The sequence below is a fragment of the Lutjanus erythropterus genome, chromosome 19 (assembly GCF_056507025.1).
Source record: "Lutjanus erythropterus isolate fLutEry1 chromosome 19, fLutEry1.hap2, whole genome shotgun sequence".
NCBI classification, from domain to species: domain Eukaryota; kingdom Metazoa; phylum Chordata; class Actinopteri; order Lutjaniformes; family Lutjanidae; genus Lutjanus; species Lutjanus erythropterus.
Genome location: NC_139335.1, coordinates 13,433,567 through 13,487,323, shown reverse-complemented (window position 1 = coordinate 13,487,323; position 53,757 = coordinate 13,433,567). Strand labels below are relative to the sequence as shown.

Here is a 53,757-nt window from a genome sequence, read left to right as displayed (position 1 = left end):
CTGGGTGGCAACAGTGGAGCGCTGCTCGCCGGAAAGCCCCAGCCTTCTGCTGCATGACACACAGAGTACTTTAAGGACAGTGCTGGATGTGTCTCATATCCACTTCAGAGCTACAATGGGAGGTGACGTAACACAGGCTCACTTTACATAATACAGTCCAGCTTTTAATTACTAAAGGAGAACTCTAGTATTTATTTAGCATAATAAATCAGAAAATGATCAAAACATTTTTATCACTTTACCTTGCCATCAGACAGCCTTTTCCAATGGGAAAATGTTTTTATAAGCCAAATATCACTCTCTGTGAAGCCACCAGACTCCTTTGGCAAAAACAGTGATTTTTACCTCACAGACTATGGGAGTTACTGATCTATGGCCTTGATTGGTTAGTTTATTAGTGACTTTGTTGTTTTAAAAGGTTAGTTCAGATTCACCGAAGTCGTGCAGTAATGCTAACTGACTAACAGATCAAGGAAGCAGCTGACCAGCAACTTGAGGTAAAATTACTGATTTTGGCAACGGAGTCTGATTGAGCGAGACAGTGAGTGGTATTTGGCTGATATGATGGAGGTTCCCCATCAGAAAGTGTTGTCTGACGGAAAGTTGAAGCAGAGAAAATATTCTAAATATAGCATATACTTAAACTGGTATTGTTTTTTTACATGGGCCTTTTTTAAAAAGTGGTTAAATGTGTTTTGCTGCTGACCTTGTCCCCAGCAATACATTATTTAACTTCTGTGCCGATACTCCTGTCTGTGTCTCCAAACTGGAACCGTGTCGACTGTCAACTGCTGTAGGTACTGCTCTGACAATCGATGAGTACCTCACACAACCCGACTTCAGATAATCCAAACTATCTCTTTAAGCCATTGTTGTCGTACAGGTGCAGGCAGCCCATCACATGTTGTTGTGGCATTCATCCAAGTAAATCTGTCTTTCATGCCTTATTACTGGCTGTCAGCTCAACCCCTCCTACCAACGCACACACTGACATACTCTGTGTTTTCTGTGGTGAAGAGGCAAGTCTCAGCATGTGAATGGAACAATAGCAAGTGTTTGTCATGATGGCAAAAAATCCCGGAAGATAAACATAATGCAACAGTCCAACAGCACCATAAACACGATGGCTTGTTAAGAAGTCTTTTTGTTCTTCTGTGTGGTCCTCTCAGACTGTTTCCTTTTTATATTATTTATCACTTGCACTACGCTGAAGAAACTCTGACATCCAACTGACATCCTGACAGCAGTTTGGGTTCAATCTGAGTTCACTTGGCTCATGAATGTGGGTGTAGAAAATAGCTCAAAAAGTGTGAAGTATTATATGCTGCTAATGTGTATCAATTGACGGGAAACAACGTCAACTGATTCTGAAAGTGAGTAAGTGTGAAAAAAAAATTACATGAAACAATTGGGGGGGATTTTTACTGCTATTCTGTGCTCTAGCTGTGAGAATGAATCAAGAGTGATTGCAATCATGATAAGGGTTTTAATGACTTCATAACTTGGTCAGCTTCTCTCTAACATGGCGTCAGCAACAACTACACTTTATAGGAGGATTTTTTTCATTGATAGGACTGGGTGTAACAATCCCTGAAGGGAAGGGAAGGGATCCCTGAAGGGATTGTAACACCCATTCCTGTCAAATTGTGTTGTACTGGTTTAACTAATGAATTCAAGTTTGTAAGGACATTTTTTTTTTTTTTTAAATAGCCTTTTTAACTGTATATTTATAAAGTTAAAAAAAAAAAGTCAGTTGTAGCAAAGCTACTTGGTATGTCAGTGGTAAACTGAACTGGATAAACAGTTCAAATATTTGCTAAAAGTAATGGATTTAAACAATTAAGATAGTATACTAAAAATAATTAATAACCAGTTAAAAATGTTAGCGAGCTAAAAGTAAAAAGTTAGTTTAAGGTTAATCACAATTATGGATAAACAATTCAGTTGGCTAAAAGTGGATAAGCAGTTAAACAGTTAACTAAAAGTAGTGGGTTAAGAGTTTTAGTTTTAGTTAATAAATACATAAAAAGTTAGCTAAAAGTACTGGATTAGTTAGTAAAGTTAGCTAAAAGCATACCACTGATCTTGTTAGGTAAATTGTTAGATATAAGTACAGTTTTGTACTATAATGGATGATATAATCATCAAAATAAGAGCAACAGTGTTTTGGAACAGTATTCAGTTTTATTTGTATAATAGGTTTAGATAACATTCACTTTAAAATTGATTGAAATGAGCACATTTGAAACATGATGGATCAATGTGGGGTCGAGCTCAGCTGATAGCGCTGTGAAAAGGCTGGAAACTACTAGTCTGGTATTTTGTGCGACATTAATGTCAGCTTTTCAGGCAGTTCACCAGACGTATTTAACTTCACTATTTGAACTGCTTTCTCTTTAACCTTAGCTGAACACTGTTTAATAAAGAGGGCCGTCTGAAGTGAGTCATTGCACACAGGAACAATAGTGTTTAGATAGTCAGCAGCATTTCTGTTGCATGGATGAGTCATTAACAAGGAGTTATGAGTGGAGTTCAGGTTTTGAATTCCCTGAAGAGCAGTAGCCATATTATGGCTGCTCAGCTCTGCTGTTTACACTCTGTGATGGCCTTTGACTCCCCCCCTCCTCTGCTGACTCTCTCCATCAAATCCTGTATTTATTAAACAACCCCACCACCTGTCTGTGCAAGAGGAATGTGTGTGTGCCGTCAGGACTCAAGAACTGCTACCGCTGCTGCCAGTTTCTGCCTCCATTTTGGAGGAGACAGTAGAGGGAGAGGCAGCGAAAGGTTAACCGCTGGACTGCCGCGGTTTTAGGCCTGCCTTACCGGACCATGCAGCCTGCTGGTTCTCTCATTAGCCTGCCTCTTTTTCCTTCCAAAATCTCTCGTTCCCCCATCATTCCACTGCGATGTGCCAGTGGGTTTTTGCCTGGAATACTGAAATAGCCTGTGTCTTGTTTTATTTGTCAGGCATTCAGTGAGAATTCCCCCTCCAACCCACAGCTGGCTCAGGAATGTCCTGCGACTCCCCTCTCAAGTCTCCACTCACTTCATCACCTCTCTATCCCACCACTCGCTCTTTATTTTTCCTCCTCTCCTTCACTTTTCCCTCCATTCTCCTCCTCTGCCCACATTTTATCTCCTTCCCTCATTGCGTCCCTTTCTATCTGTCTGCTCGTCTTTTCAGGGATGGCAGTTAGGAAGGGGCTAGCATGGGGAGAGGAGTCAGCCGGTGCCAAAGCTCACAAACTGCTCGCTGCAAACACAAAGAGTTGCTGTGGAGATAGGATCACATATGGCTAAATTGGATTTGCTCACTTTGTCTCCCCCGCTCGTTTTTATTATTTTTCTCTCTGTCCCTGCCTCTTCTTCTCCTCAGTGTTGCTTTTTCCACTCTGCCCTACTGCGAATCTCTTTTTTTTTTTTTACCTCTCAGGTGTCCACCTTTCAAAATGATTTAGACGGGTTACAAACACCTGCCATGTGTCACAAAAGCATTTTTCACATCTGGTGATACAGTGTTGAAACAAAGGTGAAACAAAATGTGGATCTGAAGGAAACAAAGAAAGTATTTATACGTGAAGTTGTAAGCGCTGTGAAAATATTTGCCTCAGGCACTATTTGTCAGGAGTCAATCATCCATCGGTATCAAGTCTGGCATAGAAACATGAGTTTCTATTTCTATGAAACATGGGTTTCTATGGGATAGAATCAGAATATTGAGAATATCTTCTTTGAAAGTATTTAGTACTGATGGTCGCTCGCGGCGAGTGAAGAAAATTAACGGGGATACTTCTCCCAAACTTGGCTCCCAAACTTATTTTTCTGCTACAGGGGGAAAAATTCTCTGGTTTGTTTGTATTTCTTTTAACAAATCACAACTGTCTGGGTGGAGCTAAACCAAGCAGCGACGGTGACCCTGCAAAATAGATTTGTGGGGTATTATTTTGATGGAAAATTTGCAGAACAGGAGGCAAGGCCTGACATTAAAATGGCTAAATCATACCGTTAGTGACCAAGGTGTTCATTATCCATTTTCAGCTGTAGGTAGCTTTCAGGTTTTCGCTGGCTCCTACAGAGACATAGGACTTATTCAAAGAAAACCGTACCATACGTTTCGTCAAAGTCTTTTTTCAGTCAAATTAGTCAGTCTAGTTGAGCAAAAATTGCCATTTTTTTTAGTATTTATTATTATTTTGTATGTTATTAATATTTTAACACCAACATATTATCACCTTTTACAGTAGGTTGATATTTAACTTCTTTGCATACTCATCCAGCAGATACAGAGCAGCATGAGCATTTATTTGGAGTCATGTTTCTTTTCATCAAGCAAATATTCAGTCTCCTTTTCACTCTATTTTTGGTCTCCTGAGGGAAATAAGTTGTTTTTTTAGCTGTTAAATGATCCTGCTGATAATTATCTGTGGGTTCATCTCCATGACGGAACCCCTTCACATGCAAGTAGTCCTGTGATATTGATTACAGCTGGAGGATATTCATAAATCTATAAAAAGATTGGTTAAATGCGCATTTGAAGGCAACAAAGAAGCTATTTATTTTTGAAGATGTAAACATTCCTGGAAATGAAAAAAAAAAAGTGCCCAGGGCACAATTTGTCATCAACCTCTCCTCCACTTGAATGTATCAGGAGATGTATGGCAGCACAGTTTGCTCTGAATCCCCCACAGAGAACTGTTTTGTGTGTTCAAATAAATACCTTTGACATGCCACAGGAGCGAGCGCCTGTTCCCTGCCAAGCTACCTGCATTCAGCTCTGCAGAAAGCAGCAGCTGGCCGAGAGGAAGAGATCGCTCATGGGGCTGATACTCAGTAAGCGTAGCTGTTATAAACTACAACCAACCCCACCCCCCCACCACCACCTCTGTTTTAAATGATTTACAGCATATAGGACCACGGTCTCCTTCATTTTCCACTCTTCACACAGAGGAACAAAGAGAGCATTGTTCGGGACACGGAGACCGTAGTAGAAGCAGGTTTATGGACAGGGTTAGGTCAATGTTAAGGTTGTTCAGTGAACGTGTTGCTTTCTTCTGAACATGCACAGCGCCTGGGTTAAGTTTGTGTGTATGAGTTCCAGATTTGCTCTTGATGTTCAGATGATTATCCAAAAAATCATGGCCTCTGGAGGAAGTTTTTTTCCCCACTTCATTGTACTCTGCCACAAAAAGCTTTATCATGCTACAGTATCGTCCAGTCTACAACTAGGCAACACCCCATATACTGTATATTAAGTGGACGGAGCTTCCAGAAACCAAGTCTGAGTGCCCTAAAACTGTATCTTCTCTATTGCCAGCAGTGGGCGACTCCACTGGTTCCAAAAAGAAGTTTGATTATGGTAAGCTTATGGAAAAATGACACTTCTTCTCACTTGATTTATTCTAAAGTCATCTTCAATACAGCATACACTTTTTATATTAAGGCCCTATTTATTGTAAAATAGACAGTGAAGCAGGGTATGCTTTAGGTTTTTAAGCATTTTTAAGCATTGTCCTTGAGAAAAAAAGATAATTTAACAGTTGCTACTCACAGGCCTCACGAAACTCAGATCAAACTGCCGATGAAATCTGGATCAAAATATGGAATAAGATTATGTTACTGCATTGCCTATTCCACACTGAACTTGGACGTTATCTGTTTTTTACCTTCACACCTTCCTGACTTTTTACTCCATGTACGATATTATTAATACAATTGCATAGGCCTAGCTTATTCAGCCGTGGACAGTTCACACAGGAGGCAGATTTATTCCTAATAAGATTATTTATTGGTGACTTTTGTCAGCCACAGTCACACTGCCATCACAGTTTACTGCATAACTAATCATGGATGATGTATGTGCGTGTTACGTGCATAAACATGACTATCTAGTAGGCTGGATATTGAAACAAAAATGCCAGAAGTTTTTGAAATTCTTCAGTGTACCATGAGAAGGAGCCTGAATATCATCAGTGGTACTAGTACCATAGTTTGAGTTGCACTCATACCTTTACGCCGTTTAAGCTGATTTCAGAAATGGATGTTTTCAGAAACACATTATAGTGTATTGTTTAGCTGCAATAGGAGAAACTTTGTGGCCAGGCAGGCCGCCATTATTTCCTGCGGAACAGAGGGGTGAAAACCAAGCAAGTCTCAAGTCGCAGTACGTCACCCACCAGCTCTGCTTGCAAAAAACCAAAATGACGACTTCCATAATGCCAAACTTGAGGCTTCAAAACAGTAGGCTACAAACCAATGATGACGTCATGGTGGGTTCACCCTTTCTACACTCTCTGATTCCAGTTGTCTCTCCTCCCCCCTCTGCTCTGCTCGCCTCCAAAACAGAGCCATTTCTATGTAAAGAAATTCCACAGAATGATTAACAAGAATTCTTCCACAGAAAATCACTTAATACAATTATGAATGGACCCCTCCAGTGAATGCTTGTGGGCTTTTGTGGACTATTCTAATCCTCCATCACTATGCCATGAATCTATTGTTCAGCTTTCTCTCTCCCAAACAAAACAGCAGCGGAGACCAGCATGAATAATACGGCGTCTAATGCCTCATGAAATATACATCGGGTGCTATGCTTTCCCAGTGATCAGCAACGCTTTGCAGCACATCATCCTCCATGATTCATATGTGCTCTGTGTGTGTGTGTGTGTGTTAGTGAAAGAGAGAACTGTGGAGGTGGAAGCACTTGTTGATGCTGAAGCTAAAGTGAACCAGATGTAGTAGATGGGACTTGCTGCGTTGCTCTGCGCTGAGGTCATTCTTGGGCGCAGTTTTAGTGATCATGGTATATTATTTGCATGCTCACATAGTTGTAAACAAGGAAGTGCAGGTGTGAAAGACGTTGCTCTTCCTGTTAATGTGTTGAGTGATGTCAAGGCAGAAAATTAGTAAAGTGAGAAACCATGGCCACGGTTCTCAATTCTCCATATTATATTGTCTTTTGGCAGAGTCTTTGGCACATTTGAGGCGGAGATATAAAAAGCAGGTTTGTGCTCCACATCCTGAGGAATATTTCATGGTTTAGAGTGAATGCAGTCCTTCAGTGGAGCCTCATGTTTTAAACCTGCCAATCACAGGCACCGCACAGCCCTGCTGGTTTCCTAAATGTGAAGGGAAATGCAGATAGCTTATTTATAAATTACATGTTTGAGATGTTGAAGACGGCGGTGTCACTCAAGCAAAAAAATGGTTATTGCATAATGACGATAGATTGCAGAGTGATATCCTCTGGCACAAAGGCATGGTTGAGTTTGGTTGAGAGATTCTTTCTACGCAATTTCTGTCTGTTTTTTTGTTTTCTGTTTTTTTTTCTTTGTACAACGTCTCTATCTTATGGAAGCCCTTTCTACCAATGCATGATAACAAAAGATCTTTTGGTCATTATTATGAGAAACTCTCTTGAAACAGTGACTTAATATCTCGAAATAATGAGAATCTTTTAAACGTAATGAGTGACAATGAACAACTTTGCAGTACAAACTCATTATTTTGAGTTTCTCATTATTTTGCTATAGAAACTCATTAGTTTTCTATACTAAGTCATTATTTTATGATCTTCATCACATTGGCTGAAATAGGCCTTTATACTATTCAGTGGTCTTTTACAATTTTGGAATATTGATTCATATAAAATTTATGATATTCAAGTCCAGGTGTCTGACTTGGAGCTTTTCTTGGCAAATAAATTGCACAAGAGCTTTGAAGGCCAGATCAGAAGACAATCTCTGTTTCTACGCTTGTCCCAGACACACATAGGACATTGTCCAGAGCTTTATTCCGTCATATTCCTCAGAATGGAATAGATATGCAAGACCTTGGGACCAGAACAAGATATCCAGCAGGGTCTGAGCTGTTCTAACTTGTCTAATGCACACAAATCAGCATATGTAAACACACACACACACACAGACTGGAATGTCAAGATAACAAACAGCATATCTGGCTTGCGACACAAGGTTGCTCCTTCTCTGTATATGCAAATACTGTTTGAGGTGAGCTTTGCTGTGTATGATATAAAGAGATGTTAGGATACAGGTCAGACATGGGTTGCCGTGGCGGTTTAAATACCAGTTTTCTAACCAAAAACACATTGTTCTAAAAACAGTATAATGAGCAAAGCCTTTGATTGCAGCCAAAATAAACAAGAATCTGTGAAATATGAGTGAAAATGAAAATCTAAACCGTTGGTAAGCTGCGTACTCCTTGTCCATGAATGTAAATGTGCTTCAGATACTCCTGACAATGACTTAAATGCTGGCTGTACGAGTGGAGAGTTTTGGACTGTGTAAGGTACATCCCCACTCCAATCATTTTCATATAGAGAATGATTGGAGTGGGGACAGGGGGTGAACTAGAATTACTGCTTCGCAGTAGTATGCTCCTGCCTAACAGTCAAGTTGCATACATACGCACATGCATCTACATGTGCATGCACTGACACACACATAGACAACCACTTGACCTCCATGGCTAAAGTATAACTGGTTGATTCCACTAGGCACGGCATGCCTGCACCATGGGTTTAATCTGTCCTCCACACATCTGCAGCCCCCACCAGCAGCTTTTCAGAAACGTTTCAGCAGTGGAACATTTTTTCCCCACCTGATTATGTTTACTTGCTCAGGTTTTGTTGATTTGGTCCTCTTTCTTTGCTCTTTGTGCTTCCACCATGTATAAGTACACTATGAAGATAAATAGTTTATTTTATGTCTGTCTTTATGATCATGAGTCTGCACAGGGTCTTTTATTTTGAAAATTGACCGGATTCTCTCTACTTTTTCTGTGTCCGACTTCCTGCCCACTCGATATGCTCTGTGTGGATTATTATCCGTCAAAAATAGACTGCACATATTTGAAGCGGAGCAGAGAGCTGCTTCTGGGACGCTCTGAGGCACTGCTGGTGAAATCAAATGCATAAAATGGCTGGAAGCCCTGGCTGCTGCGGCCGAACCTGGTGGAATTTAGCAGTAAGGAGTGGGACTAAGTCAGATAAGTGGAAAAAGGAACTCTCTGCCAAGGCCAGTGATGCCTTCCACAAAGCTCTTTGTCAAATGGCTCTTGAGTTATGAAAGACGGTGTCACTAAAGTATAGGCTAACCTTCATCAGTGAAGAACAAACCCTTCACGCGTGTCTAAAACAAACAGGTAATGAGTTCTTAAGCGGCGTGGCTAATGGTGTAGGGAGCCAGCCTAACTGAAACCAATAAAATAGGAATTATCCGCAGAGACCAATGATGTAGTTAATCAGTTTGGCCATGTAATGCTAAACTATTTAAAAGTTATGCAACTTTTTTGTTACAGGCCACTCCTACAGTTACTTCCCTTTTTGCCAGCTGGCATGAAAAGTTAATCTGTTGTACTTTGGCTAAGACCAACTTTTCCACTAGATCTTTTGCAAGTCTGTGAATTGGTGTGAGAGTTGCCTGCTTTTTTTGTGATAGGTCACTCTCATTACCACACCCACTTTTAGCCAGTTGGCTTGAACACAAACACAGACACACTTGACCTTTATGTCTAATTCCAACTGCTTAGGGTGAAATTTATTCAACAAATAAGTAAATGATTTGATGTAAAGTTTTGCAGCGTGTTCACATAAATATAGTACTCATGGTGTGACTAAGGCAAAGATGCATCACACACAGAAGATGTGCCTGAGCAATAAACGCGGACCCATGCCTATGTTGTTGCTGTTGTGGACCAACCGATGGAACGACCTATAGAGCAGCCGGTTGCAGCCAAAAATACATAACCTTCCCATTTTTCTGACCTTCTCTCCACCTCTGATCATTTGTGCACAGAGCCTAAGAATTTGGGATCTTTGTTTTTTACCTTTTAACCAAAGCAAGAAGAGGCTTCAATCACCACCAAGATGATATTGCCCATCCAGTCAAGTCCTGCAGCTGTGAGCGAATCAGAGTGGGAACAAGCTGAACTTAAAGCTAATGGACAGAATAACAACCTCTATCAACCTGTAGTCACAAAACAACATCACCTTCTCTCATCACATGTCCAGTTACCCATGAACAACATGCAGGTCCACTCCTAGGTACACACAGAAGTTGCAAATGGGGCCCCTGCTGTCTTAGTCCATTGTCGCAGGACCGCAGGCATGCTTGGACACATCAGCCGAGGATCAGATTGCTTTTGTTGGGCCAGTCCCAGGGTCCACGCTGCTCCCCACGACTTCAAAGGGCCACGTCAGTGTGTGTTAGAGAGGATGAGAAGCGGTACGAGTGCAAGTCAGCGGAGTGTGATCAGTGGGGGCCGCGGTGCACCCTCAGGACGACACCATGTTGTCTTAGCAGGCGCGGGAGTCACACAGCACTGACAAAACACTCATGAGCGGGAGCCGAGATGTGCCAGAGAGCCAGCTAGCAAAGGTGTACGGGACAAGAGAGCGGTCGGACACACCGGTGATAAATCGTATGGAGACAGGGATAAATGGGAGGTGAGAAAGGACAACGTGTAGGAAGAGGAAGCCTATGGGCTAGATCCTGCACGTAGGGGGTGAAACAACAAAAACAAAACAATAATGAGAACAGTGTTATCTCTGCATAGTGGACTGGATGTATGTACACCCTTAAAAATAAGAGCTAATTGGGTTCTTCTTGAAGGGATGTGGTTCTACCCAGAACCATCTGCTTATGAATAACCCTTTTTTGAAGAAAGGTCTTGTCCTTGTTCCTTGTAACACTAAGCGCTCCATTCAGAACCCTTTTCATCTGAAGAACCCTTTTGAGAAGAGAGAGTTCTTCAAGGATTGTTCTCAGAAGAGCTCCCCAGTTGGGTTTTTGTTAGCACCCTTAGAAGGTGGCCAGGTTCTAGAACTGGTCCAGTTCTGGGTCAAGCACCTACTTTGAACCATTCTGAGCATTTCCACATTCTTGAAATGAAGGTGCTAACTAGAACCATAAAGGGTGTGAAACCATCCAGGACTATCCAGAATATTTCCACCCACTAAGGGTGCTAACAAGAACCCACGCAAGGGAGTCCACTGAGAACCTTTTTATATTCTAGGGTTTTTATCTGGAACATACATAGAGGATTCTACAGAGAATGTTTTTTACATTACACTTTTTTTTTTTCTAGAAATCAGTTATATTATTGTGCAATGAACCCTTGACCCTTCTGAACAATCCTTGCAGAATTCTTTCTTTCAAAAAGAGTTCTTTGGATTAAAAAAAGGTTCTTAATGGAACTTTTAGTCTTGAAAAGAACCCTTGGTAACTCCCCTTTTTAATCAAATAAGGGTTCTTCAGAAGCAAACCTCTTTTGGAACCCCTAAAAGGGGTTAGGACCAAAAATAAACTGGTTAGTTAGTTCCCAGCTAGAACAAAAAATGACCTGCAGCTTTTCCTTTGGAACCCAAGTGGGCATGTCTTCTTCTACAGGTCGTTGTGCATTGTGCAGCACCCTCGATTACAATGGTTCCACTCAAAATTGGTGGACACGTGGGCCGGTTCACCAGATAGCACCAAGGTTAATAGCTATTTCGGTGGAAAAGGAACACTAAGGGTTTTGAGTGGAATCGTTACACCATAGAAGGGTTCTCTGTAGAACCTCTCATGGGAGGTTCTGGGTGAAACCTTTCACAGGTTCTACATGTAACAGGTTCTACCAGGAACCACAAACCACCTTTATTTGTAAGAGTGTACAGCATTCAGCTATTTGATTAGATCTACAATAGGACAGAGGTGAAGCAGGTTGGGAGAGGATGGTGGAGGTCAGGAGTCACCACACAGGAGGCAAAACATCCTCCACAATACTCTCAAAAATCACATCCCCTGGTGTTGCTGCAGCCAGACCTGAACATCCTCTCCCCGGTCCAAACACAGCAACTCTCTTCCCTACACACCTAGTCTGCAACTATTAACTGCATCACATGGCACGTAGAAAATTCAGCTGTGAAAATGTTCAGATCGTGATATTTGAGAGAAATGTCTGGATATTTTAGGGTGTTTAAACTCTGTGTACATGTATACAATACTTTGTTACTGTACTTCAGAAGATTTTTCAGGTATCTGTACTTTATCTGAGTGTTTATTTTTCTGACACCTTCTTACTTTTACTCCCTTCATTTTCAAAGCAGGACTTTTTCTTTAGTTTTAATGCATTTAAGAGAAATTAATGAATAATTTGACTTTGCATCCTCGCTCACCATCTTCCCAACATCAAAGCTGATTTTCAAAATAAAACAATAACACATAGAAAAAGACAATTCCATCAGTGCATATCACACACGACAGATGAAAAGATGAAAAATGATGAAAACACTGGAAAAGATGCAACAAGACCAAAATAAGACAACAATGATGTAAATGACAGAACATGATAAAAGCATGTAAAAGCCATAATAAGACAAATAAAGTAAAAGGCATGATTAGACAAAAAACTGAAAAAGACATAAAAGACTAAGAAGATAAAAACAACCTAACAAGATGAAAAAGCATAAAAGACAACAAGAAGCAACAAGACAAAAAAGACATAACAAAGACATAACAGGATGAAAACAATGTAAATGTTGTAACAAGACAAAACAATGACATAAAGGATGTAAAAATGCAAAAAAGAGGAAAATTATGAAAAAGACTTTGGACAAAAAAGGCAAAAAGATGTAGCAAGATAAAAATGTTGTAAAAGACCGAACAACTAAAAAAATGAGCTAACAAGATGAAAACAATGTAAAAGATTTAAAAAGACAAAAATATTGTAAAAGACACAACAAAACAAAAAAGCCATAACAAGTTGAAACAGAAAAGAGAGGTACTGTGAAGAAAAGGTGAGGTTTCATTAGCTTCGCCCAGAATCAGTCAGTAGAAATGTGCTTTTTTTTTACTTTTTCACCTTTATGTTAATAAAAAAGTTGAATCAGTATCTGTACTTACCAGAGTAGAGCTGCGTGTGCTTTTGCCACTTCTGATGACAACCAGTGGACGAGGGAGGAAGAGATGTTTGCATGATTTTTTTAAGATTATTTTTTGGGCTTTTGTCTTTATTTTGATAGGAACAGCTGAAGATATAATAGGAAAGGGGGTAGAGAGAGATGAGATGACACGCAGCACATGGGCCGCAGGCGGGAGTCAAGCCGGCAGCCGCTCCAAAGACCTGAGAGCCTCAGTGCATGGGGCGAGATACTATGCATGATATTTTCACATGTTGTTTGTTGTTGTGTGAAAGCCACTTAACTCTTTAACTCAACCACTTGTTGATTTTCATGTTTTAACACCAAAAGAAAGATTACATGTTCGGGATGTGTCGGTGCTTCAAAAAACAATTGAATGTGCTCGAAAATACACGGCGGCCTGAGCTGAAAACAGGGCAGTTTGTCTTATTTTCTGAGGTTTTCACCGCACAGTGACACAGCAGACACTGATGATGTTTTTCACTTGTTATTCTTTGCACGAGAAGGACTTGACATTTTTGTGTGCAGCCTGCAGGTATTTCCAGTCATTCGGAGGTTGCGTGGCGCGAGTGTGTGCTTAATGTTGAGGTGACGAGGCACCGTGCGCAGAGAAAGGGGTGTTTTATGGACAGGTGTGACTCCTGACCCTACCTCTGTCAACACACTCGGGCCTGATGTCTCGGCTCGGGCGTGGAGAGACACGCCGCACCACCACAGGCTTTGTCTGCTCACCTGCTCGCGTGGATACAATATCCACTCTGTTGAACAGCAACAGTGCACACATGTAACTGCTTCTGACTATTCAGGCTCTTGTAAGTATTTTCTTTGACAAGTTAAAAGCCATAGAAAATGGGATGATTGTATATAAAGCGGGGCAGGAATTACACCACAGCCGTGTGAGACAGTGCTGTGGATGCCCTGGAGTGTGGCTGCAAATTAAAGGAGAAGCCTGTAATATATTTACTGCAGTGAATCATAAAATGACCACCATGTCATAAGAGATTAAGGAAACATGCGTACATGCATAAGTTGAAAAGTTGACTGACAGCAATGCTAAGGAATGTGTAAGTCTCTGTTTGTGAGTCATTACAAATCGTTAATCCTATTTTAGAAGGAGTAGATTTTTATGATGGAGTCTGGCAGGCAGTCACTGAACTCCAGCTCCAGACTGTTGTATTTTTAGAACAGTGGTCTTTTGCTTTCAGGTAACGGGCTTAGCTTTACATTGACAGTTATAAACAGTTGAATGTTATTGTTCAGTTATAATTTTACGCTTTTCTTGCACTCTTCCAGTGTTCCTGCAGCCTGCCTGAGCTTCCTCGAGTCTGTAGCAGCCAGGCAGTGAGAAACAGCTTCCTTCAGCTATAGACTTGAAACAGGTTTTCAACCTATTGTGGCTCCAGCTTGCCAATTGGACTGCAGTACTCATTTTTGGTTGTGCAGTTGTTTCATATTGCTCTTTTCGCCACCCACGCAGCTAGTTTGACATGTCATGCTTTGAACTGTCTGTTGTGCCCTTTAAAGAAAGGTTTAGATTTCCTCATTTAAAACTACATTCAATGCAGCAAATTTTCCCAGTATCTCCGGCATTATGTTAGACATCAGTATGAGATGTCTCCCACTCCCTCGTGTTAATAGCAAAACCCGCTAGCTAATATTAGTTAACAATTAATGTTATGTGATAGACACTGGTGTGTTTTAAAGTTTAACAAGGTATTACTGTATAGTGTTAGCTAACTACAAACGTACAACGTTTAACTTGCTGGAAGATCTGATGGGTTTGGGGAACAAATCAGTTTCACAATAATAAATGATAAAATTCTCAGTCATTAGTATTATGATTTCAGTGTTTAATTACTGTAATATACTTTGAAAAACTCTCACTAAATACTGTCTAGCGTTAACCAAAGTTAGCAACAGATTCCATTTCAAATTGTTTTCAAAATAAAAGTTTATGTATCAGTGCTTTTTAAACATTCTCAGCACATGTAACAAAATCGTGATAATTTTGGTCATGATATGAAATTTTCCACACAGTTTCATCTCTAGATGGGTTTTTACTTCACCAACACCCAACGAGAAGCAGCAAACTGGGTATTTCTTTTGCCAACAGAAAACAGTGTTATAAGTCCACATTGATTAATTTTTTAAATAGTTCACGTCTCATTCCAAAGGTCTTCTCACACTAAAATAGCACAGCCCACCAATACAGTTTATTTTTATGGATTATAGTGATGTGGGATTGACAAGAAGACTGTCGACATACAGGATGTCACTTTTTATCAGAATAACAATCAGAATCAGTAAATTAATAGTATTAGTAATAGTGATAAATTAAAGTGGCCTTGCGCTGGCTTGCCTGATAAAGTTTGTTTTGTTTTCCTGTCTCAGTGCAGCAGATATGGCACAGTTATGTGGTGCACCGCCCTGCCATGAGTAATGAGGAGGGGACTGATCATAAACTAATTGTTGATGTTCAGCAGGAATGTGTTCGCTGGAAATGATGTCAAAGCCCAAACATCTATTGGCAATTCACCAGTGAGTTTCCTTAATTTATTTTCTGGACAGCGAGGTTAATCTTTACACAATGATAACATTCCTGGCAAACCTCCTGGAAGACACACACACGCACACACACATACACGTGCACGCTTTCATTCAACTGGTCGATGATTCCAGATGTTTCCTAAACGGATGAAAGGCAGAGAAGCTCCTCACAGAACTGCATTAGACTCAGCTAAAGAGTTGGAAGCTGACCAGCTGGAACCGCCCGGGCCTTCCATACTATTTCCTCCTCCCCAGACGCAGGCCCATATTTGTGATTTATCTCCCCAGGATGTGTCAGGCGCGTGGGGAGGACGAGAGGGCTGACATCCCTATCGTTAAATACAAAGCCCCATGATAAGAGACAGTCCAGGGAAAGAATAAAATGAACTTGAGAAACCAAATCTCAAAGAATATAGATGTATTCTTTTCAGCACATTCGTTTATGTGTCGCTGGACTGGCCGATGTTTCTGCAACATCATCCAAGTAGAAAACTTATTTCTCATTTGGGGTTTCAGATTGGCAGCAAGGAATTATTAAGGTCCTCCAGTGGACCGTTCTTTCATCACAGATCACTGATTCACCTCATGGAAATATTGGTATGTTATTAAATCTGTCACTCCAGCCCTGCAGAACTTGTGGTCTGGACTTTGGCTTACATAGACACACATGGAAATACAAACAGGAGCTCATTTCAGCTCCAGCCACAACCTCAGGTGAGCGCGAGCCATCCACGTTTGTTCTTCATTGTATCAGCAACATCACTGAAAGCCACAAACCTCTCAAAATGCCACTGGGAGTCAAAAGTGGGTGTGTTTTTCACCTGAATGGGAAGATTGTAACAATTATGGTGTTACCTCACCATATACAATGGGCCCATTGTGCAACGTACAACTCCCCAGGCTGCTGGTGGATCTGAGGCTTGGCGAGGAGAGAGTGGGACAGGGTGGAGGTGCAGAGCGAGCCCACCGCTGAATCGCCGGCTTTGTTTGCAGACATATCCTCGGATTTTGATCATACGGGTGAAATGGCTGGGGCTCAAAGCTGCTTAGCTTTGCTTGTAGTCTGGCCTGCACACAACGTCAGACACATGTGAAGGCACGTTTAATCTTACTATGAATATTGTGGTCATCTAAACCATCTGGATTTAGTTTTAAACAGTGTTAAACACACAATCAGTTGTGTGAATGTGTGCTATGACTTATTTCTTGTCACTTTTGATGATGATTGGTCTAATTTCAGCCATGATTTTAAGTGATTTTGAGCCCTTGATTGGACACAGTTGACCGGATCCTGTGCATGACCCAGGGGCCATATTATAGAAAATCCCTAACTTGCAGATCCTCACCTGTTTGCTAACCATGGTAATTAAGGTTAAGATCTGATTTAGGAAGACTAAAGAAGGGAAAAGCGCATGCATAAATATCCTAACTGCCCAAAATCTTAAATCAACTCTCCTAACTTAATTATAATGTTGTCCTGACTTTCACTTTTCTACCTGTAGTCTAATCTATTAACTCGCAATTAGTAGTGTTAGCTAACAGTAGCTGACGGTTGTGTTAACTAACTTGTTTAATCCATATAGCTGCTCTTTAAATTGTCTGCTATCTTAGCCCACTCTCTTTCTTCAAGTTTCTGTAATACAACCACGGGACTCTGTGGTGGCAGATTTAAATGATCCAGAACATCATTGGTACCCATTTACGAATATCAGCAATATCAGGGAGGTGAGGTGCTGCACAGACCCTAAAGGATTTTAAAAAGGACAACACCCATCCAAGCCACAGCCTGTTCACCTTGCTGCCATCTGGCAAGAGATATGGAAGTATCTGCTGCTGTACCACCAGACTACAGCAGCAGCTTCTTCCCTCAGGTTGTGAGACTGTTAAATTCATCCCCAATACTCCACCATGTAAAATGGCTTGTTTTCTTCTAATTTATTGAATCTATTTAATTGCAATGTTGCTTTTATGGCTAGGAAAATAGGGCACAATCTCTAATCTCTAAATCCATCCCGTACCTGCACTCTGCTCGTGCCTCCTTTGTGAGGGAATGTGTGTGCGTGTGTGCGCACTTGTGGCTGCGTCACCTGCTGCGGCTCTTTCGGCTGGTTGTGATTCACCTGCACAGACGCATGTCTCATCATGACGGGCTCTCCTGTGTTTCAACAGGTGTCAGGCAGCACAATAACATGAACTCCTTCACATGAGGGCACATTCAACAAACACATAAAGCAGTGTGTGCCTTTTAAAAGATCATGTTTGAGTATTCTCTATAGGGTACATGCTAAGGTAAACACATTGTTCTACTTGTTGAATACAGTTATTTTCTGACCACATATTTAAGCTTAATACTTTCCATGCTGTTGAGGAATGATCTTTCACCACAACATGATTTCCGGCATCTTGCTATGAGTGTAACTTAACTTCAACTATCACATTTGTTCTCACTTTGTGAACTTTCTCTGCTCTGCTGTGAGCGTATCTGATATGTTTCCTCATGCAGCTCCACATGACTTTTGACCTGGACATTGAAGCGTGTCTGCATCCTTGGGCATATGACCCTGGGAGTGTGTGTGGAGTGTGCCAGCCTTGAGTATGCGGGAGGGTTGCAGGATCAGTGTTCCAGACGTGTGTGTGTGCGTGTCATAGACACAAACTGGCCAGACAACTTGCTGATTCAACCCTGCAGTGCTAGAGGTGTGTGTTTGCGTGCGTCAGACGCTGAGCTACTTAGGCGGGCTGAGCCGGGCGGGCGAGCAGCGGAGTAGAGTGCCGACGAACACAAAGCACAATAATGAGATCACAGAGCACTGCCTCCATGCTCGGCTCCCATGATCCCTCAGCTGATCCCGCAGCTGATCTGGCAGCGACGGCCTCCGTGTTCCACTCACTCAGCACATCAGCCGCTTTCAACTTCATCCAGGTTGATAAATATTAAGACTTTCCCCACATTCAGCGCCACCTGCTCAAACCATAAAATGATCTCTTCATGAGGACGTGGCCTTTCAGTCTTCACGCTAATTCATTCAAGCACTACATGTATGTAGAGGAGAGTGTTAGCATACTCATTTCCATCTCTATATTTTTATTCTGGAGTACCTTTGCATGATTTACATTACAAAGAATTCACTGTTTATCTTATACTGGCCCTTTTTGCAGCCCTCAGTTCATCCTCTGTCTGAAATAAACTGTTTTCAGGTCCAGGGCCGGCTGGGTCAGTTAATAAGACCTCTAACTTCACAAGTTATTCACAGGTACCTGCAAAAAAAGTTATTTAACAGGTAAAAACATATATTTATAGTTAACGGGTATGGGCACATGTAAAAATGAGAACAAATAAAGCTAATGAGAACAATAATATAACACCTACAATACAATATGTTTTCTTTTTCCCTGGAGAATCAGAGTTGAAAATGATTGTGCTGTATTTGACTCTTAAATCTGGTAATTAGTCTCATCAGCTACCACGATTCTATTATGAAAGCCATGACATAACCTTTGACCTCTCATCTGGCCAAATCGTGGGACATCACTGTCTTATCTGACAGCAATAAAGGCTAGTTGATAGCCAAAATAGATATCATAAAGACAAAGCTAAAATCATCAAAGGCCAGGTCAGATGTTCTACAGAAATCTGGTGTGATCAGAGATTGTGAGAATAATGTTGTCAGTGGCTTTGGTGTTTGTAAATAGTGCCAAATGGTATTAGCTTTTGATAGCCACAAGCTAAGCCCGTCGTCAGTATGGAAACACATCAATAGCTGCAGGACCACACGTGCTGCGCCAGTTGACCCTCCCTTAGTCCCACCCTTTTTTGCTCTGTGCGCTGATGACAGTTAGGCAAAGCTTGACTACATATTTTTTTCCTTTCTTTTTTTCTGTATTTATAGATATGCTATGTGCAAGTCAGTGATAAGTGAGTGACATGCGTGTTGTAATCAGGGATAAGGACACAGGACAGGTTTGAATAACTGGACCCGTGCAGGACTCTATACTGGCTTGCTAACAGCAGCTAAGTCACAGTTAGCAGGAGTTCGCAGTTACTTTTGCAACAAGTGTCCATCAAAACACTCTATACATAACAGTGAGTTCAGGCAGAGCAGCTGGAGGATATCAGAGGGACACCCAGAAAGTATTTTCTCTATAAAATATGATCCAGTTCTGGTCAAAGCTGCAGTAAATCACCTCGGTATGAAGCTGGTGGATGGACGCGTCCATGCAAATCATGTGTTGTGCCTGGAGCAAATGACAAATAAAGAAAGGCATTAACATCATCTTGTCGTCAAAAAACACTGTAGTTATTGGAGTTCAGAATGGTCGGAAACTTGAGCTTTTACTTTTACCTCATTATTTAAAGCTTTGGCCAGATTTAATATGAACATCTGACATAAGGGAATAATAGCTCCCATTTAAACTTAACACTGAGTAGCTGGTCTTCTTTACATGTCAGAAGGGAGGCCATTTCCATCAGCTCTCTGGATACCTGCTCAACTCAAAATGGCTCTATATTTCGCCACAGGCTATGTTGGCGGGCTGCCTAACACAGCCTCGATGAATGGAGGAAGACACAGACCTAACAGGTTATTTGTGTGTGGCTCTATGTTCTTTATTAATGCCATGGTTCATGTCTTGGCATGCTATCGCATTGTTTGTCTCATGAGACCACAAAACAAAGGAGAGATTACAGTATTTAGCAATGACTTTGGCACGGAAGATTGCTAAACTTTGTAGTACTTGTTTTCTGTTCCATGTTGCTCATCCCTTCACAGCACACTGAGGAACAACATGATGATGAAATGTGGTCATTTTATATGCTGGGACAGCCAGCGTGCTCCCTGCTATAACTGTAGTAAAGCCTCAAACATAAATAAAAGCTTTAACAAATGTTTCCCAGTATATCTTCCGAGTGTATAGTACCATTTTGCTCCGTTTATTTTACTTGTAGTGAGGGGCATTTCCTGTAAAACATGTCTGAAAGTTTCCGTTTTGCAGTGGTGTAGTTGTGTTGAAAGATTTGTACTGCTGTTCAGGAAGCAAAAATTAAATAAGGAAACTTAATTTAATATTCTGCACATTAAGTCAGCTCACAGCTGACAAACAAAACATACTTCATTTGGCAGTATGAGAAGAGGAAACAGCTCTGACATCCTGGTCTAACTGAATTTCATTATGCATAGGGCTGCAGATTCAAATCAGCTGTGATTCTTCAAACTGAGCAGGGGTTTTTTTTGTTTTGTGTTTTTCTTGTCAGAGACTTTGCAGTGGAGGCTACTTCAGGGGACATTTCGGTCCTCAGAAGTTGTTGCTTTTTCTCCGGGGTAAACTCATTCATTTCGTCGAGTTGTCCCGTCCACTCAGTGAAGATGTCTGCGACGGGTACGGGCAGCTGCAGGCCGGGACTCAGGGTGAGTCTGAAGGACTGAATATACTCCCAAACGAATGTGTACACGGACAGCTGCAGACACAACAGACGCGTGAGTGAGACAGAGACAGCTGTCCTCTAAGGAAGAGAGGCCTTGCCTGGTAGCCCTTGAGATAATGTTGTCTTCTGCCTTCTGCTTGGACGTCATGAACTTAAAGCTCACAGCAACTAGCAGTTCCCATGAAGTAAAGTGATTTTATCACATATTTATTGCATTATACATCACCTACATGCCAATATCTGGCCTAATAAAGACAAAAACGTTGTTGTTTTATTTAGTGGTATTTGGAAAACTATTAAAAATGGTTGATGACTCATCCAGCACTCGGGAGAATACATCCATTCACCAGAACAGACTGGAGTGTTTCTGGGGGCGTCACTATAAAAAAAGGACAACTTTATAACTTTATCACTGATTTGGGTGAAACTGGATCATAATTTATGGAGAAAATATTTTCTGGTTTCCACTCTGGCTGCCAAACTTCAACACTTGGTTATTAAATTACCACATTTACTGATGGGCCGATAGCTTTTGGTTCTTGCTTAAGTAGCAAACCATAACCATTAGCTGTTAGCTGAAACACAGCCTCTGAGACAGGCAGGGAATACAGTACTAAGGTCTTTCAAAGAGTTTCCTTATGGAAAGATAGCTTTACTTTCAAAATGCAACTGTAATACAGTTACAGTATTCTAAATTTATGGTATTCTGAATACAGTTACTGTCTTTAAAATGAATAGCTTGAAGGGATTACTTGATTACTTTTGTTTTGTTTGTTGTGAAATTCATATGAGGGACACATTTCCCATGAACTGATTTTTAAAAACTATTTTAACAACTGTTTGATGCACGACCAATAATTACAAAAAAGGCAGAATGTACAATAATTTTGACATTTCCATAAACCCGCAATGAAACCTTGTTTTGAGAGCAACAACCAATCACATCAGCACAGCACTGATCAAGCAGCTGGTAGAGCAGTGACACACTCTGGGGCTTTTGTTTTGACAGGTAAGAACAGGAGGAGTGATTGTGTGATGAGCTGCGATTGATTCTGTGTAAAGTGATAAATGGTCACCGTCTTGTTTAGATGATGGAGCCTCCCTGTAATATGGTGGACATGGCATACTTTTGCCATTCAGTGTAGCATCCTGCTCCCCTCCCAGGTTGTTTCTGTGTGTATGATAAGTTTCATTAAATTTTAAAGTGGCAGAACAATACTGCTGCATTTTGCATCTGGCAACACTGCACACAACACATGAGGAGATGCTATCAGGAACATGTATTCAGCATTGAAATATAAGGAGATATAAAGCAAATGTACAGTATATCCAGAGTGACTCAGACAGCATGACGATTTTGAAGTAAAATAATCCACTTGAGTACATTTCAAGACATGCAGGCTATGTGCAAATCTGTAATGAAATACCTTTAAAAGTAACCTTCCCGACACTGCTTGTTTACTGTATCACATGAATGTCGCTGTCATCCTAAATGTCCCACCAAACCCTGTTCACAAATCAATAAAGCATTGCTTGATCGTCTATATGGGCAAAAAGGTACGAATGGTTGAATATCTGGATTGATCAGCCAAATCTGACTCGACTGACAGAATTTTGGGTACAGCCCTAATTTCACCATGAAAGATGAAGCACATTAAGAATCATTATGAAACGTAAATGCAGCCTTATCTTTTTTAATCTTCTCCTTCAGCACAGCTTCACCATGAGCTCAATGTATTACACAGTTGGAGCTGCTGGAGCTCAATTAGCTATAACAAGTCTGTATTGTTGTGTCTGTGAATAACCCCAAATGTGAACTCTCGGTCTTCTCATTGACCCTTATATGGTTCTCCATGACCCATACCTTTCCCGTGAACCTGCCTCCTCCCGTCACCTGTGACCACAGCTGTCACCGGCTTGTGAATCAGCAGACGAGGCGAGTATCACCTTCAGAGCCGACCACCGACAGAACTCGGGGTTTCTGAAATCCTGCTCTTGTTACAGGCAGAATGAGATGCATTCAGAGGGGTGCCAGAGGATCTTAAAGACCCCTCTGTGTCAGTGCTCCGAGAACCAGACCACTGGGTCAGAATTTCCATAAAAACCCATCATGCTTCATCATGCATGGTTTATACCAAGATCTGACTGATTGTTATGCTCTAAGTTGTTTGTTGGTTGTTTCTCCAGGCAAACCATGCGCTAATATAAAACTGTGCATGTGGATGGACACAATAAGACAACTGTTCTCCTCTCCTGCATTTCCTTTCCTCGTTCACTCGCCCTGTGTAAACAGCATGAGCTGGTTAATGTGATTTGCACTGAAAAAGCTGTGCTTGTTGGCTGACTGCATCAGCTGTGCAGTAGTGGGAAAAGTATTTAGATCCTTTAGTTGAGTATAAGTATCAATACCACAATGTATAAATACTCTAGTCCTGCATCCAAACTTTACTTAAGTATATTATTTATTATGAGCTGTAATTAACATATCAAAAGTAAAAGCACTCATTATGCAGCATGGCTCCATTCAGCATTTCAGTGTTAGTGCTTGTAGAGGTGTAGGGAGGAAATGTCGAGGGAATTGAAATTCCAGGGGAACAGCAGGGAAATGAACAGGAAAATCAAGAAGTATTGTTAAGCACAGGATGCATATTTCATCATTTATCAGAATCAGATCATATTTAAGACTTTTCAGTCTCAACAGACATTTTACAAACTGCAGTGTGTGCAGGATGTAAAAAACTAATCAACAGAGTAACTGAGCTGTTAATGACTAAATGTAGCAGAGTAACAAGTGCAATATTTTGCTCTGAAATGTTTTGAAAATTGAAATATATATATACTTATACTTGAGTAAAATAATTTAGTTATTTTCTACTAATGCTGCAACAATTAGTCAGTCAAATGATTTTATGCCAGCTATTAAATTAATCACCAAGTATTATAATTACTGATTAATCATTTTGAGTCAATGTCTATGAAAATATGTCCAAACAGGCAGATTTAAGCTTCTCAAATGTGAATATTTTTTGGTTTCTTTAATCCTCTTTGGCAGTAAACTTAATATCTGGATATGGGTTTGGAAAATTAGACTTTTCACCATTTTCCAACATTTTATGGACCAACTAATCAAATAATCAAGAAAATGATGGGCAGATTAATCGATAATGAAAAACTTTTCACAGCTGTGTGCGCCCGGTGAGAAAGTCTCTGTCTTTTGTTAATATTTGGCTTCAAAAAGCAGACCAACAAATGTGTGTGTATAGGTAAGCGCTCTTTCTCTTTGCACACTTTTCAACACTTAAAACCACACGAGGGAAAGATCTTCTCCTCGAAGATCTCCTCCTCAAAGTATATAAAAGCCACAACCAGAAACATAACCTCAATCATGAATCAAATATGCCCAGGGAGTCTGACTAAATCTCATCTGCACTGGCAGATGATTGCATCTCTGATTGAAGACAGACGACGTCCCCTGCAATGTTAAAACTCCATAAAAATCTGTTTTGCCTTGTTTCCAGGAAACTCAGTTTACAAAGAAAACAGCACAGACACCGATGCGGCCGATATGAAATCAATATTATTTAGATAGTCAAATGTTTAAATGTTCTCCTGCAATGTTGAAGAGTGTTAGAGCCAAAGTATTGCACAGGAATGATGCCAGAGTGTGTGAGTAGATAGGAGGAGCTGATCTCCCTGTGTGAACCAGAGAACTCGAGAGTTAACAAAAGAAGGCGCTCCTACAGTCTCTGAGTCTATCATGGCTGTCAACCAGCATCAGCGGGCCTAATGGCTGAGGCTTTTTGTGTGCCGCATCCTGGACTGATTGGGCGAATCGAAGAATGAGTGTACGCATCAAGGAAGCTCTCATGTCACCGTGCCATGAAGAAAACAGGAGGGACCTGGGCCAGAGCTTTTTCTCCACAGGAAGCCTTGAGAATCAGATCAGCGAGGCTAATCTGCAGAGCGGAAGTCGTCCTGGAGAAAGGGCGCTGCAAAGATACAGATCTGCTTTTACCTTCAGTGCTAGTCCCTGTCTTCCTCTGCTCTTTGCAATGTGACGTTCCTCTTGTTTGGTCACTGATTGGCTAATCCTCAAGCCTCGGAACCACCTGGACCTGCAGGCCTAATCCATATCTGATCTCTGTGAAATTTGAAGGCAGAGAGAGATAGTTCACTTTTATTGTGTTGCTTTTATAAGAGCTGCCCACCTGCTAGCTCACACCTAGCCGTGTCCAAATGAGCTCTGACCCAAATTCTTTTTATGAGCCCTCAGCGCTGCAGTTCCTCAGGTTTCTGGGTGCCCCTGAGAGAGGGATATGAAGGAGCTGATAGCGCGGTGTTGAGAACAGCTTGAAAGCATCAAGGGCTAATTCAGCATGGACTTGAGCATGCCGCTGTGTTGAGGCCATGGCAACATCTAATCTGCTCTGCCACCCCTCACATGGCCTGCAAGAGATACAGCGCAAGGAACTGTGACATTTTCCAAAACACTTGACTTGTGTAGAGACTTTTTTTTTATTTTTTAACGTATGCAGCACTATGTTTTTTCACATACTTGTGTAGTTGAGTATGGATACCCAACCTTGTTAGTGATACTTCCACAAGTCTCTACCCTTTTCACTCCGTGCTCAAATAACAGCCAACTTTCTCTTTTCCTGTTTCCTGTTCTTAGATATGCCATGTGCTTGGCTCATTTATGTTGAAAAGAAAGCCAAATTTTGCTGATGCTTAAAGGACATAGCTGGGGGACCTGCAAAAGCAACACATATTCAGTATCCTGATATGATTTGTTTTGATGAAGAGAGGGTTGCACTAATTTTAAGATTCTGAACTGAGCAAACTGATTTTCAACTTTTGTTGTTTATTTCTAAGATTAAAGCTGCAACAAACAGTTATATTTGTTTTCTGTTAATCTGTTGATTATTATCTCAATTAATCAATTAATTGTTTGGTCCAGAAAATGGTGAAAAATATCAATCAGTGTTTCCCAAAGTCCAAGACGATGTCCTCACAGGTCTTGTTTTGTCCACAACCCAAAAATATTCAGCTTACTGTCATAGAAGATTAAAGAAACCAGAAAACTCACATCAGAGAAGCTGAAATAATATAATTTGGAGATTTTTTAATTAAAATGTGATTCAAACTGATTAATTGATTATCAAACTAGTTGGCAATTAATTTAATAGTTGGTTAATAATTAGTTAATAGTTGCAGCTCTCTAGCCCAGATTAGCAAAATGTTTAATAAAAACATCAAAACATGTGACAGCTAATGTTAGTAAAACACTAGCTAATTAGCTAGCTAATCCACACTAGTTAGCTATCTACTTAGCTAGTTAAATAGCATTTTACTAACATTTATTAACTTATGATGTAACAATGTCACTTTAACAGTTTCCCCACTAACATCAAACTCAACTGTTATTGGAGCACAGAGCAAAAAGGGGCGGGACTTTGGAAAGGTCAGTTCTCTTTTTTCATTCAGTTTTGTTGCCCTTGTTCTTAGCTTTATATCTGCATGTCTTACTGTGTAAGCACATTGACAGAAATGAAAAACCAGATCTAAATTCCTCATATATGTGCACATAGTTGGCGCATAAAGCAGATTCTGATTGAGATTTTCTGGCTTTCTCCACTTTGGCCTCTCCTTTCTCTGTATTTCAGTATGTTTTTTTCTTCCTGCAAGCACATGCACTTGAGCTATACATCACCATCAGGGCTGAAACAAAAGACATGCTTTGTCTTCAGTGGCTTGCAAAAACTTCAGGGAATTTTGAGTGAGATGCGCCAGTTGCTGCATACTTCAAATATGTCACTTCCTCCCACATATTTTAACACTAGCTGGATGTGTGTACTTTACTAGCAGCTATACAACCACTGGCCAGGACTGATGATATAGACACAGGGGCTTCAGAGCTGGAATGTACATGATCTCCATCACCGTGTCGCTCAATCAAGAGAAAAAGACAGGAAAAGTCACGCAAGGTGTGAGAAGAGTGGCTGGCACTTCAAAATGATAGGGTTGTTGTTTACGAAGAGGAATGCATGCGCAGGTTTGAGCTCAGCTGCATTTCTGACAGTCTGGACAGGAGCCAGAGAGGGATGATGACAGGCAGACGGCCTCTCGATGATATCAGCGCCTTCCAATCTGCCTTTGCATACCACAAGATATCGGACATGCTTGTGTGACTGCAGTTCACAGTTTATCTGCACAAGATAGCAGGCTTAATGAAACAGGTCGAGACTGGCTCTGAAAAAGAGCTACAAACTGGTTCTCAGAGCAGGGGGTTGTTGAAAATTAACTCCAGACACTTTAAGATCTCCGCCAAACGGATCAGCAAACTGTATCTTTTAAACCCAGAGAAGAACAATAGGTTTCTTCACCCTCTGCTGTTTTACAAAAAACAGTTGTCTTAACAAGGGTTTGTTCAGTCCTTGACGAGACTGGTTTCTTGTTTTTGCCACAGTGAAATGATTAAGGAAGAACAGACAGCAGGGACAGTGAGGACACACACACGTACATGCAAACACACGTAAAAATCACATCCTGTCAGCAGCCTAATCTACTTTATGACTGCTTTTTCACCTGGAGGCTAGCTCCGGGGCGTAAAAGTGAGTCACACTCAGCAAGAGTGTGGGGAGAACAGGCCTGACAAAAAAAAACAGTCTCACCCTACCCCCCAAACTGCAGCAGCTCCTCCTCCTCCTCCTCCTCCTCCTCGCTGCCTTACTAAACTCCACTCGTCTTCTACCTCACTATCCTAGGGTACATATTTACCAAACGCTCCTAATCCCCTGATTTAAGCTGCACCTCACTGCTCCTGTGTTGAATGTCACATCTCCTCTGCCAAGTTTCAATCACAAACCAACAACAGGAGTGAACACCCATAGAAATAAAGGTGCTAATTAGAACCGTGAAAGGTTCTTTGGCTGGTCCCCATGACAGAATCTTTTTTGGTTCTAGTTCCAGTTTCACTTGGAAGTCTTATAAAGAGTTATACCTACATCACAACTTGAAGGGTTATACCTAGAACCATCTGTGAAAGGTTCCATCCAGAACACTCTCTGGAGGTTCTATCCACCTTCTGAGTGAACCTAGAGAACCTTTTTATATATCAAAAGTTTTATCTAGAACACACACGGGGATTTTTACCATATTGCAAGGGTTTTATCTACAACCCAACAAAGGCATTCTACCAGGAACCTTTTTATCTTCTAAGGATTTTATCTAGAACCCACCAACGAGTTTCTACAGAGAACCTTTATATATTCCAACGGTGAGGGGATTTCAATAATTCTTTAAAAAGTCTTTTGTTCTTTGGATGAAAAGGGTTCTTCATGAGACCCTTAGTCTTACAAAGAACCCTTGACAAACCCTTTCCTCAAAAGAGGGTTCTTCAGGAGCAAATGGTTCTTGGGAGAACCTCAGCCTTTCAGAGAGAACCCCTTTGGAACTCTCGCTTCTAAGAGTGAATGATAAGCTGTCTGTTTTTCACTCTCCTGCTATCTGTCATCGATTTGTTTTTTTTTTCCTCCTCTCCTCTCTGCTCCCACCGGCAGTGAAACTTCAGACAGGTGGAGGGCGAGTGAGAGCTGAAGCTGCTTCCTTTAAACTGCAGAGAGAGAGAAAATAACAAACACTAACAGCAAGTGATCAAGCAACTGGAATAACAAGACAAACGCACCCTTCTCACAAGAGTTTAATTTCTATGGGAAATAATTTTGTGGGTTTTTTCTAACAGAGTAGGTGATGTTACTCAACAATGACCTGTTTCTCTCTGACTGTTAGTTGTATAATATTGAGTGTAGGGCTGCAACAACTTTAATCTGTTGATTATATTTGTTGGTTAATTGTTTTGTCGATAAAATGTCAAAAATAGTGCCCATCAAGGTGACATTTTAAATGTTTTGTTTTATCTGGCCAGCAGTTCAAACCCCCAAATATTCCTTTGATAATATTCCTAAACAGAGAAAAGTAGCAAATCTTCACATTTGGTGTTTGTTATTTCTGTATGATAACTGATTTTCTAATCTAACGATTGTTAGTTTATCAAAATTGTTGTTTTGGATATTTTTCTGTTGATTGTGCTCTGGTTTTGACCATACAGTCACTCACAGGATGTACATAAAAATGGCAGAATCTATACTAAATACTAATTTACAGTTGCTGTTCCATTATTTACGCACACATGAAAATATTATACTGAATACTCAAAGCTGGAAAAAGTGAAATAATGTTTTGCAGTGATGCCATTGCTCTTGACTGCTCAGAGTTGTGAAGAGTATAAAAAAGCAGTAGTAGTACCCACAATGCCACTCAGTATACAAGAGTTCAGTCAGAGATTTGTTATGCAAGCCCCCAGGAAAAGCGCTGGGCTTTGAGGGCAATTTGACATAGTGGCCAAACCGTGAAACAACAATGTCACATGATGCACCGTGGCCAAAAAAGACTTTCTTACACTTGTAGTACACTTGTAGTCTTCAGCCTCAACTGAGAGCGACTCAAGTGACATCTTGGGCAGTTTAGCATATTTCACACAGCTCTTTCTGGAGCCACAAATACAACTTTTTTCAATAGAGCTCAACAGTGCATGCCCACTTTTTCAATGGCTCTGGTTCTGGAAGTGAATTTTCCTTTCATTCACAGGTGCAGTAAACATTTCCATGGTAACAGCGAGCTGAGCCATTCAGAGACGTTGCTGTTATACTTTAGGATTGTGCGTATTGTAGTAGTACTTATCATATGGGCTTGTGGCTTCTACAGGAGCATAAACCACATTTTCATAGCTCGTGGTTTGTCTAACTTGAATGGTTGCAACATTATGGCTAATAATCTAAATCCTGTATTCGGAAAAAAAGGGATTTTGATTTCTGGAGTCTCACTGAGGTTGAGTTCTGTACTGTAAATATGTAGTGTTTGTCCTCAAGACCTGTAGTCAGACTTTTATGTCTGTAGACAGACTTTAAAATTGGTGGTTGGTTTCCTTTTAATCATAGAGTATAACACAAAGTGTATAAAATTGCAGACATCTTTGACAAACTCTTACAGGTGTAGCTCTGGTGTAAGAGCGCAGGTGTCATGGTTCCTCAGACATCATGTTCAAACACGCCTTGAGGTTCTGTTACCTCATCAAGAGGTTTAACTCCCAAACAGCCTTCAGCACGGCGAGGACAGATACAGAAACCAGAGAAAACACACACCAGCCAAAACCCACTGATCTACGAACTAGATTACGCAAACGATACCAATCAGTTGCTCAGTGTCCAAGTCAGGAAGATGGCTTGTAGAGTTTGAGCAATTTTATTAGACCGGGAGAATCTGGAGTCAAAAAAAAAAATGTCTGCACATGCGCCTGAGGTTTGTGGGGCCCTGTGGCGGCATGCAGCCCAGGCTCGGACATGCATCTTACACGTCAGGTCAGTAATAAAGACATGTCGATCACCAACCAGCCACAACCGGGTCCAAGTCCTAAGAAACCAGAGAGAAAAAGTAGCAGTTACCTTCTCTGGTTTTCCTCGTCAGACGGGTTTCTTTCCCATGTCAAACACCATCATCCACACACACAAAACATCTTGTTCCAGAAGAAAACCCAGGATCTACAACTTGAGTGATGAGGAGTTTTTGTTTACAGATGCACCCAGTGGTAACGGACCCCGCTGCTCTACAAGTCCCTGCAGCTCCTGTTGCACTCGGAAACAAACGATAAAGTTTAGCAGAGTTATCTTCAATCTTTGGTTGGGATTTATTGAGGTATAGATCAATTGTCAAACGAATTATGTGAATTAATAGTGATTATTATTTTCATTGGATGTTTTGGAATGTCTCTTTGACCTGAGTGTTGTCTGGAAGGCATGGTGTGGTTTTCTGACATGTGGTTTTCCAGATTCCCCCTCGTCTTATACATGAACTATTGCAGAATAAATTTAAATCTTGGAGCCGCTGTGTCATTATACCATCATTTCACATAAAACAACATGTGAAGTTGTGTCTGCTTGACCAGTACTTATGACTTGCATTCATTCATTCCTTCATGTGGCCAGTATTTGCAGATGTTTTTGGGGCTGCGACCAGCGAACCAAACCATGATTTTCAATTTCAGTTGTTTCTTCTTTCCAACCCAGAATAATCTGAACATAAATAACTGTTAATATGCTCCACGATGGTGAGCTGAATTTCTACAGTATTGTTTGCAGATGTCTGTGGGCCTGCATGTTTCTCACACATCTTTTGAACATTTTCACTAATATAAATCTAAGGCGATTATTAGGGTAATTGCTAATGTATTGTTATAACACATAATAGAAATGTTCCACAGTTTTGAGCCCTTAAATTTCAGCATTCTGCAAAATTGCCGAAAACTGTTGCATAATGCAGTAAAACTGAGCAGTAATACAGCTGAGTTACTTTATTCTGAAGCTAGTTGAGATAAGATTAATGGCTCAATTCAGTCCATGTATGAATAATAAGCTGGTCTTAGTGAATTGTTTTGTTTCACCTTTTTTCCTAAATGCATTGCTGACAGATGCTTTCCCTCAGTTTTCTTCATTTTCATTTACCCCACTTGGCTTGACTATGATCTATGAAGGCTGTTGGAGGCCTGTATTGTATCCCAAAGTGTAAAAAAAAGAAAAAAATGTGAGCATGGACGGCTGTCATTATCCTTTGCAAAACAAAATTCTTGACTTTAATGTTTATTTCAGGTGCTGTTGGAATTTCCTCTACTTGCCAAACAGCTCATCTTAGCAGAATATAAATAAGTAACTTAGTCAAATATACTAATGAAATAATGTTAGAGACGGCATGTCAACCTTTAAAAAAACAAAAACATATTTTGTTTTGATTTTTATAACACACCTCAACAGAAAAGAACAAATTTTTCCCTGTCATGATGAAATAGGCTAATTATTAGTTAGTTAGTTAGTTTTTATTATTTTCTGAAGTCTAGTTTTTATTTTTATTTCAGTTTACAACTTTTTTTTTAGTTTTAGCTTTAATAACTTTCTGCACTGCTACGGAAGCGTCATTTCACCCTGTGAAGCTCGAAGCTCGGAGCCTGCGCTGAGCACCTGAAGGCAACATACGCGATAAACTGCCGTGGATGGGGTGTGACGTGGAGCAGAGCGATGAACTGAGTCGCGACTGAACTTCAGTGCACATTTTACGCAGAGAGGAGCGGACTGTCAGCACCGACCGGACGCTACGATCGAGGCTGAACCAGCGCTGTTAGTCGTCTGAGGCTTCCGAGAACGGAGTGAGAAGCCCCGGGGAGCAGCACGGAGCGGACCGGGGGCTCATGGAAACGTCATGTAGCTGGAGACCCGGCGGGCGGCGGACTTGATCATAGTTTGACCGGAGAGGAGGCGAAGTGAGCCGCCTGTGAGATAAACATGCTCACCCCGATGCTGGCCTCCGTGCTGCTGCCTCTGCTGCTGCTCTGTCGGAGCTCTTTCTGCCAATACTCAAGCGACCAGTGCAGCTGGAAGGGCAGGTGAGCTCACCGTCCTTGTTTAAATCAAATACATCGGGTTAAAATGTTCATTTGTGAAGCGAAAGTACGCGAGTTTCAGCGACCTGAGATGAGTAAACTCGAGAGAGCGGGCAGATAGTAGAGGGAAACGAAAAAGAGACAAAATTCAGAATAAAATACAGATGTAGAACAAATGTCATGAAGTTGTTAAAGTATGTTAATTTAATGATATGAAAGAAAATGAGACTATTAAAGTATTAAAGTTTCGCGTCAGTTGTGATCTGAGTTGGGCTGAATTTATGAATGACTAATTTGGAGCTGCCATGATTTATCATTAGTTGTCAACTATTGAATAAATCGCCAGTGATTTTGATAATCAGGTACTGGTTGGAGTAATTTCTTTTAAAAAGCTAAATTCTGTGATTCTAGCTTCTTAAATCTGGATATTTTCCTTCCTTTCTTTCTTTTTTTTTTTTTTTTTGATTTTACTCCTTTATGACAGTAAACTGAGTATCTTTGGGTTGTGGACAAAACAAGACATCTGAGGACATCATCTCGGGCTTTTGGAAACACTGATTGCTGTTTTCCACAATCGTCTCACAGTTTATAGACCAAACAAGTAATCTGTCATTTAAGAAAATGATATTCCATCATGAAAATAATCAGTTGTAGCCCTGGACTAACTGTCAAAATGATCTGATCACATTTGAATAAATTTGTGTTTCCTGGTGTAACATGAACTTTTATTTATACATTGAATCAGAGCTGCAATGACTAATCAGTTAGTCTTCAACTATTAAATTAATCATCAACCATCTGGATAATTGTTTACTTAGAAAATGATGACAGATTAATCAACAATGAAAATATTTGTTAGTTGCAGTCTTACATTTAATTATTAGTTATGGCATCTAGAACTGCAACAGTTGATGAGCTGAGTAGTCGAAAAGAAAATTGAAAGAAAATATTATGCCAGATATGTAGATTAATAATTTTCAAGCAAAAATACCAAACATTTGCTGGATCCAGCTTCTTAAATGTGAGGATTTGCTGCTTTGGGTTCATGACTCTTGGTCGCTGTTCACATTTTTTCAGTTTTTTGACATTCTTTAGACTGAACCAGGTAGTCGAACCTGGGGTCCAGGGGCCAAGGGGGGTCTTCAATAAAAGAATACAATATTTCAGTTTTTTGTATGTTGGAACAACAAGGAGAGGGTATTATTGGAATTAATCATAGATTGACTATGAAGACTTTATCATCTTTAAACTTTACTTGGATAAAATTATGACAAAATCATCTCAGATTGGGGGTCTGTCGTATAATGCGCCTCTTTTTTGGGGGTGCTTATAATGAAAGTGTTTGGGATCCCCTGGACGAAACATTGAATGGCTTAATCATGAAAATAAGCATCAGATTAATCAAAAATGAAAATAAAAGTTGTCTTTTAAAGGTGAAATCAGTTGGATTACTGTTACTAAATGCACCAGAGATTGTTGATTGATTGATTGATTGTTGACTCTCATTCCCAGGTCATCAAATATCACACAGCAAAATAATGAGAAAATTAGGAGATACAGTCAGAGGGCAGGTTATCTACAAATAAAGACACTACCACACACTTCTAGTGGGTCACAACTGACGATTCAAAGGGATTATGAGTCGTTGATGAGTCGTTGTTTTTAGGGAAAATGTTGCATATTATGCCTTTCAATCTCAGTAATTATTCTGATGTTGGACTTTTTTGTCTAATAATATCCCTTGCTAAAAAAAGATAGTGGAGTATTCATAGGATTATATGCATAGATCTCCCAAGAGCTTTTAAGTATTTTTGGTTTATGTTTAGAAATATTTCTAGCAGATTCTAAAACCTCAGGCAGCACATACTGGAAAGTTTCACCTCCCATCAAACATCTGCTGAAGTCTGTTTTGCACTTGAGAGCGAAGCTGTGCCTCAAATGGTGCGGTTTTGTTTTTCATCCTCCAGTCAGGAGGGCTAGGCCATATTCTGTACTTTGAGCTCTTAACCAATAATCTGTTGTTCATTAGTGAGACTCTCGACTAATCTCCTTTAATTGCATGCAGAAGTGATGAAGTTAGAAGGGACTTAATTAGAGGCGTGCTGAGGAGAGCCTGGTTATGGGGCTTCAGCTGCATATGCTCAGCATGTGCCACGGGTTACTTTAGATCTATGGCAAATTTGAATTTCAGCATCTCATTTTCAGGAAACTGGGCGTTTCTCCCCCAGAGTCAAACCGCTAGCTTGGCATGCACACGCTGGTAGACTGCTGATGGCTTCCTGCCTCTGGCTTTGCCACAGAATGACTGACAGCCTGGAGTTTTCAAACCCTGACCAGGCATTAAGTTCTGGAGGGAGTCATTTGGTCATGCTGGCGCCAGAGTCCGAAGTGCTGCCCGGACAAGTCTCTTCCAGTCTCTTTGGTGGCTTGAAAGCAAGGGGAGGTTCGGTGCGTGACCTGCATTTGCACTTGCATGCAGCGGGCCCAGCTACTGTTGCTGCCGTTGTCTGCCCAGAAGCCCCTGTGTCCCTCCATTCATCCATTTCTGCTTCCAAACTCTTCCCAAAGGCAGTATGCCAGTGGTGCGTTTTGCCAAAGCTCTGGGAGGAACAATGTGGTATGGAGGAGGGGGGGTTAGTGTGTGTTGGAGCTGAGGTCATTTTGGCTGCTCCGGCTCGTGACTGGTCATGCAGCCAGTCTTGCGCGCAGACGGCCCTTAATGCTTTAGCAGGAATGTGGTCTAATGTCCTCACAGGCTGCCAGAGGTCTTCACCTTGGTCAGTTAACCGAGGGAATAAATGACCAGAAAGTCATTTTTAGATTACTGAATAATCCCTTTATGCTGCATTAAACAAAAAAAAAGAAAAGGTTCAGCATGAGTTTAAGAAACACTTTTCCACAAAGAAAGCTTTCACATCCTTTGGTTTATGTAATAGAAACTTTTCATAGCAGGCATTTTGACATGAAATAGTAGAGTAAACACATAGAGATGTGTACGTAAAGACCATATAACCCTGTAGATCATACATCAACATTGCCGTCATATTGAACCGGGCAAGACTAGCCTGTAGATAAATACATGTAAAGGCAGGAGCTGCAGTGTGTCTGAATAAAAAGCACTATAATCTAGGGCCGTAATTGAATAGATTTTCTTTCACTGTGGTGACAAAGCAACATATTTCTACTGAATGGCGGTTCACCAAGACTGCCTTAATAATTGTGTTTTATTGGACTTTTTTTGAAGCATGCTGTTGTAAGAGTAGCATAGCTCCTTTAAGGAATAGAGCAGTGCAGTAGTAATAGTGTGTGTGCAGTGTGAAAGTAAAGGAGAGCGAGCCACTGGCTGAATGATGGTGCTGCTAGCAGAGCAGAAACTGTAACTATGCAGCAAGTTGTCAGCCTGGCAGTAAATGTACAGTTCAGGTTACACTGTGTAAGTTAGTAAACGTTGCAGCTTCTCAACAATAAGAAAAGTTATTTCCAAATGAAAAGTGAAGGAGGTTAGCCGCAAAGTAAGCTGAGCTTTATAATCCTAGAAATCAGTTGAGAAATGTAAATGTTGTGATATCATTTACCTTGTGATATCAGCAGTGACATCATTGGCAACACCTGTGTTTACACTACTGTTTCATGTCAGTATGGTTGCTGTGAAAATGGTCCAAGGCTGCATCTAACAATGGTTTTCATTGTCGATTATTTTCTTGATTAATCAATTAGTTGTTTGGGGAAAGACTGATCGATATTTTTCACCATTTTCTGACATTTTATGGACAAAAGCCCAAGCTGACATCCTCACATGTCTTGTTTAGCCACAGCCCAAAGATTTTCAGTTTACTGTCATAAAGTAGAAAAGAAACAGAGAAAATATTCTCAACTTAAGAAGCTGGAATGAGAAAATTTTAATATTCAGACAGATTATTCAATTATCAGAATAGTTGGTGATTAATTTAATAGTTGACAACTAATCAATTGATCATTGCAGCTCTAAAAAGGTCTATTATACACTTTTTCTTGACTCTGTCTGTCTGTATTGTTTGATGTTTCTTCCAGCGGTCTGACGCATGAAGGTCATGCCAGGGACGTAGAGCAGGTGTACTTGCGTTGCTCCCAGGGCTCTCTGGAGTGGCTCTATCCCACAGGGGCCATCATTGTCAACCTCCGACCCAACACGGTCTCCCCGGCCGCCGCCCGCCTCTCTGTCTGCATCAAACCCTCCGCAGACTCCAGAGGCACCAACATCTACCTGGACCGTAACGGCAAGCTGCGGCTGCTGCTGCGTGAACAGGAACAAGCTCAGGGCAAGGTGCAGTGCTTCAGCATCCGGGAGGGGGCGCTCTTCATTGAGGCCGTCCCACACATGGACATCAGCCGCCGCATCACGGCGTTCCAGTATGAGCTGGTCAGCGACAGGGTGGGACACTCACTGAGTGGTAAGATGCATCTCCATTTTTATTGATTAAACCTTTAAACATCTATGGTACAAGATTTATGGGTGTTTATGGATGAGAGCATCCCATCTGGGTAATGTGCTCCTGTATCATGCACCCGCCTCTTTTTGGGTGAAAACAACCAATCTAATCTGATTGGCCGACAGTTCAAAGTCTGAGTCTGAAAACTTTAGTCCCACCATCACTAAGATTCTTTTCTGATTCACTCTGATCTACAGACACCATATTTATCCAGTAATGTCATTTACTAACATTACTGTTAGTATTTTCTAAGTGTTTGCCACTTTTACAGCACTTCCTTTCACCCAAAAGGCATGGTTGTGGGATGTGACCTGTAACTGCTCTCATCCATTGGCATAATATGGCAGAAATGGAATATAATATTCATTAGTATGTTTTCTTTAGTGTTAAATCACTTCGAAATAAGAATTTTGGTGTTTTTGTTACCTTAAAATGATCCGTTCGTATTTATGAAGGGCATGGGTCCTCTTCCACAGAGGCCAGTTCTGTTTCTACAGAAGCTGAGAGCAGACAAACCGAACACTGTCTCTAGATACGGCCTTTTGCATTTTGTGCAAGCTTCACAGCCACCGTAGGTTCTTCTGTATCAGGGGTCAGCAATTTTTACTATCAAAAGAACCATTTTTGGCCAGCTGGAACTGCACCTCAAAGGGATAGTTCAGCTGAAAATCAAAAACACATATTTTTCCTCTGACCTGTAGTGATATTTATCCATCCAGATAGTTTTGGTGTGAGTTGCCAAGTCTTTGAGATATCAGCTGTAGCGATGTGTGCCTTCTCTCCAATAAAACAGGATTAGATGGTCTTCAATTTGCCAAAAAGTACTTTTGAAAAATCCAACAGCGGTGTCTGTTTCCAAAAATCATGGCCCAGTTATTCAGGATAATCCACACACTGTGTGGTGAGCAGTTTCATGTAGGAACTACTTTCTTTCTACTATTAAGAAAGTAGTTCCTAGATGAAACTGCTCACAACAAGGTATGAGGATTATCTTGAGTAACCAAGATAGTTTTTTTTTTTAATTCTGGGTTTAGGCTATATATATTTACAATTCAAGAATCTAAGGATCAGTTCAGGCAACACTACAAAGATGAATGAAAATTACAATGTAAAAAAAAGTGAGTGATTTCAATTAATTTTTTGTCACAGGGAGCTACTGGAGAGGAGCAAAAGAGCTGCAGGTTGCTTGGTTTGCAGTCTGCAAGCTCAACTCTAGATCCCCCTAAATCTTCCACGCTGGACCTTTAATTGTCATGTATTTCATCTAAGTCAGGGTTATAAAGGTCTCAGACTTTTGATTGATTCCCTGTAGGACTGGGCTCCTTTGTGCTTCGTCCCTGCGGTGTGTGCTGTGCACTAAATGCAGCCATCTACTGGTGGAAACTTTTATTAAGTTGGACTCTAATAGTAGGAAACTCAACATTTGCTCCAGCACACTGCTAATACTGAAGCCAAAGTCCATTTCTTTGCTAGCATTGTCTGTACATTTTGGTTTTGGGAGAATATATTTCTCGTCAGACTCTCTGCGAGTATCAAAACACCAAAATCTGAAGCCTTTAAGTCTTTATGGAACTTGTGTGTTTCAGGGTAAAATTTTTGAGCTAATTTCACAACTTGATCTGACTCGGCTCTAAGCTCTAATTGTTTTCCTTTGTTTTTGTTTTTTTTTATGATGGCTTGTGTGTGGAGGGGCACGGTCAAACAGAGAGGGCCTCCACTGAAAAACAGCCATCTTATTTTCACGCCGCGTACCTGCCAAACCTGCACAGTATCAAGCTGCGCGACTGTGTTTTTTTCCACCTAAAGCAAAACACGAGCGGTATCGGGCCCACGTCTGTTTTTACGACTCTCTGGGTTCACATATCCACATCCCGCGTCATTATCTGGCAGAGCAGAGAGACAGAGGGTTAAATGTAGAGGAGTTGTTTTGACCACATTAGTGTGCTCTGCAGTATAATCTGGCTCTGTGATGTGGCCTGAGATAACACTGGGATGATTCACAAAGACACTGGTCTCGTGTCATCTGAAGCCCGGACTGCTGGATTGATTGCTCCTTTTGCCTTTTCTCATCTTCTTTTTCTTTCCTCTCCCCTCCTCTTCTCTCTGACCCGCTGTGCTGGGATTGAGTTGCTCACCGTCAAGCTGGAATGTGTCTCCACTCCAGCCAGATGTTGGGAGGACCTTACTACGAGCATATAGGCTTTTTTTTTTTTTTGCTGTCACTCCCTCGGCCTGCCTTTCAGCTCACTTAAATTATTCTTCCCCTCCGTCTCACTGTTTCCTACCTCCTCTTTCTTGTCTATTTATCTTCCAAGTATTTTCCTTTTCATTCCTCTCCCCTTCATATATCTTCCCCCTCTCCTCCTGACTGTTTGAAGTGGTTTTCGTCTGTGCCGAGTGGTATTAGCAAGTTGTGCTCCATTACAGAGGAATGCATCAGGGCCCAGATGTTGCAGGGACACTATATTGTGCCCCCCCCCCCTTTTCTTTTTACCACTCGTCCCATCCTTCATCCCTCTCCGCCCCTGTGAAGTGGTTCTGATCGGAGCGGCGCTGCATGTGCACGGGCCAGAGAGAGATGCTGACTCGGCTCTCAGCCCATTCCTGTGGTTCTGTTTCATGTCTGACATGTGAGCCCCGCTCGACTCTGCTGCTGTGGAGGAAAGAAAAAACACCCCTGGGTTTAGGCCTCTTAAGGCTCTGATGCTATGGCAGCACGCAGGCTCACTTCAAAGGGCCTTTGCACTCCGCTTCGGGCTCTTTGGGCGAGGTCGGCCCCTCTGAAGCCTCCCTGGCTCTCCAGCTGTTCTTAAGCCGTCCAAGTCTTGTGGCTGTTTGACCTCTGATCTCTCTGGTGGTGCAGGCAGCGCCTCGTGTTGCTACACATGCTGACCTAAGACATGCTCACCCCTCACCCCTAAAGCCTCCACTTCAGACAAGCCAGCTAAAAATAAGATCCAGCTCTGCTCCCGAAGATGACAGAGGGCACACATCTCTGTTTTCAGACTTGATTCAGGATAATGGTCCGTGTGTTTGTCTCCAGAGCATTGAATTTCAAAAAACAGAATCATTTTCAGATCTGTCAGAGCTCAACTACGGGGACTAATCACTTTTCCGGGGCAAGTAAAATGCCATGTTGGGCTGGTAAATGTAGCAACTCACTCACAATGCGTGTCAAGACAAGTGATTAAAAAAAGAATTAAACTATTTTAATATAATTTAATTGTTAAAGTAATTTTTCTAGTAACAGTAACAGAAGATGCTGTTTTTAGCCTCTCAAACATGGAGATTTACCACTTTTCTTTATTTATTATCATATTTGGATTAATGACTAATCATTAATTGCTGATAAGAATTTAACTTACTGAAAATGTATTGAAAATTATAGTCTAGAAAAGGAATAAACCAGTTTATACAGGAAAAAACGTTGGAACTCTGGATTTATGACCAGACTGTGTAAACTACGGTGGTTTCCAGTGCAGAGTCCACCTGAGTTAACAGTTTTAATCATTCTCCCTCTGATTATATGGACAGACCCCCACTGCCACCCCGCCCTCAGCCCACTGCTGACTCGACACCCCTCCCTCCCCGCTCTTCCACCTCCTTCTCTCCCCACCTGCCCCCCCCCCCCCCCCGTACCAGTCAAACCACAGCAGATCCAGGGCTAATAAAGGCGTTCTGGTCAGACTGGCCACAGGACCACCTGAGTCAACTAATCACCGACTTGACTGCTCTCATTTAGGGCCCTTTCTCCTGCCATAAAACACTCTGGAGGCGGGCAGGCTGAGTTGCAGCTTGCCACCAGACGGTTGTAGGTGAAATGAAGCCTCGGGGAGGCTGTTTAAAGTACTGGCTATTTCACTTTACACTTTTTTGCCCCCAATTATTTGCCCTTTAGTTGTGAGAGCATGCCCTCTCATGGTTTCCCTTCATTGTTTCAGTTTGTTCCACTTTCTGAGTTCAAATTTTTCTGTTTTACTGAACTAAGATGAGCTGTAATTGCCTTGTTAACCCTGTAAAACATCAACATCACCAACTCTGGCCTGGTAGAAATAAATCCATAATTCAGTGTGTTGGATGTGATGATATTGTGGCTCAACAGGCTCTTTTCTTCTTACTCATCCTCGGTTGTTGTTGTTGGCTCGATTGTTGTGTACTGTGCCACTGAATGAGAGAAGGCTGTCACTCATGAAGACCAATAAATTAGCAAATTTAAAATGACAAAAATTGCTCCAATAAACCTAAACGTCAATAGACTCAACATGTGTACATGAAAAATTACTGAAACCATTGATCCATCATCAAAGTATTTAGTATTAATGTCCTATGTATTGAGATGATATATGGTGGGAAGGTGTGGGGAACAGGCTAATTTTGTCCATCTTGTCCTTTCTCCTCCTTAATTTTTTGCCTTTCTGGAGAGATTTTCACTTTTAGGGCTGTTTAAAAACTCTACTTGATGTTATCATTGAGACTCACTGTTTGAGTCCATTTAGGCCTGCTGGAGCGCTAACAGAACTCAGGTCAGAGATGTAGCCTCTCCTCGTGTCTGTATCTTTTTCATCTGGTCCTTGTTTGTCACGGAGTATCAGGGGTTCCTCTGGTGGTGGGAAAGCTGACTGAACAGCCCCCATGAGCATTACACACTGATTAACTTTTTTTTTTGTTAACCATCAGCAGCGTGTCCTGCTGTGCTTGGTGTTAAAACCCAGAGCTCATGACAGCTTTGTAAATAAATAATCATCTGTGGGGACGGAAATTACTGTGCCTCCAATTGTCTGTGTGTGTGGACATACTCCCTCATGGCTGGTCCAACCACAGTTGTGTGTTTAACTGGAAAGTTGTGGACCTGTCAACAGGATTTTTATCATGCTGCAAGATCTAAAGAAATCATGGACTTTTCCTGTTTCTGTTTGTAGTACTCTACCAAATTTGGCTCTGAACTCATCCTCCCTCTGTCTTTATTTCCATTTAGCACCCTGTCAGCCCTGCGGTGACGCTGAGATGCTTCTAGCAGTCTGCACCAATGACTTTGGTAAGTTTGGGAGAATTATAGGCTTCTTGCTGCTGTATTTTGTGCAGAAATGTCCAATGAAAACATGCTGTGTAGCATGAAATGCAGCCGTCACCAGTATCTAAATCTTGTCTTCCTGTTTGGTGTTTTCAGTGGCACGGGGCAGCATTAAGAAGGTGGAGCAGGAGGAGGAGCACTCGTCTGTCACGGTGGAGATCAGCCGCCTCTACAGACAGAAGACCAAGGTCTTTGTATCCGGGGGCGTGAGGGTACGGAACTGGACGGGCCACATCAAGATGCCCCTTCAATGTGGAGTCAGGTCCGGCGAGGGCGAGTTCCTCTTCACGGGGACGGTGAGATTCGGGGAGGCCTGGATGGGTTGCGCCCCACGCTACAAAGACTTCCTGCGGTTGTATCATGAGGCACAGCAACAGGGGACCAACCCGTGTCACGTGGACACTGAGTGATGCGCTACCTGCCCACGCTTGGAAATAGGACAAATCCTCGCCGGCTCGGGAGGAGAGCTGAAGATAGAGTTCATGCTGAGGAGAGAGAGAGAGACAGACTGAGCCTCTTTCCTCTCCTGCTGTCTCATGACTCTTTGGAGGCAAAGAATGGAGCTCCTGAATGTTGCCAAGCAGCATGCTGGACAGACTCTGTTCTCAAAGTCGAACGTGATGCAACGTGGAATGTGTTCGGACTGCCTTTTCTCGCAGACGAGGAACTCCCAGGATTTAAATGTAGCAAAACCCCCTTTGGTTTTTTTTTTATGTGTATAAAATGTGAATGAACATTGTATATTTTGAAGCTCTGTGTGCTTTTGTAAAAAGCTTGATGTACAGTTCTGAAGTTATTTCTTATGACAGAAATGTATAAAGTGAAAGCCTCTTATTTTTATTTTGTTTAAAAAATGATTCGCAATTTTAATGCCTGAAGTCTTTTTTTTTTTTTTTTCAGGCCGTACAATTGTAAAAAGAACAAACCAAAAAAAAAACAAGATCTTAGGTTTTTTTTTTTTTTTTGCCCTTGAGAATAAAAGCTTTTATTCCCTGGAACAACGCTGATGATGTCTGTTGTGTTTAAGATTAGATAGTGATCCTTTAATAGCACTGCAAACTTCCAAAAAAAGCAACATGAAAAAAGTAACATCTGATTACTACTAACATAGTTTAGTTGGTAAATTAGGCTTAACGCTCAAGTGATTTCTCTTGACTATCCCTCAATATTACAGCATTAGTGCTGGATCGCCCCAGCCTGTAGTAGTAGTCACATTAAGTGCTTAACATGCTAATGTTCAGTTCAAGTTCCACAGTTTAACCTGCAAAAGCAAAATAAATAATAAACCAAACAAAAAAAAAAAACCTGAAACAACATAAAACTAGCAAAATGATGCTTTAAAAAGTTCTCTTTTTGCATTATCTTCTTCATGGGAGAAACAAAAAAAACACTGTTCTGAGTGTTTTAAGTATCCTTACCAAAAAGTCTATATTCTAACAATATATGTGTTATTTGTAAGTGATGAAGTGCACCTGGAGGGTATCTCACAAAGAAGGAAAATCTTTTAGGCACTCAAACTCAGTTAAAACAACAAGTACAAAATGTAGCTGAAGTGCACAGAGCATTGATAAATGTCAGTAACAACAACAACCCTTGTGTTCTTTTGACAAATTAAGAAAATTAATATCTAATATCTGATGTTTGCATGTGGGACCCGTAGGTGGGACTCTCGATAAGCTGCAATGATTTGTCAGATTTGCAGAGAAGTTACAATGACTGGACGAAATTGCGGTGTTGTGCAATATATTTACAGGGATCGGTTGAATTTGCAACAGTTGCTGCGATTGCAACATCACAGCCTCCTGGAGGGGCTGAAGTGTGAACGAGGAGCAGCCAGCCTCTTGAAAACAAGGAAAAACATGAACAAAGTGGTTCTTGCAATCCCCTGCGTTTGGCTTATCAGTTGCGCTGTATTTCAAAATGGCAGTTACTGAGACAGCCTCAAGGGATGGTCAGACATAAAGACATTTGAAGACATCTGGAGGGAACTGTAACGGGCACTTCTTACAATTCTGTTTTAATTTAATCATTAGTTGCAGCCCCAGTTATATTAAAGCTAATTTATTTTGACACACTAACACTATAAACACAAACTTAGATGGGCACAGTGGGGAATGTCAGATCACATATAATATTCACAGTGGTGCTAACAGTCGGGTTATTTTCCTATATTTTCTGTTGGAATAAAAACACACTCATATGATGTGCATTAGCCTTCTCTCCAAGGTTCACCTCAGCCTTGAGCTGGGACTGTCTGCCAGGGGTACAGAGAGATTGATATCAGAGAGCTGGAGTGGATTCCTCTGTGTTGGTTCCTGTGGTGATGGGGGTGGCCGTGTGTCAAGGTCAATGTGAAAGGCCTCTTTGTTCCAGTGCAGCAGCCTGGTATGAGAGCGAGGACTGAAGACAGACCTGAATACAGCCCTGTGACTGGGCACGCAGTGGAAAGCAGCACTCTCCAACCACACTCCAAATTTTGATTGGCATGTACAGTCCAGCTCAGGCTCCCCGTTTAAACGAAGGCTTTTCATTTTCATCACCTCAAATCAAAACACGAGGAACGAGTCAGGTTATTCACCCTAATCACACAGCTACCATTTTCCTTAAATGTCACACTCAGGGTGGAGACCTCAAAACTCGCAAAAAGGTTGCAAATCATTTAAATGTAGGGAATCTGACAAATTGTTATCATTCCATTGCTTTCTGATTGATCGGCAACTGAGAAGACAATTGATAGTGAAATCTGGAGGGACACTGGGCCATATTTCAAGCTAATAATCTAGTAATCTGTATGAAGGAACTCTTAGCTGTGCTGCCACGACAGATGATGCAGCCTGCGAGCCAGGCCTGTTAAGATGACATCCAGTTCATGGCTGAGGCCCTTTTTGTCTGCCTTTTCACTTAAACGGAAACACACCTAGAATGCCTCTCAGTTAGTTGCCCCACATAGACAATTACTTTTCCAGACAGCACTGTGCATTTAACTGAATGTCTGAATTCCAGCTGAAAGCCAGCGGTCCCGGAATTGCTCACTGGGAAATGCAAACAGAGTTTCTATGGTAACGATGCCTTACTGTGAACCTTCTCGCTCTGGCTTTGACCAGGAGCCTTGGAGGAGGAGGAGGAGGAGGAAGAGGAGGGTCAGCGGGCATTACTTGGCTGATGGGTTCTTTGCTGGTCCAGCTGTCCTGGTTGTCAGGCCTCCCTCTCTTCTTCCTCTCAGCTGCTGGTGACAGATGCACAAAGTCTTCAGGTGATTCCACGGCAGCATAATTGGCATAGTTGGCTTCATCTTGAGAATTGCTTGACAGAAACTTCTACATCTTTTTTTTTTTTATTTCTGTTGTATTTCCGGCAGATTAGACACTTTACAGCAGGCAGAACCAGTTTGCACACGTCAAAAACATCACAAACATGATTGATTGGATCACTTTACTTAGCATCCATGTCTGAATTTCTAATCAAAATGATTTCTATCAGACTGAAGAAATATTGTAAATGTCTGCATCACACTGTACAAAGTTTTGATGGTGTAATCTGTACTCTAATCAAATGCACATAGGTGTTTTCAGCACTGAGCAGGACACATTTTTGTTGTGATTTTTGCTCAGTAGCAATGATTGTCAACAGGGACAGTATATCTAGGGATTTACTTTCACTACAGCTGCAATGAATCTGTAACTGTTTTGATAACCAGATTTACAGATATTTATTGATATAAATATGTAGACAATGGAATATAATATTGAGGATGTTTTCATTATTGTGTAATCATCTTTTTTGTTACCTTTCATAGAGCCTTTCATATCTACAGAGGGTGAAGGTCCTCTTCCAAAACTGTCCTGTGCTGTGATTGGCTAGTACTCTATGTCTCAATGATGCATGCTTGTGACTGACAGGAAGCCTTTGTTATGTTATGTTATGAAAGGGTCTATTTTAATCATAAACCAAAATCTTCTCCTAAACCTACCATTGTACTAAAACTCAACTCCCACAAGTCCCAAAAAAAGTTTTAGACGTTTAGCTTAACACGGGACAGAAAACCCACTCTTCCGGATGAGAGTTCTACCACAGACTCGGTGCTAAATGTCTCCCAGCTGCCAGTCTACACTCTCACTCACTGCCAATCAGAGCAGAGTAGGGCGGGACTCGGTGGAACAGTTTTGGGGGGAACAAATATGGCTCTTCTGAAGCCCACAGGAAGAACGGCAGGCTTTAAAGCCTGTTTGACATAGTGGCCAAGCCATGTAATGACAATGTCATGTGATGCTCTATGGTACAAAAAGACTTTTTCCCCATAGACTTACATTGTGAAACACCAATGAGCATACGGGGAAGTTCCTGACTGTATCCAGTTATTATTAGTACACACACGACTCTTCCACAGAGTCTGTCATGTTACGCTACCGTGTTTAGCAGTCCAGAATGGACAAACCGAACACTGGCTTTAGATACAGCTTTTCACTTTTTTGAATACGTCACACAGCTTCTCCTCCACACTTGGAAGAGGAAAGTGAGATGAAGTGTTCGCAATCTGCAAGCTCACCACTAAATCCTACACACTGGTCCTTTAAGTCATTCTCAAGTGGAAATGCCAAGCATTCAGTGTTTCCTGCTTCTCAAAATGGGCTGTTTACAATATAGTAAACTGAAAGTGTTTGTGTTGTGGACTGTTGGTCAGACAAAACAAGATATTTAATGACAGCTTTTTGAGGTCTAGAAAACTGTAATACACATATTTCTGATGGTTTATATACCGAATGATTAATCAGTTAAATGAACAAACTACTGCTAGACCTCTCTAAGACAGATCATGATATAAACCTGTGCTTACTGGTATTGGCTTACCAAAGTATAAATAAATAAAATATAAGAAAAAACAAAGTAAAATATTTCTTGTGAATAAAAGCGTACAAAATTACATCTAATCAGATTTTCTTCAACATAGCTCTTACAAATAATCTGATTTATACACACACACACATATACAAATGCACATGCAATCGGTTGCAACTTTGTGGGCGAGGTCAGATTTATTTGTCATGTCATTTGAGAAGGGCCAGTTTAAACCAGACATGAATACGTGGAGTCTTTGTGCTGTCGGTGTGATTCAGCCAGAAGTCACTGCATGGTCATCTCGTGGGTGGAATTAAAGAAGAGAAGGAAAAAGAAAGTACTGTTTAAAACTAAAGTGCACAGTCACTTGTCAGAAAGAGGAGAGCAGCAGGACCCCAGCAGAGGGAAGAGGCCTGCGAGCTCAGAGCAGTGGCTAATATTTTATGCCTCTTTGGGAAGTGCTGGAATGTGAGGAATGTGTTGACTTCACACACACACGCGTGTGCAGCAGCATCCCCCATCGCCGCTGCCTTGATTAGCTGGAATCAATAGAGTCTCTGTGGTTTTCTCTGTGTGTGTGTGTTTGTGTGTGCCCGCACTGTGCACGTGGCCCTAACCCCAGCACACATAAACACATCGCCCCAGCAGCGAGAGAGCCGCCACCCACACTGAACCACAACTCACTCTGCAGCTGCAGTCCTAACACCTCCAATCGGACACAATGCTGCCCTGACACTTCTGCAATGCAGCCTTCACATGCTGAAGAAAGTTTAGAAAGTATCATCTGACTTTTCCTCCCCAAGAATCACGTGGAATACACTCCTTTTATATGAAAATGTAAACACAGGCTTGTTTTATCTAAATTCAGGGAGACTCTGACCTGGTGGCAGGCATTAAGAATGAAACAGAAATAACCAATCTTCTCACAGAAGGCACCAGTAATAAACTGAGACTGTTTCATGTCCAGTTAAAAACTCCTGGAAGTAACTTAAAAGATCCTCTCCGCTCAAATTTGTGATTTTCTGATGTTTTTGTTCCCTGAAATGTTTGACGTTCACAGACTTGTATTTTGCAAAGTTTGAGGTGTTTACTCGTTCCTCTACTGAAGCGGGAGATGTCTGTGCCCTAGCTGTGTTAGCCACTGTCAGTTAGCTAACAAATAACACATGCAAATAAAAGATGCTAGCTACCACTCTGATACATCTGCAGGTCATTTTGGTGCACAACAGACACCTCATCTGAGTCTGGCTCTGACTGAAGTGAGTCGCAAACCCCAACTGTCTGGATGAATTCCTGTCCTCAACCCACTTATCCACCACATCTTCCTGTTCAATCGAGTATCATTGTTTCTTTATGATACGTCCCACTGCATATACCAACAGTCACAGCTGCAACCAATACGCCACAGTAATTGTGAATGCGCGTTAGGCTGCGGCAAGAAGCACAATTGTCCCATAGAGCGAGTCTTCTCCGTGGTTTGCTATGTGGAATTTTCAGAAAGTCCTTCTGTGACGTTCGTGGCTGTTAAGTGAACTGCAGTCAGCATCCTGCTGCTCGTGCGAGTGCTCCTTGGGAATCAGCCAAAACACTGACATGACCGACACAAGACTTAACATCATTGACCAGCATCATGTTGATGAATGGATGAAACAGTAGTGTCTGGGCTGCCTTTGAATTTTAAGTTGACTGACTTTGAAAAGACAAGTTGAGTTAAATTTGTAATGATTAAAAGCCAAACTCGATATTAATTGGGTTGCACTTGGGAAAACAAATTTAATTTCCTTTCACATTTTCTCAGTTTGAAGAGTCAGTTATTCATCTTAAAATGTATTAAAGACACACAGCAAGTTTTCATTATACATGTTTTCTTAAACTATAAAAAAGTATGGTCTCAGGAGAGTTTTAACTCTCGCGCAGTGCATTCTGGAAAGTCTGCAAATGCTGATGACGATTCTTTAGAAACTTAATTTAATGCTTTAAAGGAAATGATACATTCATTCAACTCATTTTTTCAAGTCAGAACGCTTCTGAAGTTCTGAAGTGTTCTGGAATTAAATAGTAGGTATTTTAAGCTCAATTAACTTGAATAAAATTTGTATTTACATTCACTTGATCCACTAAATTCAATCATTTCTACAGTGTATACACAACCAAGATAGTTGAGCAGGTCTAATTCGTTTTTGTCCGTACACACAAATTGATAATTCAAAGCAATTAATGTTAGTTGCTTCAGAGTACCTTTGCTACCTTTTTTGATTGGACATTAAATACATTAAATATACAGGCATTGTTGAAGTTCTATGTATGCAGAGATGAACACATCAGAAAGCACAGCAGTCAGGTCAACAAGCCAGTAAGACACGTCACAGAATGCTTATTAATCCCCAGAGGGTCATGAGTTTTCCAGTCGTGAAATGCCTCCTTCGCTCCGCCTCTCCCCTCTAAGCGGTATGGCAGGATTAAGGACTCTGGTGTTGGGTGTCTCCAGCAAAAAGTGATTGCGGGGTCACAGCATGGGCCTGCATGTCTAAATATCGGGTATCAAAGGAGATCTGGGAATTGTGTTGCTCCGACTGATTAAATGGGTAGCGTCCGCGAAGCAGACCACGCACCGTCTCCATCAGATGGTTTTGAGATCAGAGTTGCGTTGGATGATGGTAGCCTGTCAAGAAGATGCTCCACTTTGTCTTAAAGTTGGCAGAGACTTTTGGGATCATGTCCAGTCAAAAACATACAGTAGCAATAGCCAAAGTCTGTAGAGGAAAACTACTTATAGAGTCCTCGCATGTGATAGAACACAGCTAAGCTTTATAATGTAAATTCCTCTCTCTTGGCTGACGTCTGTATTATGACTAATTATTTCTGTTTGTGAATGGTGATTTGCTGCTGCAGTCTGCTGCTACAAGACTGTCTCCTTCTTCCTTTTGTCCAACGTCGTCCTCTTTTCTTAATGAGTGAATGTGTGCGGCTGCTGTCAGCTCACATGGCTCCCAGAGGCCGCGTCAGGGTGCCCTGTTCGTTCAGCAAACACGCCAATGTCCTCCAGAGTGGGGGGTCCCGCCGCTGCAAAGGAGCCACTGGGAGCCCCCCAACGCTCAGCAGCCCAATAACGGAGCAGAATTTGGCTCCAAGGACGTCAAGCAAACACACTGCAAATGGCACTTTTATTTACTTGCCTTTGCGTCCCCTCCCCCAACATCCTTCATTTACTGGGATCCGCAGTGCCATTTCCAGGAGCCCCATGGCAACAGCAGGCCTTGTCAACTGGGGGGACAACTTTCTCATGATGTCACCATGCCATGGTGATTGGCGGCCTGTTGCAAAGAGAAGAAGCTCGCTCTGAGATGTCAGAATCCCAATGGAGCTGATATTTGGATTTTGGCACCGAAGCTTGACCTCCCACCTCGGCCAAGGAGGTTATGTTTTCAGTTTGATTTGTTTGTTTGTTTGTCTGTTTGTCTGCAGGATTACAAAAAAACTACTTGCACGGTTTTCATGAAACTTTGTGGAAGGGTGTAGCATGGGCCAAGGTAGAACCAATTCAATTTTTGAGTGGATCTGAATACTTTAGTGTATTTGAAATACAGTTTAAATACACAAATGTTATACTTGTACTTTTTTGCTTAATTTAAAGTATTTTAAATATTTAAAATGTACTTCAAAATAGATTAGGTTTATTGTACTGAAAAAACATATTCAAATTCTGCAGTATTTAAAGTGTTATTTCATTACTTATAAGAAGTGCACTTTGTTGTAACTGTATTGTGTACTGTACATTAGTGTACTTTTAATAAGTATACTAAATTGCAGATCCTTATAGTGGTAAGTTAGTTTACTTTTGAATTGTATAAGTAGGTATATAATTACTTGCAAGTTCTTTGTAATACACTAGTAGTGTGCTTCATTACAGTGTACTTTAATCCAAATCTTGTATGGCTGTTGTTGTGTTGTTCTTGTTTGTTTGTTTTTCATTAGAATTGTTTCATTATCTTGTTATTTATTTTTCTTAAATGTTCTGGCTTACTGTATTTCTAATGTGCATTTGTTGTTAAGTGCACTTAAGTATGCTTTAATTGTATTTAAAATATACTTGGTACAACATTAGTTGTTCCAGAGTAGCACTTAAAGTACTGTCAGCACCCAAAGTAAAATACTTACTACTTAGCATAGATATTTTTCACCAGGATGGACATAATTCTAATAGTTTTAGAAATACATCCAGTCGTAGTGGTTGCACTTCTAGCTCATAGATGACTCAACTATTGGCCCTAGCAGAGGTCTGTGTTCTCTGTGCATCTTTCTAGTTCTTTGTAGTTTATCTCATTATTATATTTTCAGCATAGGAAAGGCACCAGCACGCACTGGCCAGGTGTGCAGAGGTGAGAAAGCAGCCATGGTTTGGCTCTCAAATGCTCTATTTTTCATTTGTGGTGCAACAACATTATAAATGGCTTCCAGGAAAGAAGTATGCATGATTGTCTACATATTTAAACCATTCATATGATGCATAAGATGTAACATTTCTGCATTAAAATATCTGTTGTTGTGAACTTATGTTATTCCAAATGTTTCCAACAATGTTTAAATCCAAAGAAATCCATAATTCTATTCAAGATTGAACAGTGCACGATGTCCCCTTTACTCCTTCTAGTCGTTTTAACTTCCAGGGAAACACAGGAAACACCAGGTGATACATCAAGACTGAGGAAGGAAGTAAGCGAACAAGACTGTGAAGTGAATAAAACTTTTGATGCATTACCTCACCTATGAACTGCCTGAGTCAGGTCAGATTTTCTTTCAGCAATGGTGGTTCAACTTCTATGATCCCATGCGCTACTTTACAACATCAGCAAAGTCTGTCTTTTGTTATTGTTTTTACTGAGAGATGTCTAGTGCCAGGACTTACGTACTTTACGTTTAACTGGTTCTAAACCCTTTTGCCCTCAGATGTGGTCAGACAGCACATTGTACACTAACCCTAACCTGGGCCTGATGCATTGCGGACGGATCCTTACAGAAATCTTCACTGATCACAATAACTTGTCCTGCTCTCTTGACTTCATCTTGGCTTTGAATGAGTGTGTTGTTGCTTGTTCTACACAGCCTGTCATTCATCAACACTCGCTCCTTATGTGATTGTGAAAATGCGATCTGCACTGGCTCTTCTGCTCTCAGGCCTGTCAGACTCAGCAGATCTGCTGTTTGCACAGTCCAATGAGCATCAGTGGCTTTGCCTTGTTGGTGGACTCCTCCCTGGCAACCAGGCCAACCCCCTCTGACCTCCGACCTCTGTCGTGGCCTTCGGATGAGAGGAGGAAAAAGAAAAGGTTCCTGTCTAAATTCAGCCATTAGAATCTGGAGGAGACGGCGAGGGCGTGCCCTCTAGCCTCTAAAGGAAACACACAACTTTGGGCATTGTGAGGTGACAAAGATCATCAGCCAATGGCGGGACAAATGCAGACCGTGATGGATTGTGTAATTGAACATGTGACGTTTGATGGATGTCTAAATGAGGAGCATAATAGGTTGTGTGATGGATAGGTAGGAAGCAAACACTTAGATTTTCACACAGGAGCGGATGTGAGCTGTTTGGTTTCTGGACAGAGGATGATGGATCGATTCTTGAGGGAGGAGGACTCAGCAAAAGAGGGAATGGGCGCGTCATACCGATGTTTTTTTATCAACTGGATGATTTTGTGCAAACAGCCTATTTAAAGTCACAAGACAACAAACATCATGATCCAACTCAAATATTTACAAATTACAAATGTTGTACTGTCACTTTCAATGAGGAAGACACCAGATAGACACCGTATTGACTGAGCAGGAGCTACGACTGAGGACGCAGAGGTCATGTTCTCAGTGTTGTTTCTGGGGAGGGGAGGGGGTTTAACAACACAAATACTTGTTTATATTGCGCAATACCACACAAACTACACATGGTGTCTTTTTAGGACTGATTCTGGTATTTATTTTAGACCTAATAACTTTCAATTTGACATTCTTACACAGACAAAAAACATTTTATTGAATCCTTTTTCACTTAGAGTTTCCTAGGAGCATTTGAATCTGTTTCCAATAAAAACTGAGTAGTTTGAAGTATTTATTTCTAAAATCTAAAAAAAATTTGGAAAACTCTTGAGAAAAGTTCTACAGGACTGAGGAAGAAATATTCGTGCATAGATAGATTTTTACTTTTTTCAAGTAAAAAATTGGTTTTACAGCTCAATTTAGAAATGAATGATATAATAATAATAATAATAATAATAATAATAAGAAGAAGAAGAAGAAGAAGAAGAAGAAGAAGAAGAAGAAATAAAATAAACTGAAATTAAAAAAATTAGTTTTTTTACACACCATTTAATAATAATGATGCTTACAACAACAACAATAACATTAATAACAACAATAATAATAATAATATATTTATATAGCATCTTTCATATGTAAAATGCAGCCCAAAGGGGGAAAAAAGGAGAACAAAAGTAAAAAAAAAAACACAAAAACATAAAATCCTCAAGATCAAATAGAGTAAAAAGTCAAATGTTAAATATTGAAATTTTTAAGTATTAAAAGAAAAAAACAAAAACAATAATAAAGACCATTTTGTATGCAGTCCAAAACATTTTTACAGAAAATACTAACTCTTCTTTTGTATTGATCCCTTTCATATACTTGCACAGTAACTGAGGATCCCCTTTATTTAACTGCATGTGTTACTTTCTATCTCAGCATGTGACAAATAAAGAACCTTGAACCTCAGCAAGCCTGCAACAGGAAATGTGCAAAACAGACCCATTATCACACATCTATTTAGACTGCACCAGAAATTCATGCTTTTGTGACTGAAAATAAACTCAAAAGAGAAATATGTAAGACTCTGTTTTGAATTTGAAATAAACTGAAATATACACATTAAAGGAGGATTGGTGTGAATTCCTGCTTCAAAATTGTCAAATTAAGATAATTCTGTTGATTTTCGCCCAAAAGGAAAAGATCAATAAAAGC

General features: G+C 41.0%; 1 protein-coding gene across 1 annotated transcript; it reads left to right on the top strand.

Moving 5' to 3' along the window:
* The first annotated feature begins 31,993 nt into the window (after positions 1-31,993).
* On the top strand, positions 31,994-42,914 carry metrnla (meteorin like, glial cell differentiation regulator a). The gene is made up of 4 exons (XM_084744425.1): positions 31,994-32,376; positions 36,424-36,803; positions 41,818-41,877; positions 42,010-42,914. Exons 1-4 carry the CDS (start codon positions 32,276-32,278, stop codon positions 42,321-42,323), a joined length of 855 nt encoding a protein of 284 aa, XP_084600551.1. The 5' UTR covers positions 31,994-32,275; the 3' UTR covers positions 42,324-42,914.
* Positions 42,915-53,757: the final 10,843 nt, after the last annotated feature.

Coding starts and splice junctions, on each gene's coding strand:
- metrnla (XM_084744425.1), top strand. CDS start 32,276: ATGCTCACCCCGATGCTGGCCTCCGTGCTGCTGCCTCTGCTGCTGCTC. Junction 36,804..41,817: donor GGTGGGACACTCACTGAGTG/GTAAGATGCATC, acceptor ATTTCCATTTAG/CACCCTGTCAGCCCTGCGGT. Junction 41,878..42,009: donor AGTCTGCACCAATGACTTTG/GTAAGTTTGGGA, acceptor TGGTGTTTTCAG/TGGCACGGGGCAGCATTAAG.